We start from the raw sequence: 72,089 nt of genomic DNA on the forward strand, positions 1-72,089 counted from the left end.
CGTTTGTTAAACAACTTTTATCCTAAGTTGAATAAAATTCTGAGATTTAAATGTTCATTTGGCAAGGTAACATTATGAGGATTCGCAATCTTAATTTCACTTTATTTGATTTACTATTTTGTTAAAGTGAAATTCATCGGTACGTTTTCACTGCAAACAGACTATAATAATTATAAAAAATATTGCAGGATATTGAAACGAAGCGTTCATAAATCGCCCGCTTTCCTGGGGTTTATGCGACTTACTCGGGAGTAATTATAGCCAGTAACATCGTTGGCCCGCCTGGCAATCTTTATCGTGATACATAGTTTTATATGAATATCAATCATGTATTATGTATAATAAATTCGTACCCCCTGAATTTCACCTAAAAATATCATGATAGCAAGAAAGAAACAGTCGCTAAAATTGTAAATGGTGAAATATTTTCTTGAGACGGCCATGACTCTGTCCTGTTTCTCCGACGCAGGCGATAACAGGAAGTAACTTGCTGTAAATACAACATGGCAGCGCTGAGCCCGTGTGACCCGTGCAGCTATTCCAGGCCAGATCTGTGTGCTGTTGTGTACGCCGATCTCGATATCGCCGTGAATTTCGACAAGAAAGTCATCAGTGGAACAGTACATATTACTGTTGAAAAGAAACAAGCAGCAGCTGAAACAATCGTAAGTAATTTACCGGCTTGAGCGACAAAGCGGGGTTATGGGCGCAGTTCGTTTGAAAACAGGGTTGCTCAACTTACCGTACACGCTGGATCATGAGGATAGTAAACTGTTGGTACCAGCTGTGTCGTTAGACTGGCAGATTTAGAACCAACTAATCTGATGTTAAAGGCGATCACACAGGAGTTCGACTTATTCTGTGCCATTTTTAATTCAATTTTCCCTATATTCACTTTCAGTAGAAAGCTTATCCCAGCCAAATACAATGCACCCACTGTTAAAATCACGGGAGTTAGAATTTTGAAAACTACGGCTACATCGTTATTGAACCTTGAGTTTTTTTGTACAATTATTTTTTAAATTATACCAAACATTTGGTCATTCAAAAGGGCTGACACTGACAGAAACCTGAAACAGTTACTGCTATGATGGCCATAGAATTAGGTATCTTATATAATTATTGAAAATATCAGAAATATGTTGAGCTCAATCTTGTACTCAGTGCCTGCCTGAGTTTGGTTTTACGCCGCGTTTAGCAATATTCCAGCAACATCACGGCGGGGGACACCAGAAATGGGCTTCACACATTGTACCCATGTGGGGATTCGAACCCGGGTCTTCGGCGTGACGAGCCAACGCTTTAACCATTAGGCTACCCCACCGCCCCTTTTACTCAGTGTAAATTGATGGTCAGATACCTGAACAACAACTGAGTTCCCAAATTACCAAGATGTAGACATTGTATAAAACTGAAAGAACACAGAGTTGATGACAGTGATTATAAGTTTTAATGAGTCAGAATTATCTGCAGTTGTTGCTGACAGTGTTGCTAAAGTATGACATCTTGAATCACTGTTCTGTCCCAAATGCTGTGATATGTTTATATATGACTGACTGTTACCAATGTGTAGCCCCTTTTACAAACATCGCCATGAATAGCTGCAAAATTGCTGATGCAGTGTTAAGAAATATTCACTCACTCATTCACTTTTACGAACAAACACCTTGAGCAGGAATTTTTCTTTGGCAAGTATATATATATTTGTACAAAAACCTGTTGGTGCCCCTTTGGTAGCATAAATTATGTTTTTAAACCATAATTTTTCATAATTTAATTTTTTTAAAACATTTTGAGAACTTTCATGTTACTTTGAATATATATAATTTCGTAAATTCGATGAGCTTTTTTCATTGTTTCAAATTCATACCCCATACTCAAAATTTCTATTTTTTCTCATTGCTTAGATTGTTTTCTCATAATTTTAGTTCTTTTCTTGTTATTTCAAGTTATTTTCAAAACGAAAATTAAAGTATTTTCTCATTACTTGTTTCTCATTGTATACAGTTTTTTTTAAAAAGTTTTTTGGAATATTTTGGCATTGCATAGATTATTTCAAATTTATTTAAAATGTTTTCTCAAGCTTATAAAGTCTTTTGCTTGTTACTTCAATAATCTTTTTGTAATTTGTATTATTTTCTTGTTATTTGAAGTATATTTTCAATGCTAAAAATTCAGGTTAAAAACCGCTCAGAATTGAGAGAATATGATGGAATTAATGAGAAGAGACTCAAAATAAGGTGAAAATATTTACACTAGAGTTACAAGAAAAAAGAAGCAATGAGAGAAAAAATTATTTTTTTAAATAACATAAAAATAGTTTAAACTGTGAAAATAAAATAAAAATCTTTAAAAAATATGAAGAAATAATTGAAATGATAAAAAGATTTGGTTCCAGTAAATGATTTTTGCTACCACAGTAAATTTGAAAGCAGATTTTGTATTTTTTCATAAATTCTGAGGTATTGTAACAATACATACAGTACATCGATGTACACTAGACTCTTCTCATTTATTGGTCCTGTTATCAGTGATATACAAGTGACCTTCACATAGCCGAGGTATTAGTTGTAACTACCCGGTACATTGTCATGACTTGGGAAGTTGTAAATTCAAATTGGGAAGTTCGGCAGACCTTGGGTCCAAGTATCGACCTCTAACAGCTACGGATAAGTTCACCTACATGTTAAACTTTCAAATGTTTGTTCATTTGTGACTACTCTCAAGGTCTTTTATGGTTGCTTTGTTATTAAAGTGTTCAGTCTTCCATGCATAAAGCCTGGGTTTGATTTCTCACATGGTGTTAATGTGTGGAACAGATTACTGATGTCAGCTGTCATGGTATTGGTGGAATATTGCTAATTGTGGATCAGCGCCTATCTTTGCAGACAGGGTCATTAGTCTTGAACAGAGATAATTAGGCTAGAAGAGAGGTCACTAGTCTTATCCATAGATCACTAGTATTGTCCGGAGATCCCTAGTATTGTCCAGAGATCACTAGTCCTGTCCAGAGGTCACTAGTCCTGTCCAGAGATCACTAGTCTTGTCCAGAGATCACTAGTCTTGTCCAGAGATCGCTAGTATTGTCCAGAGACCACTAGTCTTGTCCAGAGATCACTAGTTCTGTCCAGAGATCACTAGTCTTGTATCACTAGTCTTGTCCAGAGATCACTAATCTTGTCCAGAGATCACTAGTCTTGTCCAGAGATCACTAGTCTTGTCCAGTCTTGTCCAGAGATCACTAGTCCTGTCCAGGGATAACTAGTCCTGTCCAGAGATCACTAGTCTTGTCCAGAGATCACTAGTCCTGTCCAGAGATCACTAGTCCTGTGTCCAGAGGTCACTAGTCTTGTCCAGAGGTCACTAGTCTTGTCCAGAGATCACTAGTCTTGTCCAGAGATCACTAGTCCTGTCCAGAGATCACTTGTCTTGAGATCACTAGTCTTGTCCAGAGATCACTAGTCTCATCCAGAGATCACTAGTCCTGTCCAGAGATCACTAGTCCTGTCCAGAGATCACTAGTCTTGAGATCACTAGTCTTGTCCAGAGATCACTAGTCTTGTCCAGAGATCACTAGTCTTGTCCAGAGATCACTAGTCCTGTCCAGAGATCACTAGTCTTGTCCAGAGATCACTAGTCTCATCCAGAGATCACTAGTCTCGTCCAGAGATCACTAGTCCTGTCCAGAGATCACTAGTCCTGTCCAGAGACCACTAGTCTCATCCAGAGATCACCATGTAGATGAGAGATCATCAATGGTGATCAGAAATCATGCGTTTTAACCGAAGACAAGTGAAGAAATTCAGATGTATTAAAAAGTGGTTCAACACAGGACCAGTCCTAGTTTTATTAATGTAAGTGATCTGATCATGCTAAGCCTTGATTCAGTATGTCTTGATCAGAAAGCTTGCAAAATTTGACACTCCTACACTAAAACAACTGAGAAGTTTTGGATCAGTGCTTGAAGTAAAAAACATATGCACTGTCTCCATAAGATCTGTATGACTAGATGCTGCAGGCTCTGAATCACCTTGTCACTCCCTGACTTAAAAATACAGGTACACTTCCATCAGGACTTATCAACCCATACATCTTTTGAAACCTGGGAAAAGTCGCGGGTTCGATCCCCGGGTCATACCAAAAGACGTTAAAATATGGTACTTGTTGGTCCCTGCCTGGCGTTCAGAAATAATGGGTACAACAAGTACTGGTCGGGTCGGAGGCAGTATGATGTGTCTGAGTGGGGTATTCATGCTTCACTGCAGCATGGTATCTCAGTGAGCTAGCACTATAAAACGAGCTTAAGTCTGGGCTAGTACAAGCAGCCACACATACACACGCATGCACGTCGTTAAATGAGTGAAATATTCTTAAGTACGGGCCTCACACAAGATGGACATGCCACGCACTTATTACAAACATTGATCGGGATGTAACAATGATTATTGTAATTAGTAACATGTTTAACCAACCCAAGTTACAAACCAACTCTGTACCATGGCGTTTATTGGGTTACAGGTCTTTCCTCGGCAGTCTATTCCTGAGGAATTGAGCCTTCTCAGAATGTGAACAAAGACAAGGCTATATAGAAGGCAACTATCAATAATGACACCATGTGACTGCATGTACTTGAACATATTAAAAAATGTGCACAAGCTCGTGACAATGAAAATGATAAAGGATGATTGTGTGTGTATTTTACAGTATTGATATTTTTATGACATGTGGCCTTTACAGAGAAGGGTATTCAGGTAGCCTATGTATTTGGGAGTGATTTATTTTTGAATAGATTTATTTTGTTGGTGGAAGGCTAATCATTGTTATTATTGGTGTATATAGGGTATCACGCGAGTGTGTTTTAGGATGGTTGGCAAGATTACAGAATACCGGATACCTATCCGCAATTTTGATTTTGATTGAGCATTTATTTTTTTGCACTTCCATTTTGTTTCCTTAGCAACGGCACGCCATGAACGAAGGCTGTGTTGAAGCAGCGTTCAATATTAAATATTAAATATTAAACAATATTAAAGCTAAAAAAAGGTAAGATAATGGGGGTAAAGGGGGTACCCCCCTTTATTTAAAAGCCTTACCTACCTTACCTTACCAATCAAAAAACACTTACCATCAGAGTGTTCCCACACTGTAGAGTTCCTTTTCCCAGCATGCATTTGAATAAAATTTCAACACATGATTACTTTTTACTCTGTTTACGTCAGTGAACGCTGTTAAAATCCCCAGTTTAGGTTTCCTAAACCGGAAGTAAGATGAGGAATTCGATTTTAACCTTATTTTTAACCTTAAATTCGTATTTTTATTGGATCGCTCGCAGGCTCGCGCTCTCTGTTTCTTCTATATATAGGAGCCTCACGCGCACAATAGAATGTATATAATAAGGTATCCGGTATTCTGTAAGTGTACCGGATGGTTAACCCATTCAAGTCCCCAGACACCGGAGGCCGATTAATCAGCCAGGCAGTAGTCACGTCAAAATCAGACATAATTTTAGGAACTTACCTGACTTATGATTCATATATTAAATCCATCACATTTCACAATGTTTGAAAACACTCATTAAATTTCAATTGATCATATATTATCGGCAGAATTAAAATTATAAACTATTTTTCGCAATGTTATTGAAAGCAACGATTCTCGGACACATGCTTAGGCAGCGGGTCCACAATAACATTGTCAAAGAGCAAAGTAACGATGTTTCGAGGAAATAATTAAATAAATTGAATAAACTAATGAATAAAATCAACAACAGTATTCATAAAAGTTGTCAAACGTACTTATAAAATTAATATTTCCATCTTTTTGTGCGATCATGTAATGCAAGTCAAGTCACTGACAAGCGACATCTCGGCTCTCGCCGCCTCAATCTTCACGCTCGGACACGATGTTTAATGCGAAAATGTATGCATGAAGCATTTTTGTCATTGCCGTAATATGATTGGCTGCCTTAGGTCACGTGTCTGGTTTTGACCAATCACGACCCTTATAGCAGACTGTGGCAAAAAAGCGTCATTAGAAACCAATCTTTATCCAATAAAATCGCTTCTTACAAGTGTGAAAATACTCTGATACAGTATTATTGTTGATGTTCAGAGCTTTCGAACGATGCCCGACATCAAACGATTCTCCTCGCATGTTATTCATACGAAGCTTCGAAAACGGAGGTATTTTCCGTTGTTGTGTCATGTTACCGAGCGAAAAGCCACTGATATCGGGAAATAGGCGAACATACATATTATTTCAGAAATCTTTTTATAATAATTTTCTGATTACGTAAAAATGAAAATATGAAAGAAAAAGGCATGGGCATGTTATGACATGTCACAAATAGAAAAAAATCGCCACAGTTTTTGCTTCTTTCGTGGTTTATCTGGACATTATAAATCTAAACTTGCATTTTCATTAAAAAATAAATTTATTTAAGTTGTAGTTGTATTATTTGAATTGTATTATAAAAATAAACTTCATATTTATCAACAGTGGGATTAGATCTTTTAAATGGTGTATGACATGTAGTAGTAATAACGTTTTACAAGCTTATAATTTCCTTCATAAACATAGGCTTCATTTATGACCTTAGAGTCTCTGGGAACTCGGTGTCATGGCAGTAAATGCCTCTGGTTGACTGGTGTTGAAAGAGTTAATATCCTGCATTAGAAATATACATTGGGTGTTTATTTGTAATGCAATATTGCAGATATCTATGACGTCACAAATATGTCACAAGCTCGGTGACACAGTTTTCTACTGATCACTCAATTAACTGCATTAGGTCATCTAGTTCCCAGTAAGTTTTTATGTTAAAGCACATATTTTGTCAACAAATCTTAGCTTACGTTTGAAAAATGACAAAAAACATCCCAACAAACTCATGTGGAACTTCAGAAACCTTCAATTAACCTTTTGAACAACAAATACACAGCTAACACTGACACTCGGTCGGGGAACTGGTGTTTGTATCTTTGTAAACCTATGAATTTCTATCGTCACTTTGCAATCCACCCCATCTATCATTACCAGACATGAATTTTCTTGGATCAAAGCACTGACAGTACTGTAAACCAAGACCGTCAATACAGACACGATGGACGACAGATTGGCCTGTTGCCATATTTGTTTATACTGTAAAAGTAGTCCCTAAAATTTGCGTATGACATCTCTAATTTGCATTGATATCCGTATATGACCCCAACAGATATCCATTGTATGATAAAATGTATACCTGTTCAGAATAGGTCCTCAGAAACCTTGTTTGAGGTGACTAACGTATGTTGTCAAGCCTGGTCACTTAGTTGATTGTGTGACAGTGTTCCCTGACAGAAGGAAAGGTTGCTCAGTATAGCAATCACTGGATTGTCTGGTTCAGACTTAGTTATTTACAGGCCACCATCACACAGTTGGGATTAGGGTTGGATATTGCCAAAATTTTCATATTGCCATATATTGTGATATGTGTTGGCGTATTGCAATATGTATTGCTATATATTGTGATATGTGTTGGCGTATTGCAATATGTATTGCTATATATTGTGATATGTGTTGGCGTATTGCAATATGTATTGCTATATATTGTGATATGTGTTGGCGTATTGCAATATGTATTGCTATATATTGTGATATGTGTTGGCGTATTGCAATATGTATTGCTATATATTGTGATATGTGTTGGCGTATTGCAATATGTATTGCTATATATTGTGATATGTGTTGGCGTATTGCAATATGTATTGCTATATATTGTGATATGTGTTGGCGTATTGCAATATGTATTGCTATATATTGTGATATGTGTTGGCGTATTGCAATATGTATTGCCATATATTGTGATATGTGTTGGCGTATTGCAATATGTATTGCTATATATTGTGATATGTGTTGGCGTATTGCAATATGTATTGCTATATATTGTGATATGTGTTGGCGTATTGCAATATGTATTGCTATATATTGTGATATGTGTTGGCGTATTGCAATATGTATTGCTATATATTGTGATATGTGTTGGCGTATTGCAATATGTATTGCCATATATTGTGATATGTGTTGGCGTATTGCAATATGTATTGCTATATATTGTGATATGTGTTGGCGTATTGCAATATGTATTGCTATATATTGTGATATGTGTTGGCGTATTGCAATATGTATTGCCATATATTGTGATATGTGTTGGCGTATTGCAGTATGTATTGCTATATATTGTGAAAGTGTAATGCATGGTTTAAGTTAATGAAATTACTGTTTTCTTTCTTTTGAAACAATGCCACTGGCCATTGTCAGGACTCTGATGTGATTGTACAAGAGATCAATTGAAAATGTTTCCAAATTGAAGACTTCGCTCTAAATTTTGGAACTTGAGAAAAAAGCGTCTGTACCGCCGTCCGCCATTTAGGTTTATTTTACCCTACAATGAGTGCCGGTACCAATCTATTTTTTATGGTTTAAAAGTCACTCAAATAAAGGAAGTACAAATATTTTTAGTATTTTTGACTACATCACGAAAATAGGAGAAAACAGACCCCAGCGAAAATGGACCCCCAAACAATCGGGAAAATGGCCACCGCGCTGGAGAGAACGGCCTCCGGACCAAGAGAAAACGGCCTCTGTGCCTAGAGACAACGGCCATTATGGTATTGATTTAGAGAGGAATAACAGCAAAATAAATTACATGTAGTTTTCTGTTATATATAATGGCCGTTATCTCTACGCATAGAGGCCGTTTTCTCTAGCAGCGGTGGCCGTTTTCTCGTGAGCGGTGGCCGTTTTCTCGAAATATATTTTGGCCATTTTCGCTGGTGTCCGTTTTCACTATAACCCACGAAAATGACCGATCATGGTCACGGCAATTGCCGATCGTATTGGGTAAACCGGTTCTTGTAAAGTGTACCGCAATATATCGGTTAACCGATATTATCGCCCACCATCATTAATGCACAACAGAACAAACATACATAATTATTTGATAACTTTTTTCAGTGATGGCTGTTTGCTTCCTCAACTATCAACTGTGATGTTGCAAAGCAGTATACCATGGTTTGTCACTGACATTATCAACCACTCTTGCTCTGTAATGCAGACCTCTGTCCCCAATTCATGGGGTCACAAAAATTCAGAAGTTTTTTTTTGTTATTTCACAAAAGTATTGTTGCACTACCAATAAAAATTATGCAAAGCTCTCCTGAAACGAGAAAATGTTTGTTGAGTTTCAGCAAAGATCAAGAGCAGTGTTGTAAATTCTATGAAAATTACACCTGATTTCTGCATATCTTTGATGTTATTGAATAATTCTGCAGCTTAGAGCATTGGTTCATGCTACTGGCCATTTGGTGTATCCCTCCAGACGTGTTAGAGAAGCCTTGTTAAACACATATCTCTACAAAGACATAAAAAAGTAATATATGTAAACTATACTTAAAATAATATATTTTGTAGTATTATTGTACCTACTGTTGCCACTATTTAGATGCAGGTGTACGAGTCAAACATAAATATACATGTTCAGTATACACCATGTTAACAGAAAAGCTGCATGAATAATTCAGCAGTCATCTCTGTTCACTTATGGAAATCACATTTACATCATATTAACATAAACCCACGATTTCAGAAACAGTTTTTCAGTCACTATTTTACAGTCACTATTACGTGTCGTTATTTGACAATCAAAGACCTTTATTTTGGTTCTATTTATACTCCTGATTCAACACTGTTAGAGGTAGCCACTAACAACATGGCTGCTGTCAAATGAAGCATGAGTGTTTGAGTGAGTCAAGTATTACGCTGCTTTTAGTTTTAGCAATATTCCAGCAATATCACGGCAGGGGACACCTGAAATGGGTTTCACACATTGTACCCATGTGAGGAATCGAACCCCAGGGTTTTCAGCGCGACAAGCGGACACTTTAGCCATTAGGCTACCCAACCGCCCCCCAAAATTGAAGCATGACTTAAAAGCGAGAAGTGTTAGGACAGAGTCTAGAGCAGTATGCCTTTGTGATTTCCCTTGGTACACTGGTAAATTGGTTGGCATCAATTTCACTCACCTTTTTCTCTGTCCACTCATTGGCCTCTGACTTTCTGTTTGCAGGTACTGGACGCAAGAGATCTGACCATCTCTCAGGTTTCTGATAAGGATTCTGGACAAGAACTGACCTTTTCTCTCGGTGAACCCATTTCAACCTTCGGATCAAAGTTGGAGATCAAACTTCCAAATGGAAATGGGAAAAAGTAATTATTTATCCGTGGTATATATCTGTGTGACCAACTAAACTTCAGATCAGCTTTAAACCCATCTCGGTAACATTCTGTGAACACCAATGAGCTATAAGTCTGTTGACATTTTCACATGTTTAAATGTCAAGGATTGATCAAGGGGAGATAATGTACTTTACTGCAAGATGAATTGTCTCCCCTTGACCACATGACATTTCCTCAGTTTGCGTGCTATATCTTATCCATATATATAAGGTCTAGGACTTGTTAACATTGTGTTTATCTCATCATAACTGCTAATAACACTATGCAATGTTTATCCAGTTTGGAATAATTATTTATAAATCTATTTCTTACATTTTCATAACAGCACAAATTTTGTAACTCAACATGCCAAAACACACAACGGCGGTGAAGTGTGTGCACGTAGCAGCAATTTTTAGAGGAATTTCTTTGATTTCAGATACACCCTGTCAATCAAGTATGCCACCTCCCCGAAATGTTCTGCCTTACAGTGGCTCCGCCCAGAACAGACTGCAGGGAAGAGACAGCCGTATCTGTTCAGCCAGTGCGAGGTACAGATCGTGACACTAGTATATGGTTGACGTAATCTTTATTTCTGTTATCTGATAGGTTTTCTAATGTTGATTTCATATGTTGAGTAGAATTGGACATGTTTCTTATGATTGGGATTGTGTTTGATTTTGTAAAATGCCGGTATTACAGTTGTTACACAGTGTTACCCCAACAGCACAAGATGTATGTTTAAGTAATTTGTCAAGTTCATAAAATGGTTCTCCCCACTGAGTTTCAGACTTGAAGAAGTCATAGACCTAGTAAATTACATTGCGTGAGATGTAGTGTTGGGAATTGGTTAAAACCTCATAATTGATGATTGCTCCATTACAACTGATCAATCATTGAAAACAATTGGTTAGCGTCATTTATGAAATTTTCCTGTTTTTTCGGGGGTTTATGCATGTAGTTCTTTGGGTTTTTGGGGCAAATTTCACATCTTGAAAGAATTACTAGTTAACTAGTATGTTAGGAACATACAATTCCTTGAGTCTTTAAGATAAATTCAATCATGACTTGGAACAAGCTTGTAGTGGTTATGAAATGTAACTTACAAAACCAACCTTGTGAAAAATATTGTTAATGCAAAAAGCATTCCAGAATTGTTTGTGTTCGATAATGAGAAAACATGATCGATTGCTTGGTCGTTTAGTCACTTTGACTAATCTTCGATTATTTCAATTAATCGAACCACCACTAGTGAGATGAATCAATTGCACACTCAGTAGGATAAACAGTCAAGTCACAAATTTGCACATGATTCTTGCTTACCGGGGTGTTACCTGAGCTGTCGCTACACCCCTGTCACAAATTGTGATACAGCTAATGAAAACAATGATGGTTTGTTACACAACCTTTTTATTTTATAGAAAAAATTATGACAAGAGTTGGTGTGTTTTTCCTATTTACTTGGCCGTTGGTTTGAGTCATTTACGATTATGTGTTTTTCAGTTAGAGTTCAATTCATTGGGGAGATTTTGACTCAAACGGTCTGTAGACTAGCTAACGGTTAGCATTACAGGCCAATCACAAGCTATACTAGCCAATCACTAACAGGACTAGCCAGTTCTTAGCAGAACCAGCCAATCTTTAACAGGATGGAATCACTAGTTGGACCAGACAAGTTGGACTAGCCAGTCATTAGCAGCACTAGTCAATCATTAACAGGATGGAATCACTAGTTGGACCAGACAAGTTGGACTAGCCAGTCATTAGCAGCACTAGTCAATCATTAACAGGATGGAATCACTAGTTGGACCAGACAAGTTGGACTAGCCAGTCATTAGCAGAACCAGCCAATCATTAACAGGATGGAATCACTAGTTGGACCAGACAAGTTGGACTAGCCAGTCATTAGCAGAACCAGCCAATCATTAACAGGATGGAATCACTAGTTGGACCAGACAAGTTGGACTAGCCAGTCATTAGCAGCACTAGTCTATCATTAACAGGATGGAATCACTAGTTGGACCAGACAAGTTGGACTAGCCAGTCATTAGCAGCACTAGTCAATCATTAACAGGATGGAATCACTAGTTGGACCAGACAAGTTGGACTAGCCAGTCATTAGCAGCACTAGTCAATCATTAACAGGATGGAATCACTAGTTGGACCAGACAAGTTGGACTAGCCAGTCATTAGCAGAACCAGCAAATCATTAACAGGATGGAATCACTAGTTGGACCAGACAAGTTGGACTAGCCAGTCATTAGCAGAACTAGCCAATCATTAACAGGATGGAATCACTAGTTGGACCAGACAAGCTGGACTAGCCAGTCATTAGCAGCACTAGTCAATCATTAACAGGACAAGCCAATTACAAAACAAAGTTGCTGCTTTTTAAAAGAAATATGTATATACATGTATGTTGATTCCAGTTTTGTATGTATTTGAACTGATTTAATGTTTCGTTTTACGTTTTTGTGAAGTTTTTTTTCTGCTAATTTGGACTTTTTATTGCCCTGTTTTAAAACATCAACACTGCTACATGCTGCTGTAGTACTAGTGCGGTGGTAGATAGGTACCAAGTACCTGGTAACACATGTTATTTATTTCAGGCAATACATGCTAGGAGCCTGTTCCCGTGTCAGGACTCGCCTGCCGTCAAGTTTCCTTACTCCGCCAAGGTAAATTATGTCTTCCAATCTGTTGATCAGCTGTTTTATCTGTATTTATCTGTCAGGTTTTCAATTGATGCTCCTTTGACACTGAACTGTTATATCTTCTATCCTTTGATACACTTGTATAAGTACCTTGTAGAATCTATTCTATCGCCCCATGTAGACTGTTATACCGGTACCTTCAATACATTGGTTTTTTTTGTGTACCTGTTTGAGTACCTTGTAAACTTATGCATCACTGTAAGGGACTGTTATATCTTCCACGCCTGAACTGTCCACTTTAAAGCACTTGTATATGTTCCTTGTAAAATTACATAACACTGTATATGGACCGTTATATCTTCCAGGCCTTGATGTACTTGTATAGTACCCTGTTACATCACCGTACATAGATCGTTATATGTTCCATGCTTTGATACAGTTGTATAAGTGCTTTGTAAAATCAGATGTATCTCCGTATATGGACTGTTATACTTCCCATGTATCAATGTACTTGTATAAGTGCCTGGATAAGTTGTTGACTTGGTATATCCTCCATGCCCTAAATCTCCGCCTTGCGTATGATTTATCAGTGGATACATATGGACCATGTTGTACACAGGGCTGATGGCCCACACCACTGTTCCGATTAAAGAGAATGAGACACTGAACCATGGGTACTTGAAACAATCAGGAGCTGATGTTAGAAACATTTGGTTTCTTCGTGGCACTGACTATTAACCGTTTTAGCTGAATATTGTTAAATCTTAAAATCTCAAGTTTTGTATAGACAGTCCAAGGTTAAAACTTTCACCTGGTTTGGATTTAACCCTTGATCAGTAGATACTGCAGTTACCAAGGGAAGCAACTAGTTCCTCCCTTAGTGCTGCATGTGTGGTAATTATAGTTTGGGTTAGATCACTGAGATATTTCTTCATTCAGTGCATTAAGGCATACATTTTTGGGGCTGCCAAAAGCATTCTTTTTTGTCATAGCCCATAAGGCATTATATTTCAATACCTCTGTTGTGTTATATGGTTTGCAGAACAATTGTAAGATATTGAGACTGATTATTTTTTTCAGTTAATGTCAGGAATGAACTATTTTTCTGACACAAAAATCCGAGAATAATAAATGCCAGCTGAAAATGTCATCACACACATTGTCTATAGTATTAGTGTGTGGTGTTGGCAGGTGACTGCCCGGCGAGAGGTCACGGTGCTGATGAGTGCAGTGAGGCTGGGGTCGGACCCCTGTGTCGGTGACAGCGCCAGTCTGGAGACCAAGTTTCTGCAGGAGATCCCCATCCCCAGCTACCTGATGGCCATAGTGGCTGGCGACATCGAGAGCAGGTGGGTCACATACAACATAATGTATAATAACATTGCAGTCATATTTATCTGTAATTCCCTTCCCTTAGCATGTTATCTCTGTGAACACATGCTGGAGTGCTATGCATCCGCGATACTTCCAGGGCTTGTTTTACAGTAAACCAACACTAACCCCTGGAACAATTCCTGGGTTGGAATCTTGAAAGATCTGCCCTTGCTTTTATTTTCCAATTTTATTGGCGGCACTACTTTGTCCATCTTCGATAATCTCCAGGGTACATGTTCAGATAAATCTCCACTAATGCCCTGGATGCATCTACAGCTCGGTCCGATAATTGTATTACCTTCCTTTGCTGGATCTGCCTTCTCAAAGTAGCCAATCAGATAAGTGGTTACAATCGAGCTTGCCAGTGTCAATGCAGATGCTGGCCGCAGCAGCGAATGTTTGCTAGCTGTGCGACTCAGACTTAGGGAAAAAATCATACAGACAAATTGACAAGTCTGAAACCTTAAAAAAATAAATGCAAAAACTCCTACTTCTTTCAGGCTACCTTTGCAACAATTGCCGAGTTTAGGAGGTTAGATTAAAGAAGTGGAAGTGAGTTATGATCAAAGCATTGTGATTAGTACTTCCCAGCATGGACACCTGATTGGGTAAAAAGCCAGCTAAAGGAGGTAATACATCCAAGGTACTAGTGGAGATTTATCGGAACATATACCCTGGAGATTATCAAGGATGTACTTTGTCAAACATTCCAAGGAGAATGCATTTTACATACCATCCTCAATATAGGATTTGCTGTCGACAAGATGGCGACCAGTCTTATATTATGTTCAAATTTGCAAGAAAACATTATTGTCGTGCAAAAGAAAGCCTTTAAATTTGGATGGAAAGAATTTGTTCATGTTCAATGAAACTATTGTTGGCTTTGATTTCTAGGAATACAAGTTATCTCCCTTACCTTCTCTCGTATGATAACTTGTAGTTGATCAGTAATATGTTGATGAAATAGATGGGTGGGTAATTTGTGATCACAAGAGTGACGGGAATGAATCCAGGTTGGCAATGTAGGATTACAGAAATACAAGCTCAGTGATCTAGATGATGGAATGATATGATGTCAGGATAGGCCTACATCAGTTCACTATTTGTTACGGGGGAGGGGTGCAAAGAGAGGAACAGCCAGGTGTGCGAGAAAGGATGGAGACGGCACAGGTAAATGATTCAATGACTTTGTCTACACTTGTGCACATGCTCCGCGTACACCTGGCTGTTCCTCTCTTTGCAGTCCTCCCTCTTTGTCAAAATTTTAATGATAGTTTGTTAAACAACTTTTTTATTTTTAGGACATAAATTCTGCAAAAAAATCACAGAGTTGGTCTGATGTTTTGATTATGATCAGTGTTTCATTGAGTATTGTATGTTTATTAGTTTTCAAGTTAGATTGCAATTCATCAGTCCGCTTTTGAGCCAAACGGACTATAACAAAACAACAGAGTGTTGTTCCCTGATATAACACTCATTATACAATACATCAACTTACAACTCCTCTATCACAGTACATTACATTACCATCTTTATTGATGAAAAATTCTCTTAAAAAACCAGTTAAAGCAGATTTTCTTGTATTTCCTGGTTGGCTAGAAATAACACAATCTGCTTAGTGCCTCAAAGCTTATTTGTTTCTCCCCTACAATTTCCCATCTTTGCTATCTGAAATTTAAAAATGAAAAAGTTTAGTGTTGTGATTCCACTGCAAAAAGGGAAAGAATATGAACATAGGTAAGTAGGTACTGTATTAGGATATGAATCGTCTTACACCCATTTCATCATGATATGTATCACAGCCTAGCTGTATTGTTACTGCTCCAGTCATGATGGTCGTGTTAGTCTACATATCCAGCGTGTTTATAGTCCGTTTGGCTCAAAAGCGGACCGATGAATTGCAATCTAACTCAAAAACTTATAAACATAAAATACTCAATGAAACACTGATCATAATGAAAAGGTCAGACCAACTCTGAGAGGTGTTTGCAGAATTTATGTCCTAAAAATAAAAAAAGTTGTTTAACAAACTATCATTAAAATATCAACACAGTTCACTTTTTGTTACGAGGGAGGAGTGCAGAGAAAGGGACAGCCGGGTGTGCGAGAAAGGATGGAGACGGCACAGCACAGGTTAATGAATCAATAACTTTGTTGGCACTTGTGCATGTGCTTCTCGAACACCTGGCTGTCCCTTTCTCTGCACTCCTCCCTCGTAACAAATAATGAACTGTGTCAATATTTTAATGATAGTTTGTTAAACAACTTTTTTAATTTTAGGACATAAATGCTGCAAACAAATCACAGAGTTGGTGTGATATTTTGATTCTGATCAGCGTTTCATTGAGTATTATATGTTTATTAGTTTTGGAGTAAGATTGCAAGTCATCGGTCCGCTTTGAGCCAAACGCACTATAGGTATCAGGTTTCTACAGAGAAATCACTGTAACTAAAGTTAGCCTGTTTTGATTGAGATGTTTGTTACAGAGACATTGGTCCGCGGTCAAAGGTGTGGTCCGAGAAGGAGTTTGTGGAGGCTGCTGCGTATGAATTTGCAGAGGTGAGTTGCAGGAATGTGCTGGTCTAGTTCTTGTATGTAAGTCGTCAGGGTTTGCTTCAGAACCATTTTGGGGTGGGGGTTGCCTATTGGTTAAAGCGTTGGCTCGTCACGCTGAAGACCCGTGTTCGAATCCCCACATGGGTACATTGTGTGAAGCCCATTTCTGGTGTCCCCCGCTGTGATGTTGCTGGAATATTGCTAAAAGCAGCGTAAAACCAAACTCACTCACTCACTCATAGCATTTACTACACTGTTATATAGTATTGTCATGAGACACAGTGGCGGCAGTTAGTTCCAAACCTCAGATTTCTGCCAGTTTATTAGAATCCTGTTGCTTAGTTCTATGTACTTCTGTATATAATCTCATTAAACTATGTTTATAACGAACAAGCTTATAGTGGAGTGACTGATATAACAAACTGTTTTGGGGGTTTTAGTATATCTTTCAGCTGAAATTTGTAGGATGGACTATGGATATAATGAAATCAAGTTAGTGGTCCTCAGACTTTGTTACATCTGTAATTTACCATATTCCAAAAGACCATAAGATTCTGTATCTGGCCTTGTGACATAACCTGATAAACTGTAGCTATGAGTTCACTGTAACAAGTTACTTTAGTTTTCACCATTACATGTCTGTGATACAGCGTGACAGCTTTCACAGCTGTTAGTGGTTGAGTTCCTTGACTGTCCTTGCAGCTAAGCAGTACGGTTTGGACCAGAGCACTATTTTACAAACACGTTATACTACGATTGTTTCATGAGAAGGGGTAGTCTGTCTGTCTGTTGTAGTGTACAGGTGTCAGGAGACTGTTCCTTGTTTCAGACGGAAGACATGCTGAAGGCTGCGGAGGCCCTGGTGGGGCCGTATGTGTGGAAGCAGTATGACTTGCTGGTGCTGCCCCCATCTTTCCCCTTCGGAGGGATGGAGAACCCATGTCTGACATTTGTCACCCCCACACTGCTGGTGAGAATCTGGTCACTATGGTTACTGTGCATGCACTCATACAGACTGATACGTTTGGCACATTTTAGAAATAATTTACATTTGTCATATGTGAAGAAAATAATGACAAACTGCTTTTGTTTGATTACAAAAATAAATGTAAAATACATTGGCCTTGATTTCATAATTATTTCTTTTTAGTATGATGTATTTTTGTTGTGATATTTATTTATTTCTGATTGTGATGGTTGACACTGGTCTGTTGATTCAAACCAAATACGTTTCCAAATTGGACAAAAAATATGTTTTTGCTTGATGAAGATGTTCCTGATGCTTGGATTGGTAAGGTGAATACAGTCATCTTTAACTTGTGTGTTGCACAGGCCGGAGACAGATCGCTAGCCAACGTGGTGGCCCATGAGATCGCCCACAGCTGGACCGGGAACCTCGTCACCAACTGTACCTTTGAACACTTCTGGTAGGAGCTAATTTCATTGTATTGTGATGGTTATGTGAAAATATTACCGCATAGTCTATAAGGGTTATTTATCATAATTATTTAGCCAATTAGACTATGTAAAATGTGTTATATTTAGAATTACACTCTCTCAGAAATGATCTAATTCAGGTATGAAATATACACTTAGTTTGGGTTCAAAACACTGCTCCATCTTACTTGTCATCTGTTCTTAACAACCATAGACCAACAAGAACTCTTAGATCACAAGATAAAGATCTGCTTATCACCGGGGACCGCTGCTTTGAATGTGCAGCTCCCATGCTATGGAACAACCTCCCTGTCGCTAAAAAAATCCGCTCCAAGTCAACAAACTATTCAAAAACATCTAAAGACACATCTATTTAAAATGAAATAGACTGAACTGCACAAGCGCCTGTGAGCAGCCTAGCTGGAACTTGGCGCTATAGAAGTAGATTATTATTATCATTATTATTAATCATTAGAGATGGACAAATAGTATGTGTAGAAACTTTTGATGTCTTGATGTTGAAAGTGGTCACTTGTTAATTATGTTATTTGGGATTACACTTCTCAGTAAAGAACAAATTCTAGTACTATTGGTGGGCATTGAAGCAACACTTTTAGAGTGATTGATCTAATCAATATAACAGTTTATTTTATACTAGAATTTGTACTTTTTAGAGGAAATTTTTTATGATGACTTTCATACAGAGGAAAATCTTGATGAGTATGTTAAAGATAGCAAGGTCTGGCTCTGACCGATTAAAGCACCGACTATAATAACCATTCCTTACACTACTAAAGTATGTGGTATTTACAATCAGCTGACTTGTTCATGTCGGTGGAAGAATAAAACTGACAGCAGATTATAGGTTTGGGAAGAACTGTTGAGTGCCAGGTAAATACTATTCGACTGTAGCATATTTGATCTGTGAATGTTAGTTGAAGATTGTCCATGATTAATTATAATGAAGAAACCAATGATTAACTTTTGATGAACTTTAGATAAATGCAAAAAAAGCCTACTATTCACTTTTGTGTAATAAGCAGTCGTTGACAATTCAACTTTCAACTCTATTGTGAATTGACAATTCAACTTTCAACTCTATTATCTATTATCTAGCATGAATTATCATCATTATGTAATTAACACCTTACTTCACATATACTGTACTCACTCTTGTGTACTGTGATGTCACTTGTATTGTGACGTCATAACTCAGTTATGACGTCATAGTGACGACGTCATAGTCCCAACTGTCAGTTCACCTGATGAAGGGACCTGGAATGGTCTCGAAACGTCGTGAGGGAAATTATAAAGAAGTTTAATCCATAAAAATATCTTGGACATCAATGTACAACTTCTAAATGCCACTGAAAGACAAGAAACCAGTAGTCTGAATAAATAACAGAGGCCTTCCAATAGTTTTCAATTATAGTTCACACATCAATAGTTATCAACTATAGCCTATAATAGTTTGTTTGTCCTGCAATAGGTTGTCATGTTCATATCATCGGTTATGATTGTTAGGAGTCCTACACAGAACAGCATCTTTCAGAGAAGAGACACTATAATGTATACATGCTATGTGAGAATGTAATGTTACATGTATGTTATCACATTGAAACAAGCTCTCATTACTTGTTTAGACTCTTAAACAATTAAAACAAAACAACCCTCCTGTATCAGTGCTTGTGAATATTGGCTTGACATTTGAATGAGACTTTGTGTTAAGTTGGATATGGCCATCAATGTCAGGATTATTTTGCACATGGGGCTCGTTCATTGCTTCACAGCCTCGAAAGAGCCCCATATGCAAAAGTAGTTGCAAATTTTCAGGCCATATCCTAACCTAAGATACTTTATTTCTGGGACAAGTACTTATAGATGAGATGTGTACTGTTTTAGTGACAACAGTTGTGATTGCACCAGTGATATCAATTAGAAATTACAAATGACAATTTTTCATACCTGATATGTATTTTTCAGACATTGTATTTTGTGTATTCCAGGTTAAATGAAGGCTTCACTAAGTATTTTGAAAGGTTGATTGTTTGCAAATTAAATCAAACCCCAGGATATAGGAACTTCCTGGCAAATGAAGGATTGGTGGTTTTACGAAATGCTGTAAGTCGCTGAATCAGAGAATCATATTTAATCTTCAGTGTTACCTCTGGGATCTCAACTTCTGAATACTTCATGGATTTGTATACATCTCGTTCCTCCATGATCCTTGAGTATGCTTTGCAGTGACACAGGTCATGTGTATTGTTAGAGAAATATAGCGATGTGTAACCCATGCATGAACAGCTCGTTCCTCCATTAGGGGGCCAGTAAGTGAAACATGGCTGCATGTAACCCATGGATGTTGGGTGAGCTCTTCTCCATGCATGAACAGCTCGTTCCTCCATTAGGGGGCCAGCAAGTGAAACATGGCTGAATGTAACCCATGGATGTTGGGTGAGCTCTTCTCCATGTAAGTGAACAGCTCGAATTCCTCCATTATGGGGCCAGCATTAGCAAGTGAAACATGGCTGAATGTAAACCATGGATGTTGGGTGAGCTCTTCTCCATGTATGAACAGCTCGTTCCTCCATTAGGGGGCCAGCAAGTGAAACATGGCTGAATGTAACACATGGATGTTGGGTGAGCTCTTCTCCATGTATGAACAGCTCGTTCCTCCATTAGGGGGCCAGCAAGTGAAACATGGCTGAATGTAACCCATGGATGTTGGGTGAGCTCTTCTCCATGTACGAACAGCTCATTCCTCCATTAGGGGGCCAGCAAGTGAAACATGGCTGAATGTAAACCATGGATTTTGGGTGAGCTCTTCTCCATGTATGAACAGCTCGTTCCTCCATTAGGGGGCCAGCAAGTGAAACATGGCTGAATGTAACACATGGATGTTGGGTGAGCTCTTCTCCATGTATGAACAGCTCGTTCCTCCATTAGGGGGCCAGCAAGTGAAACATAGCTGAATGTAACCCATGGATGTTGGGTGAGCTCTTCTCCATGCATGAACAGCTCGTTCCTCCATTAGGGGGCCAGCAAGTGAAACATGGCTGAATGTAACCCATGGATGTTGGGTGAGCTCTTCTCCATGTATGAACAGCTCGTTCCTCCATTATTATGGGGCCAGCAAGTGAAACATGGCTGAATGTAACCCATGGATGTTGGGTGAGCTCTTCTCCATGTACCTAACAGCTCGTTCCTCCATTAGGGGGCCAGCAAGTGAAACATGGCTGAATGTAACCCATGGATGTTGGGTGAGCTCTTCTCCATGCATGAACAGCTCGTTCCTCCATTAGGGGGCCAGCAAGTGAAACATGGCTGTATGTAACACATGGATGTTGGGTGAGCTCTTCTCCATGCATGACTAGCTCGTTCCTCCATTAGGGGGCCAGCAAGTGAAACATGGCTGAATGTTACCCATGGATGTTGGGTGAGCTCTTCTCCATGTACAAACAGCTCGTTCCTCCATTAGGGGGCCAGCAAATGAAACATGGCTGAATGTAACCCATGGATGTTGGGTGAGCTCTTCTCCATGTACGAACAGCTCGTTCCTCCATTAGGGGGCCAGCAAATGAAACATGGCTGAATGTAACCCATGGATGTTGGGTGAGCTCTTCTCCATGCATGAACAGCTCGTTCCTCCATCATCCTTGCCTTCATATGGCTGACAGACATGTATTGGTTGTGAGCAGAAGAAGGAAGTCTGAGTGATCTCATCTCTGTGCATGTACCAAGTGCACAGCTGAAATATTGAAAATGTGCCCACAAAGTCTGAACATCAGATGCTGTTTGTGTAATGTAATCATTGGTCTATGTACTTCTTCCTGCTGTTATCAGGCTGTGGCTTGATTCATTCACTTGCCTTTGCATGTGTTTGTGATTGATGGGGCAGGATGCCCCCACTATTTCATAGTGAATCAAAAACAAATCCTATTAATGTTGTTCAAAACTCTACGATGAACTTTGTTTGAGTGGAGATTTGTAATTATTGTTTTTGTGGCTATTTATCACAATGGTGACTACACAGAAAAGCAGATGTATGTATTCAGGGGTCACAGAGAAACATGGTGTATACAATCCTGTGAAGAACAGACGATGAAGTCTCCAGACTGTTTTCTTCGTTTGATACCTTTGCTTCAGATGTAATAGAAGATTCCAAAAGAGTAACATTTTCATTTGAACAATTTTTGTCACACTGTCTAACCACAATATTTTAAATGAATTATATGCTAATACACAATAATAGGAAACTGATATTAATTGTGTTTATAACAGCCAGGTAATGGTACTTTCTGTAACACTTTGACCATAAAACTGATGATTATGTGGTGATCTAGTTGAGATGATGTATTTTATAACCAGTCTCTGAAAGTGAAAAAGTGAAGGTGAGATTTATCTGACAGCTAGGTTCTGCTGTGGTTTGTGTGTTGGTGTACATCATGGAGTATATTAAGTGTGTGGAAATATACTGTTCAAAGAAGAACACAGAAATATTTTATATGTGACTGTCTCTAGGAGATCCAGAGGTTACTTGTGTGAAGCCATATCTTAACATAACCATGGCACCTGGATGATCCGGGTTGGAATTCATCCTCAGCAATCCATGCTTGTCGTAAGAGGCGACTAACGGGATCGGGTGGTCAGGCTCACTGACTTGGTTGACACATGTCATCGGTTCCCAATTGTGTAGATTGATGCTCATGTTGTTGATCACTGGATTGTCTGGTCCAGACTCCATTATTTACTGACCGCCTCCATATAGCTGGAATATTGCTGAGTGCGGCGTAAACAACAACCAACCATAACCGTGGATCTGTCTGACTATATAGTTAGTCAGTCATGGCTAAGACTTTGGTTATATGAAAAATTTGTTTCTTTATTTTCATGTGAGTAGTATATATTGGTTTTGATTTCTATATAACATATCTACTGATCTGGACAGGACCTTATAGCCAATGTTTTCATCTCTCTCAACAAAATAAATTAAATTTTTTGTTTTTTTTGGTTTTTTTGTGTGTTTTTTTTTTGGGGGGGTTGGGGGGGGGGGATTTGTTAAAATGTGATAAGATACCACTCATAGAGTGTGTAACAATATACAAAGTGATATATATTAGACGGGTTGTCAAACTGGGAGTAGTCATAATGGGAATGAACCTCACAGATACACAGTGCATCTTCTTTATCTTAGCATCAATACATGAGATACATAAGTAGGGTCTGGAGAGACACATTGATCATGTACTTGTGCTGGAATCCTGGTGTTTGCACACAGAAAGCAACTAAAGAGAAGCTATCATCACTGCTTGTTGATGTTCATTTAGGTTATGGTCAGCAGGGGTTACTGTCCATGAGGTTATGTTCATCAGGGGTTAATACCAATGTGATTATGATCAGCAGGGGTTACTATCGATGATATTATGGTTAGTAAGGGTTAATGACAATGAGATTATGGTTAGTATGGGTTTATGCCAATGAGATTATGGTTAGTATTGGTTAATGACAATGATATTATGGTTAGTATGGGTTAATGACAATGAGATTATGGTTAGTATGGGTTAATGACAATGAGATTATGGTTAGCAGGGGTTAATGGCAATGAGATTATGGTTACCAGGGGTTAATGACAATGAGATTATGGTTAGCAGGCTTAATGACAATGAGATTATGGTTAGCAGGGGTTAATGACAAGGAGATTATGGTTAGCGGGGGTTAATGACAATGAGATTATGGTTAGCAGGGGTTAATGACAATGAGATAATGGTTAGCAGGGGTTAACGACAATGAGATTATGGTTAGCAGGGGTTAATGACAATGAGGTTTAAGACATTAGGGATTAATGGTAGTGAGGTTGTGGTTGGTACTGGGTAATAGTAATGAGATTCCCATCAGCAGTTGTTAATGGCAATACAGTTTTTTGGAGTTACCTAATGGAATGGAAATGAGATTATGGTCAGTACGTCTTTATGGCATAGAGGTAATGGTCAGCAGGGGTTAGTGTTAATTATGGTCAAGAGGACGTAATGGTAAAGAGGTAATGATTAACAGAGGTTAATGGCAATGAGGCTATGGTAAGCCAGGGTTTGGGCAATGGGATTATTGTCAGTCAGCGTGACGTAACTAGTCAGTATTTTGTTACTATTGTTTGGTAGGTTGAATGAGGGTCACACAGTGTTTTTGGAGAGGAAAGTGCAGTCCGCCCTGTTTGATGGAGATAAGAGGCAGATGATGGAATTCAGTGGCTCTGAGGGACTGAAGGATTTACAGTACAATGTGAGTGGCATTTTCATATAAAGTTTAAATAACTAAACCATGCTCACAAAACTTACATAAAAAAGTTAATTTGACCCACAAAGCTGCCCAATCAGACCAGTAGAGAACATCAACAGGTGTTGTACTCTGTCCTGGATAAACAGAGAAAATGAAATCCATGTGAGAATTGGTCTTCAGCAACCCATACTTGTCTTAAGGGGTGGCTAATGACTAATGACATTAGCTGATTTGGTTTACAGCTTTCATCGTATCAGAGTTGTGTAGATCACTTAATTGTCTGGTCCAGACTCAACTATTTCCTCGAGACTCCCATCATATGGGTGAAATATTGCCCAGTGCAGTGTTGATTAGCAAGCACACACACAAAATGTAGAGCTTGAGTTTCATGTGAGCTGCATCACACTCAGTCCCCAGTTTACTGTCAAACATACAGGTATTTGCAGTGACTGGTTAATGGAAACATATTCTCCAAATGCATGTGGAATGCCTACTGCCCCCCCTCGCAGTGTTCAAGTGGACATCTTTTATTTTTATTGTAATTTTTCTGCAAAGGAATATTTTCGACCGTGGTCAATACATTTTGCTATTTATAGCCGACTATGCCAAAAATGGTTTGGTCAGGTCTTATTAAACTTTGGCTCAGTATTATTCGTTACACTACTATTATGAGTAGAAGGTTGCATCAGCTAACCTTTTGAATTGACGACAGAACGCAGCTTACGAAATCGTGAAAGATAACATTTGCAAGTACCGTTTGAACTTTTACCTCGAAAACTCGAACCATTCCACATGATTGCTTCCGAGTGATACACATGAACAACACAACAATTCAAAGTCGCTGAAAATAGAGTTTTTGCCAATATTCCAGGACGTCATCTTGCAGAAATATAAGCTAATAGTAACCATGTCCTCAGAAACTCCTACTGCTGGTGAAACACGTGTTTTATGCAGATTTCTGTTTGATGAGAGATCAATGTCAGTGACCGGGGAAGAGAAAATCCAATAATCTTTTTGTAAGTCCCGCCTAACCCTAAATAATAGACGTTGTCTGAGTAGTATTACAAATGTTACTTTATTGACCACAAACTGAGGTGTATTACAAACAGTAATGTTACTTTATTGAGCAATACACAAGGGGAAGTGCAGATAGACCATATATTCAACCCCATACTTACTTCTTCTGTTCTGTACAGGACATCCTGTATGTTCAAGGATTTTATATGAAATTAGGAAAACTGATCTCGAGACATGATATCACATTTTCTTCCTTTTATGGTCAAAGCTAACTCTTTTTGCATGGATTTTCTTTTTCAAATCCTTATTGGAAAAGGGTATTCAGTGATGAATTTGGTTGCTATTTCTTTAAACAATTATCACTTAATGATTAAACCATATGTTATTTACATGCAGTGTATGAAATAAGGCCCGTCCGACCGCCTAAGACGGTCTAGATTTCTGACGGACGGTCTAAATTTACAGCTAGCCAGCCCGATGGTCTGATACAATTTCCATACATCTGAGTAAATTCACCATATTTGGTCTGGTTAAACCCATTTTGGGCTGGTAACATTTTGAAGTTACCAGCCCTGATGTCTGGCTGGATTTTTGGCTTATTTCATACACTGTTACATGTTCCTCATGCTTCAAAAAGCAGATATCTATACTATCCCATCTCGATCCATGCATGATTTTGATATGATAATGTTTTCTTATAATTATGTTTTCTTATATATTCACTATCAGTTATGATTGAAACAAAGTTTGTTGTGTGTAGGTTAAAACATTGAATAACGGCCCATACACGCGACTGGTCATTGACCTGAAGGGCGTTGACCCAGATGACGCGTTTTCCAGCGTTCCCTATGAGAAGGGCTTCACTTTGCTGTTCTACCTGGAGACACTGCTTGGGGGACCAGGTGAGGTCATACAAATATCGGTTGTTAAAATATATTTTGTTCACAGTAAGTTTAGTTGTCTCTACTCTATATACAGGATCCAATTACAGTATGTCCAGTAGGCTGAGAGGAAAACAGAGCAGGTGAGCAGGATAAAGAAGATTAGTTGAAAGAATGTCGAAGATACAGGTCTTGAATCACACGATTGTTGTACAAGTTTGACATCTTTCTTTTCGACCCGCCTCTGTGGTGTAGTGGTTAGAGCATCCGCCTGCAGAGCGAAAGATCATGGGTTCGATCCCCGACCGCATCATACCAAAAGACGTTAAAATATGGTACTTGTTGGTACCTGCCTGGCGCTCGGCATTAATGGGTACAACAAGGACGGGTCGGCTCGATGTCAGTATACTGTGTCTGAGTGGGGTATTCATGCTTAACTGCAGCATGGTATCTCAGTGAGCTAGCACTATAAAGACAGTTTACGTCTGGGTTAGTACAAGCAGCCACATATTAGTGGTGGTCCGATTAATTGAAATAATCGAAGATTGGTCGCAATGACAAAACGACCAAGCAAACGATCATGTTTACTCATAATCGAACACAATCAATTTTGGAACACTTGTTTGCAATAACAATAGTTTTCACAAGGTTGGTTTTGTCTGTTAGATTTCATTAGCACTACAAGCTCTTCCAATACATGATTGAATTTATTTTAAAGACTGCATGAAATTCATGTTCCTAACATGCTAGTCATCCTATAAAGATGTGAAATTTGCAAATGCATTTTGTGCAATTTGCAAAGAAAACGAAAGAACTACATGTTTTTTTCTTTATCTTTTGTGCATTAACAAACATGACAGGAAAATTTGATAAATGACGCTAACCAATTATTTTCGATGATTGATTGGTTGTAATGAACCAATCATCAATTATGAGATTGAAACCAATTCCCAACACTACCACAAATGCACATGCATGCATCAGGGAAATATTCTTAAGTACGACATTAAACCCCATTTCACCTCCCCTCAACTCTTTTTTTTCATATTGATTGGATAACCATGACTCAGGTCACATTGGAACTTTTTTCATTAATGGAAAATCATAAGTCATTGTTCCTTGTACAGCTATTTTACAGATCTCACATCAGTTCCATACACCGATGAATATGTCCAATAAGACAATATGTGTATAGTCTTCAAGATAATAGAAGTACATGTATATGCCTACTGAGTATGTCCTGTTAGCCTACTGCTGTATATACACTAAGACTTAAAGATAACATCCTTTAGACACTATGGGCATGAAGACTAAATGTTCTATAAATACTATGAGTATACCCTACTAGATGATGTCTGTTTGTACACATCAATGGCAGGGTAGTGTTATAGGTTTTCTTGTCCATTCATTCACTGCCAAATGTTGTTGACACTTAACAGAGTTTATTACTCACCATACGAGTAGTTCTGATTTACTGATGCTAACACTGTTTGTTTCATTACAGTTGTGTTTGAGAAGTTCCTCCGGTCCTACATCGAGAAATTCACCAAGCAATCAATTAACACCCAGCAGTGGAAGGACTTCCTGTACAGTTATTTCTCTGATGAGGTGAGGACAGGTGTACCTGTGGTAATTAACTTGAAACAACAAACAACAGGATAGTGAGTGAGTGAGTGAGTGAATATGGTTTTATGCCACTTTTAGCAATATTCCAGCAATATCACGGCAGGGGCTTCACATATTGTACCCATGTGGGGAATCGAACACGGGTCTTCGGCGTGACGAGCCAACGCTTTAACCACTGGGCCATCCCACCACCCCAACAACAGGATAGACTACATCAAGTTGGAGTATTTAACAAGAAAGTCTGACTATGTTTTCTTGTCCATGCTCTATTTTGTAAAATAATACAAATTGAGCTTTATGTTTCCAGTTGATGATATGACCTTACATAAACATATTTTATCTGTGTTTTGCTTTAAGCAGTTGACCAAGAGAATCAGGAAATCACGAACATAACTCTTGTCTTACCTGAACATGATTATATATATATGGTAATAGTATATTAGCAGCGTTCGAAATACCTGCCTGCCCAACCGGCCGGGACGGGTTATTTTCAACACGGACTGCCAGATTCTCAAGTTCACCTGCCCGATGGTCGGTTAAACTTTAGACATGTATATTGTATTTTTTTGGTGGGCAGGTAAGTTTTGGTCAAGGCTGGCAAGTTTTACATCTAACCAGCCCTGTGGTCTGGCTGAAACTTTTGGGAGTTTCATACCCTGATATTAGATGTAGAAGGTCTCATGTTAGTGGCAGGATGATACAGCTTTTTGCCATCTGGACTGCAAAGTTTGAGGGGTGCTCTTTTAAAGTATTTATTAGTTTATTTATTAATTGTTTATTGTTTTTTCAAGAAAGCCCAGACAGCCCTGAACACAGTAGACTGGGATGCGTGGTTCAACAGTCAAGGAATGCCTCCAGTAATACCAGAGTAGGTCAATGGCCATATGACCAGTCCATCTCTTCAGGTCTTGGGGGGTTGTGTTAAGTATTTTATTAACCATGGACAAGGGACACTGTAATTAAATGGTAGTTTGGTTAGTATAAGGGAGGTAATTAGTTTGCAGGTAATCTAGATTATCTCCCATTGTCCATTTGAATCACCTTTGCCATGTATGTCAAATTCCTTTTAAACATCCAAGAACCAGGGTGAAATATATGCATTATATGCACATGTTAAATCTCCAAATCATCATCATCAGGAATAGAATTTTTACAGCTTTTTATTCTCTTTCCTCATATCATGATATTGATAAGGAATAGAATACCACAGGACCTTGATATGTGGGTCCTGGTTGACAGCCATGCATCAGTCAGTAAACGTCAGGACCCAGATTTTCGAAACTCTTTTAGCGCTAAGATAGTCGTAGGTGCCATACATTAACATTAACTTACGACTATCTTAGCAATAAGAGAGCTTCGAAAATCTAGGCCCAGGAGCAAGAGCTTAAAACAAAACTCCCTTGTACATTCAAGGGAACGAAAGTTTGTTTGTTTGTTTGGAAAGACAGAGGTTTTATTCGTAATTTATGAGTCATCTGTTTTTGAAGCTATGACACAACGTTAGCAAGAGCATGCACAGAGTTGAGGGAGAAGTGGTGTGCCGCCTTGGATACCGATCTGTCTCAGTTCAGCGCCAATGATCTCACACCTCTGTCATCTATCCAGATACGAGAGTTTCTAAGTCAACTGCTGGAGCAGGTGAGTTAAGGGTAGGAATGTCAGTCTAGCCAGTACCAGGGTAGCTGAGGGTTGGTATGTCAGTCAAGCCAGTGACAGGGGAGCTGAGGGCTGGTATGTCAGTCAAGCCAGTGACAGGGGAGCTGAGGGCTGGTATGTCAGTCAAGCCAATGACAGGGGAGCTGAGGGTTGGTATGTCACTCTAGCCAGTGACAGCTGAGCTGAGGGCTGGTATGTCAGTCAAGGCAGTGACAGGGGAGCTGAGGCCTGGTATGTCAGTCTAGCCAGTGACAGGGGAGCTGAGGGCTGGTATGTCAGTCAAGCCAATGACAGGGGAGCTGAGGGTTGGTATGTCACTCTAGCCAGTGACAGCTGAGCTGAGGGCTGGTATGTCAGTCAAGCCAGTGACATGGGAGCTGAGGCCTGGTATGTCAGTCTAGCCAGTGACAGGGGAGCTGAGGGCTGGTATGTCAGTCAAGCCAATGACAGGGGAGCTGAGGGTTGGTATGTCACTCTAGCCAGTGACAGCTGAGCTGAGGGTTGGTATGTCAGTCAAGGCAGTGACATGGGAGCTGAGGGTTGGTATGTCAGTCAAACCAGTGTTAGCTGAGCTGAGGGTTTTTGTGTCAGTCAAGCCAGTGACAGGGGAGTTGAGGGTTGGTATGTCAGTCAAGCCAGTGACATGGGAGCTGAGGGTTGGTATGTCAGTAAAGGCAGTGAAAGCTGAGCTCAAGGTTTGTATGTCAGTCAAGCCAGTGACAGGGGAGCTGAGGGTTGGTATTTCAGTCAAGCCAGTGTCAGGTGAGTTGAGAGTAGAGATGTCAGTGTTTTCACCTGTTCATGGAGGAACACTTGACGTAATCAATTTACTGCCCAAATCAACAATATTGCAGCCATGTTACTGCATTGAACCTGGCCAATAATGTATCACTATGAGCTTGGTAATATCAAACTTAGCATTTGAAACCTCAAGATGCAATAAAGTGTTGATAAATCTTGAGCAAGCCTAACTCTACACTGAAAACATGTTATATCTAGAAAGAGGCATCAATGCAATTGTTTGTATTCCAGGAACCGCTGTCTGTCACAAAGCTTGAAAAGATGCAGGAAGTGTACGACTTCAACAGTGTCCGCAACTCAGAAATCAGATTCAGGTGATTATTGTGATTATTGCTTGATCAGCATTCTAGAAATTGGTGAGTCAATATTGAGGCTTGATAATGCTGAAGAGACTATGCACCCAGCTGTCCCACATAGACAGTCATTCTCATACAACTCATACAATGTGTATTTCAGATGGTTGAGGCTTGGTCTGTTGGGCCACTGGGCTGATGCCATTCCACGAGCAATTGATTTCGTCACAGAGCAGGGGAGGATGAAGTTTGTCAGACCACTCTACAGGTAATGTGTATGATACATCATGACCTTGTGGATTGAGGTTCAGTGTGAGCTTGTGGATTGAGAGTCAGTGTGACCTTGTTGATTGAGGGTCAGTGTGACCTTGTGGATTGAGAGTCAGTGTGACCTTGTGGATTGAGGGTCAGTGTGACCTTGTGGATTCAGAGTCAGTGTGACATTGTGGATTGAAGGTCAGTGTAACCTTGTGGATTGAGAGTCAGTGTGACCTTGTGGATTGAGGGTCAGTGTGACCTTGTGGATTGAGAGTCAGTGTGACCTTGTGGATTGAAGGTCACTGTGTCCATTGAGGGGTGGTGGGGTAGCCAATTGGTTAAACTGTTCGCTCGTTACTCCGAAGACCCGGGTTCGATTCCCCACATGAGTACAATGTGTGAAGCTCATTTCTGGTGTTCCTTCCCGTGATATTGCAGGAATATTGCTAAAAGCAGGGTAAAACCACACTCACTCCATTGAGGGTCATGATTTGGTAAACTGAGGGTCTTCTGGACCTTGTCCATTGACGGTTACCATGTCTTTGCAGGTCACTGTGCCTTTCAGTGTTGATCAGTACTCTTAGTGTCAAATACTAGTTTGCTTGGCCATTACCTGATTGTTTACAGGCTGTGATATTGTTGAAGTAAACATTCATGCACACTTTCATTACTTGGTGATGTTAGAATGGACCTGTTTTCAACATTCAGCAAGTAATTGTGTATCCGAGTACTTTGTGCACATACGCAAACTTCATGTCAATACTGACAGTATTCATAGTATACAACGGTGTGCCGTATGTTTATGATATGAACAGCTACATTAGTGGCTACTTCAAATGCTATTATTGTGGATATTTTGTATCACTTACTTCAATATTAGTTGATATGTCCTTTCTATGTCAATCGAGATTGCCCAGTTTTTGGTGCATTTTCTGTGTGACTTCATTCATGAAAATGGTTGAATAAGCAGTATTTGCTTGGTAATCTCAGTTTCCAGGCAATTTTCAAATATGCTTTTACTTTCTCGATACTTTGCAGCAGTTAATTTTCTGTTTGTTGTCGATAAACTTTCGATTTCCCATATCGACAGATAGACGATAGGCAACTCAATTATTGTTCTGGTAACATCACAACAGTGCTGAAATAGTGTTTTGGTGGCAACAGAAAGGTGCAGCCACCTGATGTTGAGACATCACCCTCATGATGTGTAGTCGTGAGTCGTGGCATGATATGCAGTTTATTTTCTGTTGATTTAAACTTTCCAAGTCACATGATTGACATTCATGTGCTCCAAGCAGTTTATTGAGATGCACATGCACAATCTTGTTGCACGTGTCTAGGACTAAACCATTGACATCACAAGATGTCGCACATGCATGTACTTTTTTTTGTGTTGGTTCCAATTCAGGCATCAGTGCAGGCGCCCTCAATTTTCACTATGACATTTCCTTAAGCACTTTGAAAAGTGGCTATGAAATAACGTAAAACAGGCACTTTTATTTCATCATCAAAATACATATAGCAAAACATTTCAGTAGTTTGACACTTCTGTACCACGGTAAAGTTTAATGTGGATATTTACTTGACCTACTGAAGAATTCCACTCAACCCTGGTGTCGGGCAATGATATTTTTCATCCACTCACTCACTCACTCATTTAGTCGGTTTTAAGTTGGTTATTGTATTTTCTCTCTGAAAATTGCTCTTTGAATGCGTTTGCTGTGTTTCTTCTGGGAAGTATTTTCTTTGCAATGATGTTCACAAGAGATGATAAGTCTTGCAAATATTCAACACTAATATACGATATATTGCAATCAGCAATATTCCAGATTTAGGATGGCAGTCTGTAAATTAGTGAGTCTGGACAAGACTATCTAGATATTAATTGATGTACGCAAGTCAAGTCAGCATGCTTGACCACCCAATCCATGTAGTTTCTTCTTAAGATAAGTATAGAATGCTGGAAATGATTCTTCATACATGGAATCACAAGCTTGATGATAATTTTTACATCGACGTAACACTATAGCATTTATCCCCAACGGTGTCCTCCCATTTGTGAAAACTCCCAGTTGTGAGACACATTAATTAATGGTTCAGTGCACATAGGTGGTGTTTCCACATCCCTACAATGAAAGTGGGATCAGCCCAGCCCAGTTCCCACAGGAGGCATAGTTCATTGATGAGTTGATTAATGAAATAGATTATCAAAGATTATATTTACACAGAAGAAATAGTTCATTGAATATTTTATTTATTCAGAAGAATATGTAATTATGATAAAAAAAAATTATTGACTATTATGAAGTTTTTGAAAGTCATTTTTGTTTAAACATATTTTATTATTATTCATAAAAATGAATTGGGATTGGTGAAGTATTACTGCTTATGTTAACACCGCTCCCATGCAACATAAAGTATAAAATGAAATGGGGGATGTGACGTCATCGATATTGACTATTGCATAAATATATTTTAAGTACATATAAATATATACAGATTACATCAAATACAACTATTCTCTAAGTAGTCATAATTAGAGACTTACAGTTGTGTGTGTTTAACAAGCTATTGTAGGAATATAAATCAATCACGAGATGGTTATTGAGTTAATTTCAGTATTTCCCTGTGAAAATTTGAAGGTTGTGTCTTGATGATATAATTGTGGACGGATTCAACTATTTTCTGGTTTACACAAGGAGTAAATTCAAAAAAATATCCACAAGAGCAACATGCACTGTCTATTAAATGTCTGTTATACTTATCGGTGTTTAGGTCGCTAGATCCGAGCCTGAGGCAGCAATGAACGATTTGACAAAAACAAGAGCCATAATTAAGATCAATATAAATCTTGTTTTCGGTTTTTGTAATTAGGTTTTAAAATTCTTTGAGACTGCATGACTCTTTGGAATTTGGTAGGGCATTCCATAAATTTATTGTGTCGGGTAGAAAGAGTTTGGCATACATTTTGACTGTAAATTTCAGAGTTATTTCAGAGTTATTTCTTAAATTATAGCTTGTAGTTTCGAAGATGGAGTAAATCTGAGTAGGTAAATTAATTCCTCTTTGATCACGAAGTTACCTACACAAAGTGTTTAATTAATAAAGACATTTACCTGAGTATGTTAATCAATTTATCTTATAAAGTTTCATTAAGTTACCTCCACAAGATTCAGTTACATAGCAAATCAGTAATTAGCTAGGGTGAATCTATTCTATCAGACAGGGGAGTATGGTGTGTTTTCGTTGTTTCCACTGTCTCATAACTGGGAGTCTCACAACTGGGAGTTCTCACAAATGGGAGTAGACCTCCACAACAATCACACCAAAGAATTCATTCCTGCTCAAGGACAAAGTACATCTTGGTGGCATATGTTTCTACATAAAACCAGATGCTGCACCTTGTTTTACATAAGCCCTTTTCAGGGAGAGGCCTCTTTTTTTCAAATTACTAACTTACACCAAGAAGATATTATATCCAACGTTGTCATATTCCTCGTAGATAAAGTGTTTGTTTAAATGTCAGATAAAAACAATTGATGCTGATGAGTTTGCTATTTAATATTGGAAATATCCTCACGCTGTCTATACAATGGTGGAAATTAATTCAACATATTAAAAACCTGAACCAACAAAAGGTTATGAGTCATGAAATATGAAGGCTTTCAAATTTCAATCTTCTATGTGCCATAAATACATTTTTATATTATTGAAATAAGAACATAGACTCAGTAACTGCCTGCAAAATTTATTGTCATAAAAACTTAAAGAGAATTGTCAGATGTCAGAGACATTGATTGAGTTAACATACGAGTTACAATTTTTTAAACCCAAGATAATATCTGGTACAGCATTAATTTCCATCCTGCATATTTCTGTACTTTGAGATTAGCCAGATTGCGAGATAATCATAGAGTTCTTCTCAGAACAAGTTAAGGATATCTCAAATTATTATACTTAATCTGTTTTGCCAAGATTATCTATGATAATAAGAAAGAGTTTGTCTGTGATTCTTTTTGTGGTGAATGACCTACTTCTCATTTGGCAAGTACACACTCTGTCAGTGGTAATAGTATCCATGAAGATCCGGGTTAGAACTGATCTTCAGCAACCCATGCTTGTCATAAGAGGCAATTCATGGGATCGGATGGTCAGGCTCGTTGACTTGGTTGACACATGTCACCATAAACCAGTTATGTAGATAGACGCTCATGTTGTTGATCACTGGATTGTCTGGTTTCAACTCAATTATTTACAGACTGCCACCATATAGCTGGAATATGGCTGAGTGCGACATTCAAAAAAGACGGACAGTGTTAATAGCCTGGGCCCTTATTCTCAAAACGTTCGTAGCCCTTAGAATTCTTAGCTTGAATCATAACCAATGTGTTAAGAGTGGGCTTAAGAAGTTTGTAGGGCTACGAACATTTCGACGAGAATAGCTAGCCAGGCATGTATGTTTGATCCATCACCATAAAGAAACAACAGCTATTTGTGAATGCATGATTGAAATGTGCACCTTTTACAGGGACATGTATGCATGGGAAGATGCAAGGCAGCCTGCTATCAACAACTTCCTGGCTGTCAAAGACGAAATGCACAACACAACAGCTGGTCTTGTGGAGAAGGATCTCCATCTGAAAGAGGCTAGCAGTTAGCTATGAGATGGCCATTCCACACAGCAGTTTCACCGAGATGAGCAGAGCAAGAAAACCACTTCACATGAACTTGATCATGTGTCAATAACTGATTTTACAGGAGCTTCAACATTGAGCCATTGATTATTTGATACAATGTCATGATTAAGTAGTTCAACCTTAATGTGTTATTGTCATATAGCAAAGATTATAGCAGGTATAACTGTTAATTCAACAATTTGAATTCATATGTATTTGTTTAATTTACACCAGAGTGATCAAAACATGCCTCGATTGTCAAAGTTATTGTTTCATTAAAGGACCGATCATTTCATTTATGAGCCGTCTTTGGACATTAATATCTTTTTGACACTCACCCTATTCGTGCAAAAGAAATTCATCCCCAGAGTATTATATGTGACCAGTCACTAAATAGTTTAATTGTTGTACCCTGAAAAATTGAAAAATAGAACTGTGTGATATTTTTATGCCCAAATAAATAAATGTAACATGTTTCTGTTCCTCTGCCCTCTGTAGTACATTACCAATCACAAAACCCTGTTCAAATGTATAACTTTTGTATTTTTGAAAAACAGAAGTGTCATGTTCCTCTCCCCTAATGGTTGTGAGAATGTTTGGTGAGTCCCCTTCTTTTGCTGTCTTAAATCTTGTCATGACCATGCCCCCCACCCCCATAAATGACCAGTCAAATTGTAAAAAACAACTTTTTCATGTGACAATACTTGTGGCCCAAATACATTTTCATTTTTTTACTATACTTAGCTTTGGAGAAGGGATATTAATGTCTGTACTTTAATGGAAAAAGTGTTTTTTACCATTGCTAGTGTGTACATTTCTTTGTTGAAAATGATAGCTGATAAAGATAGTTTTGACTGATATGAAAGTCATTGCTTGTCAAGTTTCTTGTTTCATGAGAAAGGCTTATATCCAGGGTTCAACATGATGATTGCTTATCCAATTTATGAATAATTTTCAGAATAATTTACATTTTACAGGAGCAGATGATATTTGTTTATGAGAATGTTTTGAAATAAATTATTTTGATTTATTGCAAATGTTTTTGTTTTGTTATGGTGGATGCTATTTATTGCAAGTGCTGATACTTTCAACCACTGGTTTGGTAGTACAGATGCAACCAGCTTGATTTGCCGGAATGTGCTACTCAACTTATATTTACATGTAAATATATACACTGCCCCATAGGCTGATACAGTGCGTGCGTGTGTGCGTGCGTGAGTGTGCGCTCGCACACACACACACACACACACACACACCTTTTGTGCTTGAAAGTTTGTTAAATGACCCTTCAAACTCACGTGAAAATGAAGTGTGCACCCCTCCTTTTCTCAATAGTGGGCACCCCCCCCTTTCTCAAAAAGCTGTAGCCGCCCCTGTCCCAACATACTCTCTCTCTCTCCCTCTCTCTCTCTTCCTCTGTCTCTCACTCTCTCTCTCTGACCTCCTCTGTGGTGTAGTGGTTAGAGCGTCCAACCGGAGAGCGGAAGGTCGCGGGTTCGATCCCGACCGCGTCATACCAAAACACATTAAAATATGGTACTTGTTGGTTCCTGCCTGGCGCTCGGCATTAATGGGTACAACAAGGACTGGTCGGCTCGGAGTCAGTATAATGTGTCTGAGTGGGGTATTAATGCTTCACTGCAGCATGGTATCTCAGTGGGCTAGCACTATAAAACCAGCTTAAGTCTGGGCTAGTACAGGCAGCCACACATACACACGCATGCAGTCATATGAGTGAAATATTCTCCAGCACATTAAACCCAATTACACCTCTCTCTCTCTCTCCCTGTTTTTCGCTTGATGATATAGGATTTAGACATTAGTATCCCATTTTTACAGTTTCCTTCTTTAGTATGACCATAGTGTAGATTTGTTTAAAGATAGTCCTGGAGAATTGCAGGGATGTTTGGAAGTATTGTTTCAAAATATTTTCCACTAATAACCTCATATCCACATCACCTGATTGTCACCCAGATAATCAAATATCACTGAAATTGTTTGCATTAACAAGTTTTCGGATTAATAGGTCCTTGGTACAGTGCAATATCTCAGTCCCATCATCACAGGCACTCGGCTTTAAACATGACTTCACTCAGATCAGCACCCAAATGGCGCGCAACTGCCTCGTGTGTTGAGGTGACCAGGTGAAGTGAAATTGGGTTTTACGTCGTACTTGAGAATATTTCGCTCATATGACGACGTGCATGCGTATGTATGTGTATGTGCGGCTGCTTGTACTAGCCCAGATTTAAGCTGGTTTTATAGCGCTAGCTCACTGAGATACCATGCCGCAGTGAAGCATGAATACCCCACTCAGACACATTATACTGACTCCGAGCCGACCAGTCCTTATTGTACCCATTAATACCGAGCGCCAGACAGGGACCAACAAGTACCAAATTTTAAGGTCTTTTGGTATGACGCGGTCGGGGATCGAACCCACGACCTTCCACTCTCCGGGCGGACGCTCTAACCACTACACCACGGAGGCGGTCTCCACGTGTGTTGAAAGCAGTGTGGCCCAGTGTTATTCACTATTTGTTTGATTGTAGATACAATTATGGTCATAAAGATTTCAACAAATTTTGTTGGCTACTTGTAAGCTAAACAATTTTATTTGATAATAGAATTGAACATCCGCATCCCACATACATGAACATATGTAACAGTTGGTTGTTGTTTGGATGTTGTTTTACGCCGTACGCAGCAATATTCCACCTATATGGCGGCGGTATGTAAATAATCGAATTTGGACCAGACAGTCCATTGATTGATATTATGATAATCGATCTTGGGATACGATGACAATATTCAACCAGGTCAGAGTCTGACCACCCGATCCCGTCGGTTGCCTCTTGGAGGCATGGGTTGCCAAAGATAAATTCTAACCCCAATCTTCACGGGTAATATCTTTTGGTAAGGGGATAAGAGGCATCTGTTAAATGTATAACGTATATCATTATTGCCGAAGATTCCAATCAGATTATCGAATAGTTCAGATCCTTCTACGACGTCTCGACTGCGATGGATCTGAATAACAATTAGGTGTCTTATATTTAGGGCTCCTTGCCACAAGGCAGGAGACCTATTGTTAATGTTCGTGTTTGTATTATTTATTATTCCGCTGTATTTTGTTCCACTCGTACAAAGAGCACCATTGGACAGAATCGCTTGAAAAAAATCTCCCAGATGCCTACCGAGGTGTAGATATTCGCTATAAAAATCTCAAGGCTATAGGCCCGTGAACTAAAGAAAGATAATTCAAAATCAATTAAAAAAATCAATTTCCAAAGCAATAATCTCAGAAACCATATGTCCAACGACTACCACATTTCAGGAGCAGCTCTGGAATCGGATTACCTTCAATTTCAACTGCAGGAACCATGGGGCTAAGAGGCACCGTTTGGCCGCTATATTGGATTGAAGGAATTTTGACGGGTAGGCGTTTGTCTGCATCGGGGAGCTGAGATCATGGCGATTCCAGAACACTAGTCGTTTTGGCTGTAGACTCAAGAGGGAAATCTTTCTTCTCCTGAACTATTTAAGAGGTACATAACCCCCGCGCCCCCAGGTGTATTTGGAAGGTTCGCTCATGTGTCCAAAACGTGTTCTCGCTCCTTTTTGGACGATTTCTAGCCCTCAAATACATTTCAAACAACCGTAACTCTGAAACCAACTATCCGATGTCGACCAAAATGTACCTGTACAAGTGGGCTATCAGTGTCGATTTATCCATCGATTGCAGTGATGTATCTCCAAAGACAACAGAGGGACAAGTGAAATTATTTTTTCCACACTTTAGTTGCTTTCTTCATCGGTTTTTTAGAGAGCTCAATGAAAGTTAGCAGTATGTATCTCAAACGTTTGCTGATCATTTTCTGTTCTGTGGTGCATGTGTCACCGTTTGGTACATAGCTTCTTCATGATCGTTGGAGGTAATTAAGATAGCTTATGGAAGCGCTAGTAAAATCTACCAACATCCCCCACTCGCTGGCTTTCTAATGCCAAAAGAGCAAATCCAGTTTGGGTATAAACTGGATCTTCTGCAGTTTGTTTATGGTTATAAGTGACATATTTACAGGTGTTATCTGTACTCCCAGTATATTTGCTTGCTCTGGAGTTCAGAAGTTCAGTTGCGACAGTGTGATAGTAACAGTGTAATGGGTACTGACACTGACTAGAAATACATTGCTTGATGTGGATTCACACGGTCAGTTGCGACATCATAAGACAAACAGTAAATGGATATTAATATGGGCTATAGAAATACAGCACCCGATCGCCTCGTGTTAACATTTCAACTTTGCAACCGTCGAATATAAGCTGAAATGGTGCAAGAGTAGTGTCTACTAACAGCTAAATGTTGATGACGACTTTTTCAGCTAAGGCTACCAAATCTTCTGTTTTCTTGTCAGTTTGATCAATGGGTTCTTCTGCCTTGAGATTCCTGTTTTACCCAAGACACCAAATGATATTCTTAGATCCAGATCCAGGAATGCAATTCAAGCTTTGCAATAAGCTGATCTAGTTTTACAGAACGTCCAGTACTTCCAGTTAAAATGTCTTCAGCCAGTACCATAAATTTGTCAGAACTGGTGGGGGTGTCATCCATTCAGTTAAAACAAATAAATGATTAGCAATTGAACGTGTAACCATTATTATAGAAACGAGTTCCGTCCGTCCGTCCGTCCGTGCATCCGTGCGTCCGTCACACTTTGTCCGAAGCATATCTCCTAAACTATGTGTGATAACTTAACCAAACTTGGTACACAGGTCAACCATGATCCCTAGTTGTGCCTTTGGGGGTAAGACCCAGATATGAAGTTTATTTTTTGTGGATTCCATGGGAACGGGACTTAGGCTGTGACTATGAGATGTCATCTTGTCTGGAGCAGATCTCCCAAACTATACATGCTAGCTTCATCAAACTTGGTACATATGTCAAGCATGATCCCTAGATGTGCCTTTTGGGGGTTAAACCCAGGTATGAATTTAAGTTTTTGCGGTTCCATGGAAACGTGACTTAGGCTGTGGCTATGAGGATGTCATCTTTTCCGGAGCAGATCTCCCAAACTATACATGCTAGCTTCATCAAACTTGGTACATATGTCAAGCATGATCCCTAGATGTGCCTTTTCGGGTTTAGACCATATATGAATTTTATTTTTTGTGGTTTCCATGGAAACGTGACTTAGGCTGTGACTAAGAGGATGTCATCTTGTTGCATTTCCATGGCAACAAGTTAGGCTTCAACTGAATTTGTTGGTAGTGCTCCTCAGCAGAGCAGATCTTACAAACCTTTCAATACTCTCCTTCCACTTTGCTGTATACGCTCCAAAACATTTGACATAATCATAACTAGTAGACATATTCATAAAGTGTATTTTACCATTGCGGGTGATATTGATGACTTTGTCTTCTTGTTCTTATTTCTTCGAATTTCTAATAAAGCCAAAAGTACAACTGTTTCCAAAGCCACAAGTGCCATTATCCAAACCATACCACACAATCCTTTGTATCTACCCCTCGATCATAAGAATTCAAAGTTAACGACTGAAGCATTTCTCATTACTGACAGTGATATGATCTATAACAACTGTAGCCATTACTACTTTCGACATCTACGTGACAGGTACAAATGACGAGATTGTATTACAGCCAAGGAGCCCTAAATTGCTGCTCGTACCTATATTTGTGTAATGGTTATTATGGCTCCGTCACGTTTAGGTTCCAGGGCAATGATTCGCATATTGTAGCATAAGTCTTGATCAACACATAATTACCTTTGTTATTTGTTTATAACAAAGCCATGACTCTTTAGACGTGTCACAACACAAGCATTCACAAGCAGAGTGTGACTGTCAGCGTTTTTGCGTAATGGTGAACTCCCTCAGCACGGATGTTTATGCAGGCATGGCATCTGTATAACGTGGTAAGTTAGGTATACCAACAGCCGTTGTTTTTCCTGGCGCTCATCTTAACGCACGTAGGCACGCATGCACACACACACACACACACACGCACGCACGCACGCACACACACACACACACACCTGATACAGTGTACCAGAAACTGTAAAATACGTGAGTATAGAACTGAACTCAGTCTTCGGCGCTACGAGCGAACACTGTATTAAAAAATGACATGACCACTCAACTGACAAACGAAGGGAAAAACATATATACCTGGTCAGACAGAGCATACCTCAATATACTAGGGCATTCTTTTCTTTTGGTGGGTATTTTTTGCTTAATTGAAGCGGAGAAACACGACAACCATTGTGTCATCCACTGAGGGGGAAGTGGGATAGCCTATTGGTTACAGCTCGCCACGCGTTCCATTCCTCAACGTCGGTAGTAAGTAAGAATTAAGCCTATTTCTAAATTTCCCCGCCATGGTATTGCTGGAATAAAGCTATAGTCGGCATAACAAAATATTGACATAAAATATAGAAATGCGATTTTGTTAAATTTTAAAGTTAAAATTAATTTGTAAATACCATTTTCTTATGAAACAAGGAATTGGAATTTAGTGTAACCATAGTTCTTTGTAGTGTCTCTTTTCACTTTCACACAAGATAATTCGGATCGGCTGAAAAGTTGGTAATTGTCTGAATTGGTTAATGAGTCTCATGTTTCGGTTTGTGGGAGTTACGATCACCTTAACATTGCTTTGTAAAACGACACCCTGAGCAATAAATAGACTGAAATTGGGCATGAATTGTAGTGAGTGAGTGAGTGAGTATGGGTTTACGCCGCTTTTAGCAATATTCCAGCAAGAAATGGGCTTCACACATTGTGTCCACGTGGGTAATCGACCACGGGTCTTTGGCCTGACGAGCGAACGCTTTAACCACTAAGCAACACCACCGCCCAGCATTAACTGGAAATGAATTAGTGGTCGTTTTTGGCAACACAAGATAATGTTGAATGATGAATGCATGTGTGTGTGCGTTTCTGTATGCCTGCTTTTATTAGCTCAGACGTCTGCCACGTTTATGCTGCATGAAATACAATACTACAGATTTAACATGGATACATCAATCAGACTATGTATAAAGCGGGGATCAAGCTACCAACTGTCCCTTGTAGGGGCAGATGCTCTACACCACAGAGGGAGTCCATATAGTCAGTGGGTGGATGTTAACATACATGTGATACATCTTTCAATGTTCTGAACATACTTTTGTCTGACCAAGGCTAACCAAGATTTTAACATGTAGCAATGATACACATAAAGGTGTGAGTGAGTTTAGTTTTACACTGCTTTTAGCAATACTCTAACAATATCACGGCGGGGGACATCAGAAATGGGCTTCACACATTGTACCCATGTGGGGAATCGAATCCGGGTCTTCGGCGTGTCGAGCGAACGCTTTAACCACGAGGCTACCCAACCGTGGAACAGAGCATGTGTGTGTTTTTGTATGCTTGTGCAACCTTCGCTATGCTTTGTATGCTTGTGTTGCCCTGTGTATGTTCTAGCTGACATGACTCCGTTCTTCAGACGTATCACATGACAGACCTACAGCTCCTCCGTGCAGAAGGAAAGAGGAACTGGTGAGTAATAATCGTATCATAGAATTGCCATTTCTCATACAGACACTTGGGGCGGTAGGGTAGCCTAGTAGTTAAAGCGTTAGCTCGTCACGCCGAAGACCCGGGTTCGAATCCCCACATGGGTACAATGTGTGAAGCCCATTTCTGGTGTCCCCCGCCGTGATGTTGCTGGAATATTGCTAAAAGCGGCGTAAAACCAAACTCAGTCAGTCAGTCAGTCAGTCATACAGACTCTTACAAAGCCAACCAAACATCAATGTAGTGAATACTCTGCTCCGAGGACTCGAACAAACGAAATGTAGAAAATCATTTTAGACTTCGAACCAGAACGAAATGTGACGGAATTTAGACATGAAAATTATATATTTCAATTTTAATGAGTTTTAATGAAATTATCTCCATGTTTCCTGGTTAAGATATACCTTTGTAAAGCTTAATCTGGAAGACTGTCGTTAATTTTGGCATAAAACTTTCACAGGCGTAGGAGGGGAGATAATGTCATTGTGTTACCTCCCTTTGTCCACCAAACGGGCAGTGGCGGAACCCATCACGTGTCTTGAAATATACCTACATCTTTCACAAGCGAAACACATTTGTTTAATAACTGACTTTTATTCACTAAAGTATTCTTAACAGGCAACAAGTTAGTCATCACACCGTAATACTGACCTGAATCACAAATCTTCCCACAACAAACAGTGTGACAACCAATGGAAAGGCAAAGACGAGCATGTTTATATATTTGAATTTCTCTTTCTATTGCTTCCCGGGGTATGCTTGTACAATGATTATATTTCAGGTATCACCTGTTTGGCCATTATACAACTGTAATGTATTGTGAGATGTGCTTTTCTAAATATGCAAGAAATCTGATTGCTAGCTCATGAAATAATCATGCCCTAGGACGACAAACACATAAACCCTAAACCCCGTGAAAAGAGACAAATACTCAGCCGTATTGTATAGAATTAGCATTTCATAACCTTCACATTGCAAAATATACCTTTTGATATTAATGTTTTAGTCTCTAAGGAAACATGCACTGTGACAGCAATTTTGTTTTTGAGTTTATAAGATGTTTGTGTATTCATACAGGGGTAGCCTTGTGGTACCAATATTCATACAGGGGTAGCCTTGTGGTACCAATATTCATACAGGGGTAGCCTTGTGGTACCAATATTCATACAGGGGTAGCCTTGTGGTACCAATATTCATACAGGGGTAGCCTTGTGGTGCCAATATTCATACAGGGGTAGCCTTGTGGTACCAATATTCATACAGGGGTAGCCTTGTGGTACCAATATTCATACAGGGATAGCCTTGTGGTACCAATATTCATACAGGGATAGCCTTATGGTACCAATATTCATACAGGGTAGCCTTGTGGTGCCAATATTCATACAGGGTAGCCTTGTGGTACCAATATTCATACAGGGGTAGCCTTGTGGTACCAATATTCATACAGGGGTAGCCTTGTGGTACCAATATTCATACAGGGGTAGCCTTGTGGTACCAATATTCATACAGGGATCGCCTTATGGTACCAATATTCATACAGGGTAGCCTTGTGGTGCCAATATTCATACAGGGTAGCCTTGTGGTACCAATATTCATACAGGGGTAGCCTTGTGGTACCAATATCCATACAGGGTTAGCCTTGTGGTTAAAGCGTTACTCCGAAGATCCGAGGTCGATTCCCCACACGGGTACAATACGTGAAGACTATTTATGTGACCCCCCTGATTTTGCTGAAAGTTCCGTAACCCCATACTTACTCTCTCACTCTACTTGTACATCAAAGTAGTGAAGAATTACCCTTGTCCGGAATTTTGAGTCGACACAAAACTGATCTCATGTTAATAGCCGATGTCGGTAAGTAAGGTTATTGTCATCATTGTAAAACATACTTATATATAAGTTACTTGAGTGAAGAAATACTTCTATCCGAGCCACCCTGAATTATGGTGTATCAAGAGAGGGTGGCGGTGCAGGTACATTATAGGTATGGCCCTCAGCCCTGGCTCTCAGCCAGGTCTCTTCATATTATTGGTATCACGTGATCACTACTGACTCTGTCCTCACTGACCTTCATCCTAGTCTCCATCTGACATTCACCTATTATAAACTGACATAGTAATCCAAGATATGTATCTTTTATAACCTGACACCCTCAGCCATGTCCCGACATAACAAGATATTACAATCATACCCTCTCTCTACGCCCGTAGTTCAATCACTGTCCTCATTGACCTTGTCTCGATCTTGGTCTGAAACTCGGCTATTGTTATTCATTCATAAGCCACAGAGTAATCCAATATAGATGTCGTTTAGAATCTGATCACTTTACATCGTCATTCCTGATTCAGGGTGTACGTTGACAGCTGTGGACACAAAGTACACTCAGTCTATCATATTGAGACTCATCAGTCTGTATTGTCCACACACCAAGACCAATACACAAAGGGACAAGACACGGAGGGGCACCATGAGGACTCCAGTAGACATAGCCGTGAGTACTGCTGAACGTACAGGAGCCAGTTACGATCTAGTTCAAGGTTGGGGAGAGAAAAAACGGTATCCGTGTTTGCAGTCTCGTGTCAATAGCCGTATTTAGACATATCACGAGTATTCTAAGATGCCTAGCGGTTAGAACAATCGAAAAAAAACCCATTATCAGACAATAAAGGTATAGCTTTTTGATGACGTAACAATTGAATGACGTTATCCCGTCACTGCGCCATTCTAGTGTGCCCCCTCGTAATCGAACCATTTTACATTACGTCACAATGTAAGCGACGTCACGATGCATGTCAGTTGTCATCGCCTCGTACGGCCTCCTACAGTAAACTACACCGTTGCATCCAGTTTCTTGGTTTGCTGTTGCTTCACGCAGCTAACATCACTGGTGGAAACATTACGTTTATGTTTTACGACGGTTAAAATGTGTCATTTTAGTTTCAGCGACACGGTAACGTTCGTAATGTTTACATTCCCACAATGCAATTGTGGAATGTCGCTTGACTACTCAACTTCCTCTGGATGTACTGATCTAAACTTACGCTGGTAGTAGAAATGCAACGTTCATATTGCCCCATGTTTACGTTAATGACAGATGTAATTAAAATAATTCAGAGAAGATATTTAATCCGAACGTAAACCGTCATCAAACTGTTATCATTTGTTTTTTTCTGGTAACGTTCGTCTTAACGTAGGGGGCAGACACATCAATAGAACAACGCGCCAGTTAGCCCTGTGCGAGGATTCTTAATTTAGGTCACCGACACCGTCGTTTGTTTTCTGCCTTAAATTAATCGTAATTATCTTTAGAAAGTATTAAATTTGGCATCTTAGAAAAGAAATACACTTCGCCCTACCACCATGTATAGTGTAATAAAACACACTTTCGCAAGCGTCCTCGTGCTTTAACTATAATAGTTCAGGGCAAAAGTGTGTTTTATTACACTATACATGGTGGTAGAGCGAAGTGTATTTCTTAAGTATTAGGTCGGATGTACACTCTGTGTTGCAGTGTACGGTGAGCCGTTTACAGTGCACTATCATACTAAGGTGTGAAGAAATAACAAAAAGACACACATGTAAATAAAGAGAATACCATTTTCATAATCATAAGAAATCTCTGCTGCAAGCATAACACAATGTATAGGTATCAAATAATGATGTAACCAGGTGTTCACGAAAAAGTGAGCGTAGTCGGACACTCCGGCGGCACCCGTCACAAACGTTCTGCTGTTGCCTTTGTTTTAAGGCCACACATTCCAACTACACGAGGCGGTAAAATACGCGGCGAAGCAATCCTGTCTGAACGGGACCCTGTACTTGTGATTGACACCTATCGATGATGATGATGATGATCGATGAACGCAACTGGGATAGGAATGCTTGCATCGATCAAGTCAGCGGGCCTGATCACTCGATCGCCCCCTAGCACAAGGACAACTTTCAAGTCGAATCTTTATGGAGTCGTCACAAACACTTCTAATTGTTCAGCTGAGAAAACAATACCACAGGAACACATGGCACAAGTCCTAATTTGGTATTGCATCAGATATCATCTTGTGATTTTGTCAATGATGCGTGAAATTAAGGCATGTCCTCAAAATTATTATGACCCACCTTTTTCAGGCCTGCCCCAAACTCGTTGTTTCCGTTAAACATCACACTCATGTATACTCGCTATATGACAGCGGCCCATAAACAACGCGACTGGATCAGATAATCATGTGATGGACATAATCAGCATGGATCTACGCAAATGGGATACGATGACATGTACCAATCACGTCAACAACAACATCCATCTCTTGGCCACTGATAGGTCACATTTTGGAATGTCCTCCAAACATATGTCATTAAATTTGTCGAAAACTTTCAAAGCTGTAAACACTCAAACTAAAACACACATTGTGGTTTCGATATTTCTTTCAAAATCGCCAAAATTGAAATCGTCTTGTTCTGTGTGTACTTGGGCATGAAATGACATCGTCATAGTGCTTATTGTTTGTCATGCCAGTAAATATTTATTGTAAAATCGTATGTCGAGTTAAATTCAATTATACGTTTTGTCCTCGCATGTCAAGCTCAACTCACTATAAAATGTAGTACCCTTAATAATGGATGATGGATATTTATTAAGACATGAAATTAATATCAGATGTTCTCAATAAACTATAAATTCTTCCTTCGAGTTAAATTCAATTATACGTTTTGTCCTCGCGTGTCAAGCTCAACTCACTATAAAATGTAGTACCCTTAATAATGGATGATGGATATTTATTAAGACATGAAATTGATATCAGATGTTCTCAATAAACTATAAAATCTGGAGCAAATTGTGTTAGCATAAGTAAATACTGAGTACCAATCCTGTCAATATTGATTTGTCAAAACCACGATTCACAGCGCTGGAATGGCAGACGCCTAGTTTGAGCACACGGATTCATTTTCAGTCAGCAGGAACGTATATATAACTCATTTCTCGTCTATGAATTGTCTTTGTGGCTTAGTCACATTATCTTCTTTTTGATTTTATAAATCCCCGAGTTGGTAAATAACACCGTCAGGAACACTGTAATTAACAGTATTAAGTTTACGGCCAGACTGGATATAACTGTTCACACTTCTAATACAGCATATCAACAGGGATTTACAGAAGCTGCCAGGTTTCCAATATAATCAATATGGACCAAAGCTAGGAATTCTTGCAGCGTTTATCTTTTTTCCAATTTCTCTGGTGACATCTGCCTATAATCATAATTACTTTTGACAGGATGTTCCAGTCTTAGTACACTATACAATCTGGAGTGAATTGCGTTAGCCATAGTATATATCCATACAAACTGTATGCCCTTCCTATCTTTAGTCATTTTTCAAAACCAGCACAATCTCACAGCGCTGAGTCCTCAGGTAAATCTCATACTATATTAACATATCTACCAACAGGGGTGCTTGCAGATCGTGTATAACTGTTTTTAATTACAACAGTGTCATCTGCCTATGATAATACAAACTGTTTATAAATGCCTGTTCCCGTTGCCAAGAAATCCGTGAGACCAGCGTCTGCAGATGACAAAATGCCTATACATCATGGTCGGACAACAACTTATCTCAGTTCCCACAAGAACAAAACTTTAAAGTGTTCAATTTGTGTAAAAAGTGCAGAATCTGTTAAATAGTTTTAACAGAACAAAACCAGTGAGAAAAAGTAGCTTTGTTTGGATGTAGCAACTGACAGAGATCTGATATCTCTACGTTGCAAATAGCACTATGTACAGAAGTAAGACGCTATCTGTGTTTATTGGGATAACCAGTTCCTGACAGACTTACTTGGACCACGAAACTACGTGAGTGAGTGAGTATGGTTTAACGCCACTTTCAGCAATGTTTCAGCAATATCACGACGGGGGCTTCACACATTGTACCCATCTGGGGAATCGAACCCGGGTCGTTGGCGTGACGAGCCAACGCTTTAACCACTAGGCTACCCCACTACCTCTGTCCGCAGAAAGGAGGTTTTGTCTTCGTCCCAATACTGTTGAAACTGCATGTATAGCACGCTTTACTGAACTGTGATGTAATCTCATGGTTTGATGGACATCACATATCTATATATAAACATATCACTAGGTAAATATTAACGGGAATGATTTCAATGTATCTTTATGCATGTTTTTTTTTATCAGACTTTTCTCCATTTATGTTTTATAAAATGACGATTTGAAGGAAGACAATTTGACGTCGTTTCGACGTTTCGAAGTATACGACCTAAGAATGGCCAAATAGGTATAAAATACTTCTGGTTTGCTGATTTTACACTGAATTATTTTGCATGTATATTGTTCCAAATGGTTAACATATTGTTTCAGTCTGGAAATATCATATGCAAATTTTGAATTACTCACAACAGGGACAATGTTTTGGTCAAGTTCTCTTTTTGGGTCAACCTGCACTGGAGCAGACACTGACCGATATTTCACCACAAACCAGAACTCGGACGTTCGTCGAAAACCCTTGTTTTGTCTCAGTCCAGTACTGCTAAGACTGCATGTATAGCACGCTTTACTAAACTGTAATGTAACCTCTCACGGTAAGATTGACTGTTCGACCACACACCAGAACTCAGACATTTGTTGAGGATACTGAGATCAGATTAACGAACAGCTGAGTTTGACAGGTGATTGGATTAGACGAATCTGTCTAACCTGTCGACAAAGGTTCCTCAAATGGGGTAAGACCTTACCATATCAATAAGAATTATTTATGTCTTAAGCTCATCACATGTGATATAGTGTGACAGTTTACGCGGCGTTTCTTATCTCACAGGGATTGCTTAAGACAAATTCTCCTTTCAACAGAGATAACATTTCGTTTGATGATTTATTTCGTATACTTCGCCGTCCCCACATATATCAACGAACTCTGTGGCAGCTCACTCAACAATTAAATATACAGTTGATGCACACAAAGACATAATTGGTAACACGATTGGACTACTGCAAAACGTGATGTACTGTTTGAGATTCATTCTAGATGTTGTAAGTAATACGAATGACAAGTGTTTATGGATGATGAACTTCTTTATTGTTTTTTATATATGAATATTTTCAGGCATGAAAACGGTATAAGTATCTATATCGAAACGTCTTTAGTGCACAATAAAGAAGTTTATCCATAAAAACTTCGTCAAGTCCATCAACGTCTGAAGGATATTCGTTTTGTGAGATTTTATCATATATCTGATTCCTACCTTTCAAATATTTAACTTTTATACTAATATCTAAATGTCACATAAAAGTATTGTGCCACAATTTGCCATTAGTTCTATAATACATTTGGAACGTAATTGATTCCTATTTGAATTAATAAGTTGCAAATTGCATTACACTCTGCTGGACAGCCTCCTCACCATGAGTGGGTGAGTGGGTGTGAGTGGGTGAGTATGGTTTTGCGCCGTTTTTAGCAATGATCCAGCAAAATCGCGGCGGCGGACACCAAAAATGGGCTTCACACATTGTACCCATGTAGGGAATCGAACCCGGGTCAGAGTTATTCAACCGAATACTTACCACAGGAAACGTACCAAGCCAATGGAAGAAGGGGGTCATCATCCCTATTTACAAGGGAGGTAACAAGTCCAGAACCTCACCTCTACAGGGGCGTCACGTTGCTCCCAGTCATATCTAAGGTATTTGAACTAATATTTGGCAAACGAATCCCTCAGTTAAATGATGTTTTGACAGACTTCCCTGATGGCCAACAGTGTGGTTTTCAGAAAGGTCCTTCATGCTGCAAGAGACTGTGTATCATTACACTGAACGAAACGACTCTCCTATCGTGGTGTTCCTCAACAGCTGCAAAGCCTTCGACACAGTCTGGCACGACGGATTGCTCTGGAAATTGCATCAGATGGACATCCATCCAGGCCTCTGGCAGACCCTGTGCAACACTGACGCTGGAATGCAGAGCTGTGTACATGTACATGTACATGTATTCGCACCGGTTCAGTCAACGTGGCGTCCGGCAAGGTAGTATTCTCTCTGCAAAACTGTACCTTATCTACATCAATGAGCTCCTTATGAAACTTGACAAGTTGAAAAGAGGATCCTTTGTAATGGATATACATGTGGCTGCTCCGACCCAAGCAGACGACATCTCGCTGATAAGTCCTATATCTGCTAATGTCCAGACAATGATGACTCTTATTAGGGAATATAGCTCTAAATGGCAATTTACATTTTCTCCTCTCAAGAGTAACATCATTATCTTCACCCAAAAAGAAGAAAGAACTGTCACATTTAACTGTATGGCAAAGCTATACCAACAATCAAATGCACAAGACATGTTGGAATAACTCTCGACTCCAACTTTAACAACCGAGAAAGAACAGAAAATGCAAGCTCCAAAATGAAGTCGACCGCAATGATGCTGATAAGAGCAGGCGTACACCATATAGGACTGAATCCCATCACTTCCTCGAATCTAGTTAGATCAGTGTGCATACTAAGAGCCACGTTTGGTTGCGAACTGTGGACTGGCATCACTAAAGGTGAATCTATTACACTAGAGCGAGCACAACGTTATTGCCTAAAGCTGTGTCAAGGACTTCCCAAGACCACGAGGACAGACATTTGCAACTCGCTCCTCGGATGGTCTTCAGTAGCATCTCCTATTCACACCAGAAAACTATTCTTCCTCGGTTCTCTGTGCAACAGCTAAAAACATCTGTTGTCCTTTAAACTGTTTGTATCACGCCTCTTTGCATACAGACATTGCCCCATCAAGAAGCAACTTGGTTTTATTCAAGATGTTATCAACATTCTGCAAAAGTATCACCTTTTACAGTATCTGGACAACTTCATCCATTCTGGCGTGTTCATGAAGCAATCGTCATGGAAAAAGATTGTCAAGAAAACAGTTTTAGATCATGAGCTCTCAGACTGGTGTGAGCGCCTCAGAACTGATCCAGACCTGAAGCACTTCCGCCAAATCCACCCCTCACCAACTCCACACCCTGCCTGGCTATTAGCTAGGAGACGCCCGGAACTGAAGAAGCAGTGCCAGTTTACGGTGCAGCTCTCTGCCGTCTGGAGACCAACCAGATTTGTCAATGGACAGTGTGACCTATGCGGTGACGTATATGATGATCTCCTGGTACATGCCATATGTACCTGTGAGGTCAAAACAGAGACGAGAGACCTTCTGTGGTGCGACCTCATCCAAGTAGGACCTGTGGACCTGAGTGTGAGCTTGCATGACAGGGCAGATCTGGACCTGGTTTGCTGTCTGCTGTTCTGCCGACCCCCTGTGACTCTGGCAGATGACGACCTATGGCCATAGAGATTGGTGTGAAAGGACTATCCTTCCTCTGTGCATAATTCTGTGTATCTATTTAAATGAACTCTAAACCCTAATTTATCGAATTATCGCATTTCTATGTACTCTCCTATGGAGGAATAAAAGTGTATATATCCTACAATCCCCACCGCCCCTCATCACAATGACAACATCAAAATAACCATGTCTCATTCAATAGTTGTAGATGCGTATTATTAAATGACAATTTATGCTAACACTCACATTATCATATTAGTACTCACCAGGCGCTTGAGTTAATACTGACAATAACATGTATATGCCAACTAGAATGGAATTGCTAATCATTTAAACACATTTGTAATTCTAGTTTCCTCGATAATAAAGCTTGTCAGTTTCCAACTATCTATATGGACAGATGGATTAGTCATCATCGACATATTCACTTATTGATGTCAAAACCCATGACAATTTCATATAAATCACGTCAATTACCCACAACACAGTGGTAAAACCATACTGTCGCATTGACATCGGTTAGTGGATATAGAGCTCACTGCTTAAGGACGCATGATGGAGGGATTTTGTTGTGAACAATTCAATGATCGCATCGGGACGGCAGTGGCTCATGGTATATAATCAAGTTGACAGATCTGTCTCATCGTCACTGAACATGGCACAGCTTCTATACAAGAGTAAACGAAGAAGGCAGAGACAGACGTGAAGTAAGTTATGAACTTGATAAAGAACCTAAATTAAATCTTTGACATTACTTTGAGGTGTAATATAATAAAGAATACCACATGAAATCAGCACCTTTAAGTCTAGGCTGATTCTGATTGGTCACCACAAGACAAATAAACAGCATCCGGTTCAGAGATGGAATAACAATTTTGTAGGGTTTTTCAGATTGAAAGGGTCGTTGCCTGGAGGTTGCATCTCGTATTAACGTCATTGATGATACATAGAAAGTCATCGAGTCCTGGAACTACAGGGTACAGTAAAACATTCTTGGTCTGCAAACGTGGCTTTTTGTATGATACCAGAAGTATTACACATTATATTAACTTATATTCTGTGACACTGATTTTACAAGAAACGGTATCATCTAGATGAAAGCGTCAGTGCCTGGAAGCTGTATCTCGTATTTACGACATATTTTCGTCGAAAGACATATCTTATGACATACTATTTGTCACTAATGACATATAGAAATATCAACTTGAAACTATCTGTTGTTCTGTATTCTTGAATTACGGGATACAGTAAAACCTCGTATACTCGGACATCGTCATTCTGGAAACCTTGCCTCCAGGCGGTAATCTGTATTTACTGAACATTATTCTATAACGATGATTCTCATTCAGGCCTATCCTTCAGGGAACGGTGTCTTCCAGATACACGTGAGTGAGTGAGTTTAGTTTTACCCCGCCTTTAGCAATATTCCAGCAATATCACGGCGGGTGACACCAGAAAAGGACTTCACACATTGTACCCATGTGACGAGTGAACGAAAGATGTGTGAATAATTAATATGTTTCATATTGCTCTTGTAGGTTTTCATGTCATTCCTTCATTACACCACATCTCTCGCCATGGAAATTAAGCCAGGGTGTATATTCCAACAGAGAAGGTGACTGTCGCTTATACTGCATTTTCAACCACGTATAAGAGACGCAGCTTTGCAAATCCAATTGCAGATCGAACCACCAGTCACTCCTCTCTGCTGGGTGCCCCCTGTGAGGTAGCTATGATACTTTATGGCAGTTCATCTCTGCCTCGTGCGTCAATATAAAACTATGGTCTCACATTGATGGCAGGGGTCAATAAATGAGATGTGGGACAATTTAAAGTAAAACATAATTCTTTATCAAATACCTGAGTGACGAAATAGTCCTATATGTAGATAAGCACTAAGCCAAGGACAAAAACAAATCTCGTGATCTAAAGTTAAACATTGGTGGATCAAGAAAGTTTTGTGAGTGCCTGCACGTTTCCAGACACCCTCAGCCAAGTCCCGACATAACAAGGTATTATGAGCACACCCTCTCTCTACGCTCGTAGTTCAATTACTGTCCTCATTGACCTTGTCTCGATCTTGGTATGAAACTCGGCTATTGTTATTCATTCATAAGCCACAGAGTACTCCAATACAGATGTCTTTTAGAACCTGATCACTTTACATCGTCATTCCGGATTCAGGGTGTACGTTGACAGCTGTGGACACAAAGTACACTCAGTCTATCATATTGAGACTCATCAGTCTGTGTTGTCCGCACACCATGACCAATGCACAGAGGGACAAGACACGGAAGGGCACCATGAGGACTCCAGTAGACATAGCCGTGGGTGCTGAGGAATCTATAACGGCTAATTACGACCTAGTTTTAAGTTGAACAGCACAAGTGGTGTCTGTGTTTATCGCCTCGTGTCTGGCAGCAAGTGTCAGTTCTGTCTGCAGAATGTGTCCTGGGTCATTGACAGCTGTCAGTTTGTGATGTCAATCTATTGTCATAAAATATGGTCCTTGGCTGATGCCGATACGTGTTTAATTTCTTTATATATTGCCCAATTTCTTAATAGCCAAAGCTGAGATTGGGATAATCAATATGTAAAAACATCAAAACAATTTTCTCAATCTTAAGAAGACTATGATAAAAGCAGAATCCATTGTGTGATTTCAACTTGTCATAAGTTATGAATCAGTCCTGTTCTAAGACCTGTTGCAACTAGTTGTGGTTTCTGTTTAACACCACACTCGTGTATATTTGAGCTGTTTGACAGCGGCCCACACACAACCGAGACTGGGTCAGATAATGTGTTAAGGAGCATGGATCAACGCAAATGGGATACGATGACATCTACCAATCAAACAATCAATCAATCAAACTAGTCATTTATATAGCGTCTGTTTCCTGTCAGTGAAAGTCTGCTCAAAGGCGCTTAGAGGAGCTCTGACGCAAAGTATTCAGTTGTATGCGTTTTCAAAGAAGTGAGTTTGCAAACTAGACTTTAAGTCGCTAAGTGTCTGCTGTGATATTCCTGAGGTTGTCTGGGACTGAATTCCACAGCACGGGACCAGCCTTGGAAAAGCTTCTGTCACCATAAGAACTGATGCGTGTTTTTGGGGATTCTAAGGACCTGAACGTTAAAATCGAGAAGGAATTTTGATCTTTAACATGATCGCAGCCGTATGGTGGTGCTAGGCCATGTCTTGCCTTGAAGATCAAAGTCAGGATCTTGAACTGAACTCTGAAACGCACCGACAACCAGTGAAGTTCTTTGAGTATAGGAGTAATGTGGTCATGTTTGTTTGTGCGACTGACAACCCATGCAGCTGCATTCCAAACTCTTTGAAGATTACAAAACTGTTTTGAGGTAGTCCACAGAATAATGAGCTGCAGTAATCGAACTGGGAGATAACATGTGCTTGAACAAGTGTAGCCGCGGTTGTTTTGATGGGGCGCATCATGCTCACTCACGTCAACAGCATGAACAAGATGACGATATAAGTAGAAAATTGACTAATGCATTAATGACCGCTAAGTCACATTTAGGAATGTCCTTCAGATGCATATATATAACACTTGCATATAACTTGACGTAAGCTTTACTTGGGCGTGATGAATACGGATCAATACATATCGTTCGTATCAGGACATGAAATATAACAACACGTCAACAGCATGAACAAGATGATGATATAAGTAGAAAATTGACTAATGCATCAATGACCGCTAAGTCACATTTAGGAATGTCCTCCAAATGTATATATAACACACTTGCATATAACTTGACGTAAGCTTTACTTGGGCGTGATGAATACGGATCAATACATATCGTTCGTATCAGGACATGAAATATAACAACACGTCAACAGCATGAACAAGATGATGATATAAGTAGAAAATTGACTAATGCATCAATGACCGCTAAGTCACATTTAGGAATGTCCTCCAAATGTATATATAACACACTTGCATATAACTTGACGTAAGCTTTACTTGGGCGTGCTGAATACGGATCAATACATATCGTTCGTATCAGGACATGAAATATTACACAGCAGACGTAGCATGCTTCATCATCCACGGAATTACCAGAATATCTAGTTTATTGTCATCATATCGTGTTCCCCTCAACAATCTTTGTCATTTGTGAACAAATGCGCGTGTACTGAAACACTCTGAAAACGCACTCGGGTTTCGCAAGTTTATGATAGACTTGTTTTGAGTGTACGTGGGCATGAGGTAATCAAACAAATTCTTTTATCATGCGAGTAAATATAAATTGCAAAATCCTGTGCTTGCGCTTCGAGGTAAAGCAGATTATATGTTTTCATAGTGTGTAGGAATATTATACCTTGGATAATGGAGGATTACTCTAAACATTACACTGTCAGAATACTCCATAAACTAGAAAATCTGGAGTGAAATAGTCTGATAGTCTTGGTATATTTGTGAATGTACTGTGTATCATTCCTGTCTTTATTGCTTTTCAAACCCAGCACAACCTCACAGCACTAGAAGAACAGAGAGACCAAGCTGATCAGACAGTTCAGCTTTCAATCTTCAGTAGCGTAAAATAATGCGATTTCATTTATTTCATATTTATGGCTTGGTCACATAATCTTCTATGTGAGCTGTATGAATCCCCGAGTTGGTAAATAACACAGTTATGTTTACCGTACTTAACAGTGTTAAGTTTATGGCCAAACTGGATACAGCCGTTCAAATATTTTATCTAACATATCAATGGGGATTTTAAGAAGCTTCCAAGTTTCCTGTCTAATCAATACCAATGAAAGCTAGGAATTCTTCCAACTCAATAAAACGTATTCAGTGATTACAGTGTCATCTGCCTATAATATAACAAACTGTTTAAAAATACCTGACCTGGTTGAAAAGAAATCATTCACTTCTCCCCGTTGGATAAGCATCTGGGTGATGTCGAGAAGTACGAGAGAGAACTCTGTCGGTTTTACAATAGCTGACGCGGAGGCTGTCCAGGACGCAACTCTGTAGATCGATCTGGTTTGCTTCAAACCACTTCACTCACGTGTCCCTGACCTTGAGACAGAGTTGGTCAAAGTACATCAATTATTATTAGCATCCACAAGGCGAGATCGAGATCCTCTTACCATAAGCATTAGTTGCTTAAGACAAGTTCTCACCTGAATCTTAACGAGAGTCGCTACAAACACCTCCATTTGTTCAACGTATCAGATGAAAACATGGTAAACTCAAAATAGAGTATTGCATCATATGTTGTTCCCAACAACCATCTTAGTCACTTGTGAAACAAAACTACATTGTCGTTGGGCGTCTACTGAAACACTTTGAAAACACATATTCGGGTTTCGGGAGTTTCCTAAAAATCGCCATGAAATTAAACTGATAATTAGTGCCCTTAAATTAAAATTATATTTTGCGTTTATTCCTTATGTGTCCGTATATTATATGATGCAATACCCTTGATGGTGGACTATGGCTATTTCTCTAGACATGATGTTGATTTCACAGTCCCAGTTCTCAATAAACTATAAAATCTGGGGGTGAATTGTGTGAGTCTACGTAACTATACGTTTATAAGCACTGTGTACCAATCCCATCAATATTGGTTCTCAAATCAAGCACAGATTTGCGCTCAAAGCGCTAAAGTGACAGACGCCCAAACTGATCAGACTGTTATGCGTTCAGTCTAAAGACCATATACAACTGCCAGTTCTCGTCAGTATTGAATACATTGGTTGGACTCATAATCCACTTTTGGGTTTTATAAATCCTCGAGAAATGTAAATAACACTGTTAGGTATACAGTACTTAACAGTTTTACGTTTTGTGACCAGACTGAATATAACTGTTCACATTATTTACAGGGCATATCAATAGGGATTTACAGAAGCTGCCAGGTTTCCGGTATAATCAATATGGAACAGAGTTAGTGATTTTAGACGCTCGTTATTTTTTCAATGACCACAGTGTTATTATGGCAGGCTCAAATATTTATATATGTATGTGTACATAGTTTTTAATTAAAATTAGGTAGATTGATAGGTAGATTATATTTAGTAGTAAAGTGGATGACAGTGTTTCCATTTAATTACTTACCATATTTAACAAGAACATCTCTTAGTTTTATACTATAATTACTCTTATTCCATTGCTCTGCATAGTAAGCCTTTACTCACAGTCTAACCTAGAGTAATTGTCAAAAAAAGCACCTTAGGAGATATTTATAGCCATAGGACTTTTATGAAGATTTGAGATCTGTGATTATTCAGGCGAGTCACAACTTATCAGCTTGGGTACAACAACCTGCCTGTTTCACACATAGGTTCAAAATAAACCGTTCGGCCTCACAACCCACAGCCGTTTGTATTCTTTTGGTGTACACCAACAAAGCGCTGTAATATGAATTTGTTTTAAAGGAACCTAAACATTGAGAAATACGTGGCTTTGCTTGGATGTTGCAACTGACGGTCGGGGACCGGATTGGCAATCTAGTGTCCACCTCCAAGCCATGCCTAAACGCTAGGCTGGACAGTTCTTGTCAGACATACTTGGACAATGAAACTGGAGTCAGGAGGAAGGTTGTTTTGTTTAAATGTTTTGGTCCAATACCGCTGCGATTACATACATAGCCTAGGGCATGTCCATATTTAAACCATATTGTCTATATATCATATACCACTTTGCATTTATTGTACACGGGCCAATGGCCTTTATACCGAAATAAATTCTTCGTCTTCCTAGAGCCCATGCAGGTAGCAAAGGTACTGTAAGTCCCCATGGTCCCTAGTATGGTGATCAGCCTTCAGTTGCTGGTGATCTATAGCCTGGTTTTATATTGTATTGTTGTCTCTAGTGATGTATGTTTATGATAGCACTAGTTTTAAATTAAGAGCTGTGATATTCTAGTAGTTTTACTGTCCTTCGACAACAGGTTTTTGTTTTCTCAATTTATTGTTTTTTATATTGATAGGAGTTATATTGTTCTCGTCACGATATGGCTGAGATATTGCCGATGTGACGTTAAATCTTAAAAGTGGTTTTTGAGTGGCATGAGAATAGATTGTGTCCCATGGTATAAGTATTTGGGTGTTCTTCTTTCTCAAAGCTCGTTGTGGCATAAACATTTTGATAATTCCATTCTACAATCTAAAAAGGCCCTCTATAGTATTATTAGGTCACTATCGAAGCTAAAACCTATTCGCGGTGACATTTCTTCAGGATTTTTTATTCAAAAGTGTTACAAATCCTACTCTATGGGGCTGAAGTCTGGGGCTTGGATTGTGAGATTACTTCACCAATCGAGAAAGTTCAAACTCTGGCTTGTAAATATCTGCTTTGTGTCAAAATATCAACCCCTAATCACATCGTTCGGGGTGAGTGTGGCAGATACCCTGTCTATGTTTATGCTTACAAACGTTGTATTAAATATTGGTATAAACTGTTGAATATGCCAGTATCTCGTCTGCCCAGAAAGTGCTATAACTTATTATTGTTAGATGCTAGCCATGGTAAACACATTGGGTATCAAAACTTAAGTTATTACTTTACAATATGGGATTTGGATATATATGGGAAAGACAGTATATTAGTAGCTTAAATTCCTTCATGTCTGAGTTTATAATCAGGGCTCAGCATATATCCCATCAAGAATGGCATAACTCGTTTATCATCAAGTTCTAAAACTTATTCATATTCTCTTTTTAAGTGTAATCTATCTATGGAACCATATCTTAGTGTTATTAACATTAGTAAATTTCGCATTGCACTCACACAGTTTCGCTGTGGTTCCGATCAATTAAATATTGAGACAGGTAGATACACAAATAAGCCCCGACATCACAGGTTATGTAACATGTGCGACTATGGATATATAGAAAACGAGTATCATTTCCTTTTAGTGTGTACTGCATACAGTTCCTTGCGCACTATATATATTCCTGCCAAGTTTTACACATACCCTTCTTTGTCAAATTACAATATATTGATGACCTCAAACAATACCTTTGTCATCAAAAATGTAGCAATGTTTATTTATTATGCTGTAAAGCACCGCCAATCATATATGGCTGCAATCATTTAGTATTTATATTATGGGCCGATGGCCTACATACACTCTGCGAATAAAGAATATAGATATATTGGTTTAGTTATTGTTTCAATTTTGAAAGCAACACACAACAATGTGTGTAAATATGATATGCTATTTCCTCATTGAATTACAGATGTTTGACTCAGTGCAAGGTCAATGTTGGTCACTTTATCTTATCGGTCGACGTGCGTTCGAGCAAACACTGACCATTATTTGACCCCAAACCAGAACCCGGACAATTGTCAAGACCACTTAGATAAGATTAACGAACACCAGGCATTGACGGGGAATTCGATTAGACGAACCTGGATAACGTGTCGAGATGTTCCACAAATACGGCAAGACCTTTCGGTATCGGTCAGGAATGACAATGTCTTAGGAGCATCACACATGACATAGTTTGACAGTTCCGGTAGTATTTGGTATCTTCCAGGAAATATTCGCGACTTTCAACAGCAACAATGTAAATCCCCATAAATTGTGTTCAACTTTAATGTTTTCGTTTTTGCGACTTGACTGCCTTACACTTGAAATTCCACACATAATTCTGTATCGTTATTCTGTGGACCGTTCTTCGAACTATAAAATAAACAATCATACAGGCAAATTCTGTTTTGGCAACACATCTTTGACATTGCTGTGGCAATCGAAATAATTCTTGTGAAGGTACAAACACAAATAATCAGTTGTATCGAAATTTCACATATTGACTTATTGATAAATCTGGAATATACTTGTTCTTACTTCCCAAGTTTCAAATCACAATAGCAGCCCCTTGCTGAAACAATCGATTTGACGGTTGCATAGTCTCGGAACTGAGCATTCATTTTGAAATGATGATTTATTCACGTTACAGTATTCAAAATATGCGGTCAATGCATACAGGTTATACGCAACACAAGATTTATGTACAGAAGAGAATTTCGTCGCTTTTACATAATGTTGATGTTGTAAGGGATGCAAGTGTGTTGATCGTACTGAGTTGCTTCAAACCACATCACCTTCGTATCGCGGACCTAGACACGGAGGGGGTCAAAGTGCTTCAAATATATATTAGCATTCGACGTTTAGGATAATACTGACAATAATGTAGCTGATAACAACGCCATATGTATTCGTAATTCTTGAAAAATGTCTGATTCTCTGTTTATGGTTTAAAACCCTTTTTAAGGATAGACAACTTTTTTATTGCAATAGATGCGACGTTTCGGTGTAGATCCTAACGCCGGGTATATCCTAAGCATCATTTCCTAACACTGTATAGATCCTAGGCATCATTGCTTGATAACAGTTTGTAATAGTAAGAAGAAACCAAAAATTAATGGGTGAGGAACAAAGTGAGTGAGTTTAGTTTTACGCCGCACTCAGCAATATTCCAGCTATATGGCGGCGGTCTGTAAATTATTGAGTCTGGACCAGACAATCCAGTGATCAACAGCATGGGCATCGATCTGCGCAATTAGGAACCGATGACATGTGTCAACCAAGTCAGCGAGCCTGACCACCCAATCCCGTTAGTCGCCTCTTACGACAAGCATGGGTTACTGAAGATCAATATTCTAACCCGGATCTTCACGGATGTGAGGAATAAAGACATGACCACACTTTGTGTGAACATGATTCTATACCCCACGGTTTTATCACATAGTGCCAGCGGAAGATGTGAAAGCCTGCTTCGTTATTCAAAAGGCGTTAAGAACTTGTATGTTTTGTTACCCTGTCTGGCGCGGAGTTCGGATGCAGTATACTGTGTCTCATTAGGATATCCATGTTAAGTAAGCTATACTGAAGACAACATGGTTTGTAAGTAAGCTGGCAATAACAGCTTGAAAGTGAAACCGTATTTTACTTTACCTAATGTGAATGCATTTGCGTAATGAACACCATATCGTCAAACTAGTTCAAGCAGTGTCTTCACTAACCTCTGACCTTCACCTTAGGAACATCTTGACAGATCTGTTTCATCCTCATTGAACATGGCACAACTTCTATACAGGAGTAAACCAAGAAGGCAGAGACAGACTAATCCTGTATGACGTATGTAATGAACCTGATAAAATTTGTAATCTACATCGTTGCTCTGGGGTGTAATATTGTGTAGACGGCCACATGGAATCAGCACCTTCAGGTCAGTGTTGATACTGATTGGTTACCTCAACACGAGAAAACCGCATCTGGGTCAGAGATGGTATGACAATTATGTTGGATTGTGCAGATTGAAAAAGTCGGTGGAGGTTGCATCTCGTATTTACGACACGTCAATATCTATAACTTATACATGTCTGGAACTACAAGTTACATTAAAACTATGTTGATCTGGGCGCGGAGTTCTGGAAGCCTGGCTTTCGTTATGATGCTGGTAGTAATTTAACTATATAATATAAAAAAGAATTACATAAAGCCTTTCTGTGACAATGATTCTAAAACCGGGCTATTTTACAAGGAACGGTATCATCCTGGTGAATGTTGTTCGGCAAGTAAAAGATGCTTGTACGATCAATATGTCTCGTATTACTCTAGTGCATTTGATGTTATTCCATCATCAAACCATATCCTTGACTATTTGTTCGGTTGTATCGGTTTCAGATAAATCAAACCATTGATAATGTGTGAATGAATAAGCTTTTACGCTGCCTTTACCAATAACATAACAGGTAACACCAGAAATTGGTGATGTCTTTAGGTCCTTGTGCAGAAGCCAACACAGAAAACTATCGTGTCCAATTTCTAAAAGGTGAACAGTAACATAAACTTAACAAATAGACACAACGTGAAAGAATCAGAACAACACAGACTAATAAACGAAATCGGGATGACCATTGACACTGTGGATGAATCGAAACAACTTGAAAAACCAGAACACCATATGAACCAGATTGATCAATAATAAATATGATGCCCATTGTGTTGGATAGGAACACCACTTTGATCTAAAACACAGTGATAAAACGGAACACAAAGGCGATCAAAAACTCCATGGGTGAATCGAAACAGATTGAATTAACCCAAAGAACTTAACGTACAAGGGTACCATAGATGAAGATCATGGACAAACCAAACCGCGTTAGATAAACCAGAACATCGTAATGAACCAGGAGAAACTAGAACACTATTCATAAACTAGAAGAGAGTAATGACCCGGAATGCCTTGAGAAATGAAAATTTTGTTCTGAACTGAAACACATGTCAGAAACCAGATATGCCATGGATAAACACCAGCAAGAACCGAAACACCGCGATGAACAGACCGTATCGATCACAATTTCTTATCAACATTAAAATAGGGACATTTAGAGAACAGTCTATTAAACCATTTAAATGAAGAAAATTAAATTGAGGCAGAAAACCTCCTGTTTATAATATCAGATAATCCAAAACCAAAACACGTAATAAATTTCATAAATAGGACAATTTAAACATACTTTTCATGAAAAAATATATTTGTAAATAGAACCCCATTTGATATCTTACTCCATCGAATGAGGCTGTGTTCTCTTTCCAAGGTGTAGTCATTAACTGCATTCTGCATATCGGAATAACTGTCGAATCCAAACCAGCAATTAATCCAGCCTTCCTTGATATTTATTGAACAAGTAGAGCGATTTATTACGACAGGAGCATTAAGTTACGCATCCTCTGAGCTTCGATAGTTCTTAAGAGGTAACGTTGATTACCAATTGCAAATGTCAGTACTCAATACGTCAAACGTTTCCAAACACTATCTTTTCTTTACTCCCAGCTGCTCATTATGCTTTCCCTGGAAAGACTTTCGCAATTAACGTTTTGTCCGTGAATGTCACAGAGTGTTTCTCTCGGAAACATTTGTCGCGGCTATTGTAGTGATGTATATGAAAACGATGCTGTTGGTGAGGATTTAGTCTGAAGAACTGATAGGTTTATGTTTGTACTGACAGTTTGGGTTGTGAGTGACAGCAATAAGACTTCCCAAGACGTTCTAGAACAATGAAACCAATTTTTGCTTCAGATGAAATTGAACTTGAATTTGGTTGCCCGTTCGGCTGAGAGACAAAGTATGTGAAATGTCTGTTCTGTGAACACGGATTTATGACTTCAATAATCATACTGATTCGTCAAAAATGACATCAAAGGCTTTGTCTGTTAAAGATGTAACAAGATTTAATGGACAGTTTTTTGTATTTCCATTATGGATATTTACAAATACATTCAATTGTAGTGAAGGTTTGATGCATTGTGAAATTTAGGCCAATCAATAATAAAAGGCTTTGTGGCATTGAACATATTCTCTAAGATGTTGTAAATATTTATTTATTTGTTGCCAATGTGCATAATATTTCATAATGTGCATAATATGGCAGCAAAATATGAATTGCCAGTGTGAAATGCGTCTGTATTCCTTAATGCAAAGTGCATTATTTGTTTGTCGTGTTATGCATCGAAATATAAGTTCTTTTATATTCTATTCATACAAATCATATCTAAAGAAAAACACACTTAATTGTTTTATTGAAGTGGACATTGCCATGGTGATAGATAAGAATTAAGGTCTCTGAACGTACATGCTACGTCAGACAGTGTACATTTCATGACCACAGACCACAAACTGACCATTCGTCAAGGCCACGTAGGTATTGAGCTTCCGACATCGACACATTGTCCAGGGAAGTTCGCGTCCGCTGAAGTATCGACAGCATATTACATCAAAATACCTGCGTTGAAGCAGTGTTAACTGAGGGAAGTTTGAAAATGTGTTTATGTTGTTTTTGCCGCAGGCATCAATACTGGGCGCATAATAGAAGGTATGTTGAATTTCGTGTCCAATTACGTGTTGACATATGTTTCAAGTTGGCAACAGTCCTCCTGATTCAGCTGTAATAGTTCAGTGCAAAACTACACTTTATTACACTTCACATACAACAACTGTCCATGCAGATGCAGATGGACTGTGAGTCCCCATGGTCCCTAGTATGGTGATCTACCTTCAGTAACTGTTGTTGGCAATTTATAGCCCATTTTTATATTGTACCGTTAAAGCTAGAAATAGTGTTTTATGGTTATATGCTAGTCTAGTTTTAAGTATGAATCTGTGATATACTAGTTATTTTACTGTCCTTCGCTCACAAATAAGTATATAAGTTTGTTTTTATTTCGTCTATACATTTACAAATTTACAACCTTCATAGTCACGATATGGCTGATATACTGTCGATAGGACTTTACATTTTAACTCACTCACTTACTCACTCACATACAACTACATGCAAAATATGGATTTAGTAGAATCGAATGCGTAAGATATGTAAAAATAACAACTGTAGTATATTTTTGACATAGCAATATGACCAACATTTAATACCTGTAAATGTATAACATTTTTCAGTTAGATTACATTGTTTTAAGTACGCAGGGCAATACAATGTGCTTCCGGGTGTGATTACGACCTAGTTCTAAGCTGGCATGTACAAACCGTGTCTGTAGTCGTGTATAATGTCGTGTTTATAGTTGTGTTATTAGCCTGATATCTGGTGACCATTTTGTCTGGAGAAATGTTGATCAGTTCATGATGTCCACCTGTCGTGGTAAAACAAGGTCATGATTTGGTGCCAATACATATTTGATAGTGCAGACATCTACATTGTTGATCTGATGTGACCATATCATGTGCCATCAACCATCTTACCCATATTCGAAACGAAGCTATAATCCCAATGGGCTTGTACTAAAACTCTCTGAAAACGATCATTCGGGTTTCGGCAGTTTCGTCAAAATCGCCACTAAATCAAAGTGACGGTTGCTCTCTTTCGAGTTAAAGTAGATTATTCGTTTTTTCTTCATGTGTCAGTATATTAGAAGGTGCAACACCCTTGATAATAGATTATGGGTATTTCTCTAGATCCTAATTTTACAGACCTCAGTCTCAATAAACTATATAAATACCGTGTATCAATCCTATCAACAGTGATATATGAAAACCAGTAAATCTCACAGTCCTAAAAGAGTAGATGCCCAGGTTGATCAGACTGTTAAGCTTTCGATGAACTGGAACATACATAACTGTCATTTCTCGTTGATACATTGTCTTTGTGGCTTAGTCGCATAATCTGTTTTGGTGTTTTGTAACTCCCCGAATTGGTAAATAACAGTCTGTGGTTAATGGCCAGACTGGATATATCTGATCTCATTTACATAACAATAATAGGGATTTCAAGAATCTGCCAGGTTTCAGGTATGATCAATATAGAACAGAGTTTATGCTTCTAGCAGTTCTTTATATTGATTTGTAACATGTTCCTATAATAAAACAAATTGTTTTAGGAAATGTTACTCCTGTTGCCAAGAAATGCTCTTCGTTGGACCAGCGTCCGCAAATGATGACAAAATGTGCTTTCCTGCATCGTTTGATAACAATTTTTACACGAACTAAAATTGATCAATTTGTCTACTGAAGGAACTGAAGGAACATAAACCTTGAGGAGAAATACGTAGCTTTGTTACGATGTTGCAAGTGACGGAGGGAAACAAGATTGTCAATCTGGTGTCCATCTCCAAGCCAAGTCTAGACGTTGCAGTTAGTACCAAGTGTGGAAGTAAGACGCTGTCTGTGTTTATAAGGCTATCAGACTTGCGTGGACATGACATGAGTCAGAAGGAAGGTTGTTTTGTTTAAATGTCTTGGTTCAATACTGTTGAGACAATATCCATGGCACACTTTACTGAACATTTCACAGTTTAATGCTAAAAATGCATACCCCATACCTCATTATGAAATAAATATAAATATACATGTAAATATTAACAGGAATAATTGATATATTCTAAATAAATACCTGTTTCCGACAGTCTGTGTTCAGTGTTCAGATGATAGACAATGTTTGCAAGGAGAACATTTGGCAGTCGTCTTTTCAAGCCCGTTTTGTAGTACAAGACCCAAGTACACCTAGCCTTGTAGAAATGTCTTTGTTGTTTGTTTCACACATAAATACGTTTGTTTATAGATTTCTTCGTTAAGCTATTGCTTCAGTTTGGAACGCAACACGTAACAATGTGTGTAAATATAATATGTTATTTCCTCATAGAATTACAGATGTCTGACTCAGTGCGGTGCGGTCACGTTATCCTTACGGTCCACGTGCGCTCGAGGAGACAGTAACTATTATTTGACCACAAACCAGATCTCGGACAATTGTCACGGCCACTTAGATCAGATTAACAAACACCAGACATTGACGGGGAATTCAGTTAGACGAATCTGGCTAATGTTTCGACAAGGTTCCTCAAATGAGGTATGATCTTTTGGAATCAGTAAGTAATATTAATGTCTTCACATATTACATAGTTTCACAGTTCAGCAAGTGTTTCGCATCTTCAGTGAAATATTCAAGACACGTTTTCCTTTCCACAGCATCTATATATGTTCACTAAATCACATTACCATTAGTTTCGTTTAATGTTTTCGTTTTTATATTTTGCTGCCCTACACTTGAAATGCCAGATACAACTCTGTTGTCTCAGGAAAACTGGACCGCTCTCCAAAGAACGAAATAAACAGTTATACAGATGAAACCATTTTTGGCAAACTGAAAAAAACAAAACTCCCTCGTGATGTCAACTGATTGCACAGGCGCATCAAAGTATTCAGGATTATTTTCATTTTGTTTGCTAGAGATTTTATCAGATTCCTATTTCATACTTATACTCTTCTGAGTAACTTTCCGAAATTTATGCCTGCTTATCTTGAAATGTTTTACGAACCCACCAGGTTCCCATTTGAATAAACATTAAGTAACATTGTTGAAGCAACATCTTGTGGTGAGGGGGTGAGAGGAAGTGTGCCGTGACAATCAAAATCTTTCTTGCGTAGGTGCGAGCAAAAAACATTTGCATCGAAATTTCACGAAGCGTGACTTTGCATTAATTCTATAGTGAATTTGGAAAGTACTTGCTCTTATTCGTTAATCACATAAGTAGCCCATTGTTGAAACAATCGATTTGACCTCGGGACCGAGCATATATTGTGAAATGATGATTTTTTGGGTATTGCTCTTACTCCACTGAAAGTCAATAAATATGAACTGAGTGCTGGTTATACGCAGGGACGGTGCGGTAGCCCACTGGTTAGCGCGTTCGCTCGTCGCGCCGAAGACCCGGGTTCTATTCCCCACATGAGTACAATGTGTGAAGCCCATTTCTGGTGTCCCCCGCCGTGATATTGCTGGGATATTGCTACAAGCGGCGTAAAACCACACTCACTCACTGGTTATACGCAACACAAGTTTAAGGTACAATAGAGAACTGTCACTTTGACAAAATTTATTTACTTTACTTATTTATATATATTTGTATTGCGTCCATATTCAACTCAGCTGAGCTGCTCAAAGACGCTTTATTGTTAATGCCGACGCCCTAAGGGACGTAGCTATGTCGATCGAACTGTGTTGCTTCAAACCATTTGTCCTTGAGACAGGGTTGGTGTAAGTGTATCAAATATCATTTACCAGAGAGAAGCTTACTTCTGATTATTGACAATAATGTATCTGTTAATAACGTCATGTATGTTTTTAAAATCATTGCAATGTGAAGGGAACAGCTGACAAAGCCTTTCATTTATCCATGTGACATTATCCAACCCAGGTAATAAATCTACGCGCTATTTTCATGAAAAAAGTACATAGCTCACTATTTGAGGACGCATGGATGTCACAGTGATTCTGCTTCCAAAACACATCTCAGTTACACGCGTCAAGTTTCTTTCAGGCTGGTTGAAATATTTAAATATCGTTTAGCAGCTATGCAGCTCTCTCAAAAGGCATGGATTGCACCGGGACGGCAGTGGTTCGTGGCAACGTGGGCGTTAAATAATCATCATGTAGTGGTTATTGCAGATCATGGAGGTCCCCAACATGGGCTCCAAGGTTGTTTGATCAAGGAGAGCTTTACAACATTTAATCCTTCAGTAAAGCTTTCAAAAGATTTTATAGTAGACTTTTCCATCAGAGCCTGGACCAATGTGTGATGCCATTCCCTATGTTGTCATGTACACTGTGTTCCCGTGCCCTTCTCTAGTAAACAGAGTGCCCCTGGCATGCGTTTGTGACCGGTAGGACTGTTGGGGTAGATACGCCCACCTTTTCGTGAACACCTGTTACCACCACCTATCGATTGTGGAGATAAAACATGCGCATAATATTGTCAGAATGAGCTCTGTCTTTACAAAGGATTTCTCATGATTATGGAATGACAGTTGTCACATTTGTATAAAAAAACAACACCGTGTCAACGTGCTGGTTGAGGAAGTGAAAGTTTGCCACTTTATACAAAGAGAACGCATACTGTGCTTGATTGGGGTATGCATGTAAAGTAAGTATATATATACTGAAGACAGCATGGTAATTATAAGCAGACAAATATAAAGCCGGCAATTGATCGGGCGGATTGGACGCAGCCACACACACAGTGCAATAATCTCGATTGAAAGTGAAACCGTATTTCACTTTATCTGTTGTGAATGTATTTGCTTGATGAACTTCATATCGTCAAACCAGTTCAAGCAGTGTCCTCACTCACCCCTGACCTTCACCTTAGGAACATGGCATAGCTTCTATACAAGAGTAAACGATGAAGGCAGAGACAGACTAATCCTGTATGACGTATATTATGAACCTTAAAACGCTTGTAATCTACATCGTTGCTCTGGGGTGTAATATTGTGTACACGGCCACATGGAATCAGCACCTTCAGGTCAGTGTTGATACTGATTGGTTACCTCAACACGAGTAAACCGCATCTGGGTCAGAGATGGTATGACAATTATGTCAGATTTTTGGACTGAAAGAGTCAGTGCCTGCAAGCTGTTTGTCGTACTGTCATTAAAGACATGTAGAAATATCCAGCTTATTAACATCGACCAAATTACTGGATACAATACATAAACCTTGTTGATGTGGACACGCTATTCTGGAAGCGTGGCTCTCTGTATGATTTTTGCAGTAATCTACACTATATTATTATATTATTTTCCTTTTTGACACTGATTCTGAATCCGGGCGATTTTACGAGGAATGGTAACATACAGACAAATACAGTTTGGCTTGATCACAAATAAGATGGGCGAATCGCAACAAATTGGATCAGCCTATAAAACTAGAACCAGTCTACCATAGATTGATACCATGGATGAACCAAACCGCCTTAGATGAACCAGAACATTGTGATAAACCAGCAGATTAATGAGTAACCAAAACACTATGGATGAACCGAACCGCCTTAGATGAACCAGAACATCGTAATATCCCCAAACACCTTGAGAAATTAAAATGTTCTTTTGTACTGAAACACACGGCATAAGCCAGAATGCCATGGACAAACCAACCATCAATAAGAACGGAAACACGGCGATGAAGAGACCATATCGATCCCAACTTCTAATCACAATTAAAATGAGGACGTTTAATAAACATTCTCTTAAAACGGTTACATGACGAAAATCAAACGGATATAGAAAACTGCTGTTTAAAATATCAAATAAACGAAAGCCAAAGAACGTAATAAATAACACAAAGAAGGGACTTTAAACTTACCTTTCATAAAAATATATCTAGAAATTTATCACCATTTGATATCTTACACTATCCAGTGAGACTGTGTTCTCTTTCCAAGCTGTAACTATTAACTGCATTCTCCATATCGGATAACTGTCGAGTCCAAACCAGCAATTCATCCAGCCCTCGTCGATATTTATTGAACACGTAAAGCGATTTATTGCAACAGAACCATTAAGTTACGCATGCACACACCCCTCTGAACTTCGATAGTCACGACAATACTACCCCTAGCTTACAAACAGGTTCTTAAGAGGTGACATTTATTACCAACTGCAAATGTCAGTACTCAATTTGTCAAACATTCCCAAACATCAGCTTTGCTTAACTCTAAAATGTATCATTTTGTACTCAAGGGAAAGGCTTCCTCAATAAACGTTTTGTCCGTGAATGTCGGTGTGTGTTTCTCCCGGAAACATTTGCTACGGAAATTGTAGTGATGTATATGAAGACGATGCTGTTGGTGAGGATTTAGTCTGAAGAGCTGTAAGTTTATGTTTGTATTGGCGGTTTAGGTTGCCAGTGACAGCGATATGACTTCCAAGACGTTCCAGAGCAATTAAACTATTTTTGCTCCAGATAAAATGAAATTTTGTGAATTAGATTTGGATTTCCTGTTTGTTATTGAGAGCAACAAAATGTGTCAAATGGCTGTTTTATAAACATGGAATTATGAATTCAAAAATGATTCTGATTCGTAAAAAAAATGTCATCAAAGGCCTTATTTGTAACACATGAAACCAAAATTAATGGACATGAAGCC

The 72,089-nt window shown here is 39.0% G+C and overlaps 1 protein-coding gene across 2 annotated transcripts; it reads left to right on the top strand.

Moving 5' to 3' along the window:
* Nucleotides 1-472: 472 nt before the first annotated feature.
* Nucleotides 473-36,787, top strand: LOC124254677 (leukotriene A-4 hydrolase-like). Of its 2 annotated transcripts, none has more exons than XM_046688524.1 (16): nucleotides 473-665; nucleotides 10,106-10,245; nucleotides 10,694-10,805; nucleotides 12,864-12,932; nucleotides 14,100-14,257; nucleotides 16,770-16,842; nucleotides 17,669-17,809; nucleotides 18,172-18,266; nucleotides 20,283-20,397; nucleotides 26,327-26,468; nucleotides 27,952-28,055; nucleotides 28,865-28,941; nucleotides 29,561-29,711; nucleotides 30,762-30,844; nucleotides 30,987-31,091; nucleotides 35,610-36,787. In XM_046688524.1, the coding sequence occupies exons 1-16, from the start codon at nucleotides 504-506 to the stop codon at nucleotides 35,737-35,739; spliced, it is 1,857 nt and encodes a 618-aa protein (XP_046544480.1). In that variant the 5' UTR covers nucleotides 473-503; the 3' UTR covers nucleotides 35,740-36,787. The 2 variants fall into 2 exon arrangements, with proteins under 2 accessions (XP_046544480.1, XP_046544479.1); XM_046688523.1 differs by lacking the exon at nucleotides 20,283-20,397 and adding an exon at nucleotides 24,432-24,552 and having other exon boundaries at nucleotides 474-665.
* The last annotated feature ends 35,302 nt before the right edge of the window (nucleotides 36,788-72,089 follow it).

The sequence above is a fragment of the Haliotis rubra genome, unplaced genomic scaffold, assembly GCF_003918875.1.
Source record: "Haliotis rubra isolate DU_JTF1 unplaced genomic scaffold, ASM391887v1 Scf58, whole genome shotgun sequence".
In the NCBI taxonomy this organism is placed as follows: Eukaryota; Metazoa; Mollusca; class Gastropoda; order Lepetellida; family Haliotidae; genus Haliotis; species Haliotis rubra.

What these genes read in the sequence shown, in the direction of transcription:
- LOC124254677 (XM_046688523.1), top strand. Translation starts at nt 504, where the DNA reads ATGGCAGCGCTGAGCCCGTGTGACCCGTGCAGCTATTCCAGGCCAGAT. An exon ending in ATGCCTCCAGTAATACCAGA is followed by an intron (nt 28,942 to 29,560) that starts GTAGGTCAATGG and finishes CTGTTTTTGAAG; the next exon opens with CTATGACACAACGTTAGCAA. An exon ending in TAAGTCAACTGCTGGAGCAG is followed by an intron (nt 29,712 to 30,761) that starts GTGAGTTAAGGG and finishes TTTGTATTCCAG; the next exon opens with GAACCGCTGTCTGTCACAAA.